Source organism: Mandrillus leucophaeus, unplaced genomic scaffold, assembly GCF_000951045.1.
Source record: "Mandrillus leucophaeus isolate KB7577 unplaced genomic scaffold, Mleu.le_1.0 Scaffold938, whole genome shotgun sequence".
Lineage (NCBI taxonomy): Eukaryota > Metazoa > Chordata > Mammalia > Primates > Cercopithecidae > Mandrillus > Mandrillus leucophaeus.
Window position 1 is genome coordinate 864,511 of NW_012110230.1, and position 72,089 is coordinate 936,599.

Genomic DNA, 72,089 nt, shown 5'->3' on the forward strand with positions numbered 1-72,089 from the left:
TTTGGCTATTCTGGGTCTTTTGTTGTTCCACATAAATTTTAGGATATTTTTTCTATTTCTGTGAAGAATGTCATTGGTATTTTGACAGTGATTAGATTGAATGTTTAGATTGCTTTGGATACTATGGAACACTTTATCATTAGTGATTTATCCAGTCCAAAACATGGAATATCTTTCCATTTTTTGGTGTCCTATTCAGTTTCTTGCATCAGTGTTTTATAGTTTTCATTGTAGAGATTTTTCACTTTTTTGGTTAAGTTAATCTCTAGATATTTAATTTTATCCATAGTTGTGGATGAGATGAATTTTTTGATTTCTTTTTTTGGACTGTTCACTGTTGGCATATATAAATGCAACTGATTTTTGATGTTGCATTGGTATCCTGCAGCTTTACTTTATTTATTTATCAGTTCAGTTGTCTTTGGTGGATTCTTTACATGTTTCCAAATACAAGATTATATCATCTGCCAACAAGGGTAATCTGACTTTTTCCTTTCCAATGTGAATGCCCTTTATTTGTTTGTGTTGTGTGATGGCTCTACCTAGGACTTTCAGTACTATGTTGAATAACAGTGGTGAAATGGGCATTCTTGCCATGTTTCAGCTATTAAAGGAAAGGCTTTCAGATTTTCCCCAATTGGTATACTAGCAGCAGGTCTGTAATATGCGGCTCTTATTGTATTGAGATATTTTCTTTCTATAGACAGGTTTTTGAAGGTTTTTATCATGAAGCAATGTTGAATTTCATCAAATGCCTTTTCAGCATCAATTGAAATTATCATAGGGTTTTGATTTTTCATTCTGTTGATTTGATGTATCACATTGAATGATTTGTTTATGTTAAACCATCCTTGCATCCCATTTGGTCATGATGAATGATCTTTTAAATGTGTTATTAAACTCAGTTTTTTAGTATTTTGTTGGAGGATTTTTACATGAATGTTCATCTGTAATTGTCCTGTAATGTTCTTTTTTGGATGTGTCTTTGGTTTTGGTATCAGGGTAATACTGACCTCATAGAATGAGTTTGAAAATATTCTTTCCTCCTCTATTTTCTGTAATAATTTGAGTAGGATTGGTGTTAGTTTTTCTTTAAATGTGTGGTAAAATTCAGTAGGGAAGCCATCAAATCCAGGATTTTGTTTTCAGGGAGACTTTTCAGGGAGAATAATAGCTTTATTTAATAACATAGAGTAGAATATTTAATCCAGAAAAAAATGAAGAAAAGTACATCAGAATGACCAATGAGCTCACCACCCAGTTGACCACTTTTAATATTTCAGAAAAAAGTAATACATGTCAGAAAATTCAAGAGGAAATGCACAGTATGTAAAATGAAAACTTCTCCCTATTTACCTTCCATTAATAATCCCTCTCTGAGAATGATTTTTTTTTTTTTTTTTTACTTTTTATTTTAGGTTCAGAGGACATGTGCAGGTTTGTTATAGAGGTAAACTTGTGGCATGGGGATTTGTTGTACAGGCTGCTTTGTCACCCATGTGTGAATCCTAGTGCCCAATAGTTGTTTTTTCTGTTCCTTTTCCTCTTTACATCCTCTACCCTCAGGTAGGCCCCAGTGTCTGTTGTTCCCCACTTTGTGTGCATGTGTTCTCATCATTTAGCTCTGGCCTATAAGTGTGAACATGAGGTATTTGGTTTTCGGTTCCTGTGTTTGGTTGCTAAGGTTAAGGGCCTCCAGCTCCATCTATGTTCCTGCAAAGGATATGATAGCATTCTTTTTTTATGGCTGCATAGTATTCCCTGGTGTATATGTATTATATTTTTTTAAAAAATCCAGTCTAACATTGATGGGCATTTAGGTTGACTCCATGTCTTTGCTATTGTGAATAGTGCTGCAATGAACATTCACATGCATGTCTTTATGGTAGAGTGATTTATATTCCTTTGGGTATATACACAGCACAGTAATGGGACTGCTGGATCAAATGATAGTTCTGATTTTAGCTCTTTCAAGAATCACCATGTTGCTTTCCACAATGGTTGGACTAATTTACACTCCCACTAATGATGTATAAGCATTTTCTCCACAACCTTGCCAACGTCTGCTATTTTTTGACTTTTTAATAATAGCCATTCTGCCTGATGTAAGACGGTATCTCATTGTGGTTTTGATAAGCATTTCTCTAATCATCAGTGATATTGAGCTTTTTTATATGATTATTGGCCATATGTGTGTCTTCTTTTGAAAAGTGTCTGTTCATGTCAAGAGGTATCATTAGATTCTTTTTTTCTTGAAGTTTTTCGACTTTTTTTTGATGTAGGTGCTTATTGCTATAAACTTTCCTCTTCATATAGATTCTGCTATATCCCATACATTTTGGTACAGAGTATTTTCATTTTTATTTTTCTCAAAAAATTTTTAAATTCTTTCTTAATTTCTTTATTGATCCAATGGTCAATCAGGAGCATATTGTTTAATTTCTATATATTTGCATAGTTTCCAAGTTTCTCTTGTTGTTGTATCTAGTTTTATCCCATTGTGGTCAGAGAAGATACTTGATAGGATTGTAATTATTTTGAATTTGTAAAGACTTGTTTCATGGCCTAACATATGGTCTATCCTTGAGAATTATCTAAGTGCTGAGGAAAAGAATGTGTATGTTGCAGCCAGTGGATAAAATGTTCTGTTTTATCTATTAGGTCCATTTAGGCTATAGTGCAGACTAAGTCCCATGTTTCCTTGTTGTTTTTCTGCCCCAGTGATCTTTCCAGTGCTGAAAGTATGTGATTGATATCTCAAGCTGTTATTATTTTGGGGTCTATCCTTCTCTTAAGCTTTAATTATATTTGCTTTATTTATCTGAGTGCTCCAGTCTTGGGTACATATGTATATTCATAATTGTTATACTCCCTTGCTGAATTGACCTTTTTATCATTATATAATAACATTCTTTGTCTCTTTCTATAGTTATTATTTTGAAATATATTCTCTCTTATATAATTGCAGCTACTCCTGCTCTTTTTTGTTTTCCTTTGACATGGAATATACTTTTCCATTCCTTTATTTTTGGTCTATGTGTGTCTTTCTAGGTGACGTGTGTTTCTCGTAGGTAACAGATTGTTGAATGTTTTTGTTTTTATCTAAATTCAGCCTCTCTCTCTGTCTTTTTATATTTTTATTTCAACAGTTTTTGGGGAACAGGTACGTTTTGGTTACATGGAAAAGATTTTTAGGGGTAATTTCTGAGATTTTGGTGCACTGTCACACGAGCAGTGTACTCTGTATCCAATGTACAGTCTTTTATCCCTCACCTACCTTCCACCCTTCCTGCTGAGTCCCCAAAGTCTATTACATTATTCTTATGCTTTTGCATCCTCATAGCTTAGCTCCCACTTATAAGTGAGAACACACAATGTTTGTTTTTCCATTCCTGAGTTACCTCACTTAGAATAATAGTCTCCAGCTCCATCCAGGTTGCTATGAATGCCATTATTTCCTTCCTTTTTATGACTGAGTAGCATTCCATGGAGTATTTATACTACATTTTCTTTATTGCCTTGGTTGATGCACATTTAGGCTGGTTCCGTATTTTTGCAGTTGTAAATTATGCTGCTATAAACATGCATGTGCAAGTGTCTTGTCTTTTTCATTTAATGACTTATTTTCCTTTGGGTGATATCCAGTAGTGAGATTGCTGGATTGAATGGTAGTTCTAATTTTAGTTCTTTAAGAAACATCCATACCATTTTCTATAGTGATTGTAGTAGTTTCCATTTCTATCAGCAGTGTAAAAGTGTTCCCTTTCCACCGCATCCACTCCAGTATCTTTTTTTGTTTGTTTGTTTTTAAATTATGGCCATTCCTATGAGAGTAATGTGGTATCTCATTGTGGTTTTAATTTGCATCTTCCTAATAATTAGTGACATTGATCATTTGTTCATATGTTTGTTGGCCATTTACATGTCTTCTTTTGAGAAGTTTTTATTCATGTCCTTTGCCCACTTTTTGATGGGATTATTATTTTTTTCTTGCTGATTTGTTTGAGTTCATTGTGAATTCTGGATACTAGTCCTTTGTTAGATGCATACTTTGCATACATTTTCTCCCACTTTGTGGGTTGTCTGTTTACTCTGCTGATAATTTATTTTATTGTGCAGAAGCTTTTTAGGTTAATTACATCCCATTTATTTATTTTTGTATTTGTCACATTTGCTTTTGGTTCTTGTTCATAAACTCTTTGCTTAAGCCAATGTTTAGAATAGTTATTCTGATGTTATCTTCTAGAATTTTTTATAGTTTCAGATCTTAAATTTAAGTCTTTGATCCATCTTCAGTTGATTTTTGTATAAGGTGAGAGATGTGGATCCAGTTTCATTCTCCTACATGTGGCTTGCCAGTTATTCCAGCACCATTTGTTGACTAGGGTGTCCTTTCCCCACTTTATGTTTTTGTTTGCTTTGTTGAAGATCAGTTGACTGTAAGTATTTGGCTTTATTTCTGGTTTCTCTATCCTGTTCCATTGGTCTATGTGTTTATTTTTATACTAGAACCATGCTGTTTTGTTAACTATAGCCTTGTAGTATATTTTGAAGTCAGGTAATGTGATATATACAGGTTTGTTCTTTTTGCTTAGTCTTGCTTTAGCTATGTGGGTGCTTTTTTGGTTCCATATGAATTTTGGGATTGTTTTTTCTAGTTTTGTGATAAATGATGATGGCATTTTGATGGGAATTGCATTGAATCTGTAGATTGCTTTTGGCAGTATCATCATTGTATTAGTCAGGGCTCCCAAGAGGGACAGAACTGATAGGATATATATAATGATATGTGTATGTATATATATGTGTGTGTGTGTGTGTGTATGTGTGTGTGTATGTATGTGTATTTACTAGCACCTATGAGTTTTGTGCCTCAAATGATTTCTTACTTCTTCTTAACATCCTTTTCTTTCAGACTGAAGAACTCTCCTTAGCATTTCTTGTAGGACAGGTCTGGTGTTAAAGATCTCTTTCTCTCTCTATCTATCTATCTATATAGTTTTGTCATTAAAGTAATGAGTTATAAGATGTTACTTACCTCAAATGATCCACCCACTTCAGCCTCCTGAAGTGCTGGGATTACAGGTATGCGCCACCATGCCTGGCTAAAATTTTTTATTTTTAGTAGAGACAGGGTTTCACCATGTTGGTCAGGCCAGGTGTGGTGGCTCATGCATGTAATTCCAGCACTTTAGGAGGCCAAGGCGGACAGATCATTTGAGGTAAGTAACATCTTACAGCGCGTTATTTTAAATTAATGACAAAACTGATTGCAAAAACACACTAATAAACAAACAAAAATAAAACTAATAAAATCTCTACACTTTAATTTCCTCTCTCCCACTTTTTAACTTTTTGTTGTTTCTGTTTATATCTTGTTATACTATGTTTTCAAATTGTTGTAGTTATTATTTTTGATATGTTCATTTTTAGTCTTTCGAATCAATGTGTGAGTAGATTATACTCTAGTTACAGTGTTATGATATTCTGTGTTTGTCTGTGTATTTACTAGTACCTATGAATTTTGTACCTCAGATGATTTCTTATTGCTTGTTAACATCCTTTTCTTTCAGACTGAAGAACTCTCTTTAGCATTTCTTGCAGGACAGACCTGGTGTTAATGAAATACTTCAGTTTTTGTTTTCTGGAGAAATCTTTATTTCTTCTTCATGTTTGAGGGATAGTTTTGCTGGATATACTATCCTAGGATAAAGGTTTTTTTCTTTCAGCATTTTAAATATGCCATTCCACTCTTTCCTGGCCTGGAAGGTTTCCACTAAGAAGTCTGCTGCCAGATGTATTTCAGCTCCTTTGTATGTTACATGTTTATTTTCTCTTGCTGCTTTTAGATTGTTTCTTTGTCCTTGATCTTTGGGAGTTTGATTATTAAATGCCTCGAGGTAGTCTTATTTGGATTAAATCTGCTTGGTGTTTTATAAACCTCCTATACTTGAATATTGATATCTTTCTCTAGGTTTGGGAAGTTCTCTGTTATTATTTGAATATTTTTATATATGCTGTCATATATATTATCTTGCTTTTTCCTGATCCTAGTCTTTAGCAAAATTTCTTTTTTCTTAATTGTCAGTTTTTATTTTTGATAAACTGTAAGCTCTGTGAGAACACGAACCATGCCAGGCTTGGTGAATAATAATGACTATTAAAAATCATTTCAATCTCTATTAAATTTATCTGATGGGACTCTGAATTCCTTCTCTGTGATATCTTGAATTTTGCTGAGCTTCCTCAAAGCAGTGATTTTTGAATTCTTTTTATGAAAGGTCACACATCTGTCAGTCTAGGATTGGGCACTGGTACCTTATTAGGTTTGATGAGGTAATGTTTTACTGGATGGTCTTGAGTCTTGTGGACATTTGTTAATGTCTGGGCATTGAAGAATTAGGTATTCATTATTGTCTTTGCAATCTGGGCTTTTTATATCCATTCTTCCTGGGAAATTTTTCAATTATTCAAAGTGAATTGAATGTTGTGATCTAAATCTTTGGTCACTGCAGCTGTATCTACATTTGGGGCATTCCCATACCCAGTAACACTGTGATATTTGTCGACTCATAGAGGTATGGCTAAGATCTGGGCAAATCCCCTGGATTACCAGGGAGAAACCCTTGTTCTCTTCCCTTAGTTTCTGCCAATGAAACAGATACTCTCTGTGTGTGCTGAGCTGCCTGGAGCTAGTGGAAGGGTGACACAAACACCCCCACTGGCCACCAACACTGGGATTGCATGAGGTGAAATCCAAAGCCAGCACTGCTCTGTGTCTTGGCCAAGGCCTGCAATGACCTCTTCTTGGGCACCACCTTGGTTCACTGAAGGCCCAAGCACTGCTTCATTCAGCAGGTAATAAATCCTGCCAGGCTTGTGTCCTATCCTTCAGCATGATGAGCTCCAACTGGCCCAGAGCAGGTCCTGGAATGTTGTCCAGGATCCAGTACCTAGAGTTGGGAACGACAGGAATCTACTTGGTGCTCTATTCTACTGCAGCTGAACTGGCACCCAAACTGCAAGACAGTTCCTACCCATTCTTCCCTCTGCTTTCCTCATGCAGAAGGAGTCTCACTCCATGGTCACTACTGCTCCAGGTTTATGGCACTTACTACTCAGCTACCACTGATGTCCACTTAAGGCTTTAGGGCTCTTCAGAAATTTTGGTGAATGCTGCCAGGCATGAGTCTCCCCCTTCAGGAAAGTGGACTCCCAACTGGCCCAGGGTAGGTCCAGAAATGCCATCCAGGACCCAAGGCTGGAATTGTGAACCCCAGGAGCCTGGTTGGTGCTCTATACCCCTGTGGCTGTGCTGTTGCCCAGGCTGCAGAGCAAAGTCCCCCTTACTCTTCCCTCTCCTTTCCTCAAACAGAATGCATCTCTCCCTATGGCTATCACAGCTGATAATGCACTGGATCATACCTGAATCCAGTATCATCCTGAGTCTCACCCAAGACCTGTGGTGATAACTGCCTGGGTACCACTGATATTTATTTATGGTCCAAGGGCTCTTTAGTCAGCGGGTGATGAATCCTGCCAGGACTTGGTCCTTCTCTTCAAGGTAGTGGGTTTCCTTCTGGCCCAGGGTATGTCTAGAAATGTCGACCAGGAGCTAGAGCCTGGAATAGGAGCCTTAGGGCTCTGCCTGGTGCTCTATTCTACTGTAGCTGAAATGGTACCAAGTTATAAGACAAAATCCTCTTTAAACTTCCTTCTCCTCTCCTCAAGCAGAGGGAAGAAATGTCTCCCAGAGCAGTGGTTTCTGCTGCCTGGGGTTGGGGGAGGAATGATGCATGCACTCACTTGGCCACCCCACCTGGTGTCTCACTAGGTCTTGTGTACTCCAAGTCCACTGTCTCTGGGCCCAGCATAGCAGCAGGACTTGTCCAGGAATTGCGGTCCTTGTGCCTTTAATACGTTTCAAGAGCACGTTAGCCTGCAGTGCTGGGGCTAATCAGAACTTGAGTTCTGACCCCTGAGGTGGGTGATACACCTGCAGCTAGGGTTGGTCTAAATGCTCCCTCCATGAGCACCAGCTGAATTCTGCCCCATATTGGTTTCTGCTGTGACAGAGCAGCACTGAGTTCCAATGCAATACTTCACTATAACTGTGCTGTCTCACCCCCAAGCACACAAATTCTCTCTCCACACCATGTGGTCCCTACTGAGGGATGATGGAGGGGTGGTGTCAGCAATTTAAGACTGTTTCCAACCGTCTTTAGTGCCTCTTTCCTTGACATCATGTTAAAACCAGGTACTGTAATTGCTTATTTTAGTTTTGGTTATTATGAAGATGCTTTCTTGTGTGGATATTCAGTCTGGTGTCCCTGCAGGGGAGGTGATTGTCAGAGGTTTCTATTTGATCATCTTCCTCTGCCTCCTTATGCATCTATGTTTTTTACATTAAAAATATCTGAAATTTATAGCTTAATTTAGACCTTTATGTCTTTGTGGGAAATCAGTGACCTGGAAAATGTTTATAAACTGTGCTTATGTGCACTGGCTAAGTATATAAAAAGCAGCCTATTCAAATATTTATTTAGTTTCACTGCTTTTTGGCTTTTCTTTCTCTTGTTTGGTGAAGCAAGTAAAATTATGTGTGTGAACAAGCATTTGTTCATTAATTTAGTCATTTGTTCATTCAATAAATATTTTCTATATTTAAAATAAATACTACGTTAGGCTCTGTTCTGAGGGGTACTAGGTACCTAATCATAAGGGCTAATTTTTATTTGCTGCATACAATATATGGCACTTTGCTGAGTGTATTACATGTATCATTATCTTTCACAAAAAATTGATAAAGTAAATACTATTTTCCACATTTTTATAAGGAGAAAGAGAGTTAGAGATTGTATTGAAATAGAAAAATGGTAAATCTGATCTTGGTAACTGGAAACCAGGTCTTGATGTCATCACTGGATCAAGCTTCATCTAAACTGAGTTTAACTGCTGGAAATTTTAGTTATCTTGGGCCAACAAGTCTCTTTTATCATTTGAACTCATTTGAATGGGATTTAATGCCACCAAACCAAAGCATTATAACTAATATGCTTCAAATTCTGTCATCCTGCTTCAACTATAACCAAAGTTATATTATATTGCTTCAAATTTCACCAAGCCTGACATGGTTCACGCCCTCATGGAACTTATAGTTTATTAAATAAACAACTGACAAATAAGAAAAAAAGATTGTTGAAGACAAGGATCAGGAAAGAGAAAGATTATATGCATGACAGTACATATAAAAACTATTCAAATTCATATGAAATGAGGTGGCCCACTAGGAGGTGAATAAGAATAGGCAAACACAGATTTTGTACATCTCCAGTTTTTATCATCATTTTTTCCTCTTTTTTTTCCATCTTGTCATTTTATTGAAAATTTCTATGACATTTAATTAAAATGAAAAGGGAAAGCCATCTTCCTGGCTTTCCAAATTGTAAACTCTTCTTGTCCCATCCTTGTTGAAGGAGCCCTTTACTCAACTACCATGCACAGTTCATGTAAAAATTAAATAAACAACACATTTTCATAGTTTTTTTTTTTGAGATGGAGTCTCACTCCATTCCCCAGGATGGAGTGCAGTGATACAATCTTGGTTCGCTGCAACCTCTGCCTCCTGGCTTCAAGTGATTCTCATGTCTCAGTCTCCTGAGTAGCTGGGATTGCAGGCACCTGCAACCACACCCAGCTAATTTTTGTATTTTTAGTAGAGACAGGGTTTCACCATGTTGGCCAGGCTGGTTTAGAACTCCTAACCTCAGGTGATCTGCCCTCCTCGGCCTCCCAAAGTGATGGGATTACAGGTGTGAGCCACTGCACCCAACCTCACTTTTCCATACTTCTGCTAAGCAAAGAAACTATTGGACTTCTGACTTGAGAAGCCTTTGGGAAGTGAGCCCTTGTGGTATCCAAGGAGACAGTAAAATTTTTCCAAAAGTTTCTTAGCATAGCTATTACCACATTCTGTAGGTGCTCAGAATATTTATGGTTTTCCCTCTAATTCCATAATCTCTACCCATTTAACCTCCTTTTTCTTTTGCTACACTCCTTTACTTTACATTAGTTAAATAAAGATAGTCAAAATATGCTCAGCTTTTTAATATTAATAGCTATCATTTATCAAATTAAGGGGCATTTTATGGTTCAGGCACTAAGTACCTTAAATGCAATAACTCATCACAACAGTCTTACAAAGCACACCATTAGCCCTATTTTATAAATAAAAGACCCAAAGGGTTATGTTCTCATTGTTTTGGGCATTGGATCTGAGAATCGAATGCAAAGTCCAGCTCCAGGGTGTACATTCCCAGCATTTTCCCTTACTCACTTTATTTAGATCTCATGTATTTAGATATTAAGGAGAATTATCCTTGTTCAGTTTAAACAAAATCAACAAAACCTGTCTTTGTTTTCGGTCCACTTTAACAAACATTTGTATCTGATCTATGATTTTTAAATTATTTACTCTGATATCATATGCTCTCTAATTTTCCTTTAACTTTATTCTTCGTTTTAAGATGACAACTCCTAGTTTTATGATGTAAAAAATTAATCCTGGTATACATATTCCATGAACTAAAATTGCTTGATATATAGAAATCTTCCATATGGGATTGACGTCCCCCTCCACTTTTAGACTGAAGGTATTTATTTACTTTCCACTGGTCCTCTGTAGTGTTCTATATTCTTAAACCAGAACCTTCTTTACTTAAATTAGAAATGTTTCTCGCCTATTCACTTCTTTCCCTCCTACCTCTGATGCACAGAAATCTTGCTGCCATTGTTCTGGCCTGATACAGGGAAAGGGAAGAACTCATTGCCACATCTGTAGGGCTGGATTTGTTCAGACTGTCCCTAGCATCTGGAGTTGGAATTCAAATTCTTCACTTAAATGGTAGTTATATTATTGAGTCTTACAACCATTTCTCAAAGCATGGATTCCTGCATCAGAATCACCAAGGGTGCTTATTAAGGAAGCAGGTTCATAGGCCTCATCCCAGACCTACCCAATTAAAATCTCTATGGATGTTGTTCCTAAATCTACATTTTTAAGAAGATAAATATAAAACCTAGTGTTTCCATTCCTTCCTAGAATTTAAGAATAACTTCAGCAGAAGGGGAGATTTGTATATTATCCTGAGAACTTGCGTAGTGTAAGTAGTTTAAGGTTAGGAGTTGGTTATTTAAAATCCCCCACTGCCTTATTAAAAGTTGACTCCAGGTAACTGGATGATTCTTCGTTTGCTGAGAAAAGTGACAGTTGTGGAAATGTTAGTTTTGGAGATAGAAGCTGGTGCTATATTTAATGATCCTTCTGATACTGTGCATATATTGGGGTGGGGAGTAGGCAGGGAGAGAGGGGAGGGAAGACAATTCTCCAAGAGGAAAGAGAGTAGGTGGTCCGTCTCTGTGTTATTGAGGGTAGCAAAGAATGATGGAATAGCCGAAGAGATTCAGGGAACTGGGGAGAGACTGTTGCAAAAGGGTACTTTCAAGTGAGATGCTGCATGTTACAGTATGAATAATTGCTTTGACCCCATCAATATTCAGAAAAAGTATAAAGCTCATAATTCACTTGAAGAGGTAAGCTCTTTTAGAAAGCTGATGATGGTATAAGATTCCGTCCAGGTTGTTACAAGTCAAAACAGAGTCCACCTGCATATGTGAGATGGCAGCTGTACATCCCGGGGGATGATCAATATATAGAAGCTATGAGAATATTTAATACACCTACCAACCCTTCCAGATCTCCAAGCTATCTGTATTGTTTTGTATTTTGAGGGTGGGGGATGAGGAGAAGGAGATAGTGGCCTGGACTAGAAGGTATAAAAGGATTGAGATGGAAGATATCTGAACAGAAATTGGGAGCTATGGTCAAAATTCTGGTGGGAAGAAGAGGTTTTAATTGTGTAAGGTAGAAGCAGAGACAAAATTAAATTCAATGAGATTTCATTGATGTTAAATTAAAGACATCTCAACTTAGTTTTGGTTTCTGCAGAGGATAACAACTGTAAAGTGAAAGATGGAACTAACAATAGTTGAACCAAAGAAATGGATACAAACTGGACTGGCTGCTGGTGTGAGCTAACCAAGATGTAAGCTCAGCCTGCTTCTGCAGGACAGCTGACTTCTGGTTCTCTCTTTGTCCTCAAGGACTGTTTCTTCAGAGTGCCCGCAATCTTTTTTGTTTTTTCTTCCTATTTCTCATTCATATTTTATATTCTTCAGCCTTCCATCAGGTTCTCTTTTCTTTTTATATCCAGCCAGTTCTCAGTCAGGTCAGTTCCACCTCTTTATTATCTCCTTCTACTCTCTAATCTCCATTCCTTCTGTAGATAAAGACCTACTCATTGCCCACTTGGGTTACTACAATAGGTCCTAACAGATTCCCTCATTTCCAGTCTTGTCCTCATTTCTCTCCACTGGATGGTGTCTGATCATTACATGCACAATTGTCATTACCTCAGTTTGCTGCGTAAAGTCGATCAATGGCTTCCCACTCATTTCAATTAAATAACAAACATCTTAGTATGGCATAAAGGGCTTTTCACAAGTCACTCTTCTAACCTCTCCAGCAGCAGTTTTAGTCTTCTCCCTAAATGCAATCCTCTAACTTTCTACATCTGCATCATATTCTCTCCACCTCTGAGCCTTTGTGCATGTTCTCCTGGCTGGTTGTAAACACACACCCTTCTCCACTATTCACCAGGAGAACCCCTAGCCTCATATTTTGGGTTCTTTTGCCTTTCTAGAAAACCAATAGGAGATTCCAAGAAATGTGTTAAGTTCTAACTCTGTGAGATTCTATTAGCATGTTTATGAGAAGCTAGTCTTATATCATAATAACTATCGATTACTGTTAACGTGAAGTTTGTTAATCATTAATCAATACAGTGTGCTCAGCATTGAGTTAGGCCTTGGAGAAAAAGACGAGCAACAGATAGCTTCTACCCTTGTGGAAATCACAGTAGGAAGGGGTGATGAATATGACTAAAAGTCACACAACATGATTAGGGCTACAACAGGGCTCTAAAATCACGCAGGAGGAAATGGCCAGGTTTCCTAGGGAGCTGGACATGACTTCACAAATTAGACAAGCCCTTGTGCCCCACCATGTTAGTCAGGGTTCTCTTACAGGGACAGAACTAATAGTGTGTATATATGCACATACACACACACATATATGGGAGTTTAAGTATTAACTTACACGATCACAAGTTTATTAACTTATACAATCACAAGTACTATTAGTATAACAGTATATTATATATATGGGAGTTTATTAAGTTTTAACTTACACAATCACAAGAACTATTAGTATATTTACATATACTGATAGTACATATATACACTAATAGCATATATACTCATAGTATATATACTCATTTTATATATATATACTCATTTTTTATATATATATATATATATGAGTTTATTAAGTATTAACTTACACACTCACAAGTTCCCACAATAGGTTGTCGGCAAGCTGAGGAGCAAGGAGAGCCAGTTCAAGTCCCAAAACGGAAGATTGTGGAGTCTGATGTTCGATGGTAAGAAGTATCCAGCACGGGAGAAAGATGTAGGCTGGGAGGATAGGCCCATCTGTCCTTTTCACGTTTTTTCTGCCTGCTTCATATTTTCTGGCAGCTGATTAGATGGTGCCCACTAGATTAAGAGCGGATATGCCTTCCCCAGCCCACTGACTCAAATGGTAATCTCTTTTGGCAACACCCGTACAGACATACCCAGGATCAATACTTTGTATCCCTTAATCCAGTCAAGTTGACACTCAATATTAACCATCACACCTGCCTTAAAAAACTAGTAGGGTTTGTCAGGCAGAGAAGGAAGAAAGGAAAGTTCAGGCAAAGGGAATTAGCATATTGTAAAAATCAGCCTTAGTATTATTATTTTATGTTTGAATGCTGCTGCTAACACTGTTGTTTCAACTTTCTCACCATTATTAGCAAGGCCTTAACTTGACTTAATAGGAGTAGTGTTTGTTCATTTTTACTAGACACATTTACTCATTTCATGGCTGGTGTTGTGTTGCTTTATATTCATTGCCTGATGGTCCCTCTTTCTGTGTGGTCACACACAATTTTGAAAGTCTTTTCACGAGCAGTGGTCTATGCAAGTTTCAATCAGCAAAATCACAGCTCTATTAAACCTTGCTGATTCTGGTTTGTCACCATGAAAAGCTTCTTGCTTCCTTTGTAGATGTAAATGTATATAACATTCAGTGCTTGTGGTTTTATTTGGAGTGTTTGGATATATTTACATTTTTGCTTAGGAAAGCATCTTTCTGAACTGTGACTACAAACTGTGAATTCCACTAGGAAACAGGTCTTCAGAATATTGGCAAGGTTCTCATGTTCACTGGTATCTCTATTTAAATATCTTTGGGGTTTGTCTGTGGAACACATATGTTCTTATTAATTGATTACACATTAATAAAAATGATAACGAGTTAACAGTTGTAGACACTTTTTCAATGGAAGTGCTAGCATGATAAAACAAGCTCAGTGAAACTTCTGTTCCATTGGATTCTACTTAACTGAACACGAAGAAACAGTTTAGTTATTATAGTTTAAAAACAAGGGAATTTCATAATGGTCTATTTAAACTGTCTGCAAAAGAAGTTACAGTGATTTTTCTGCCATTCTCTACCTCATAACCTTCTTTCATAGACTCATTTTGTCTTTATATCAGCCTATTTGATGTAGTTCTTTTTCAACTATAATAATAATGACCATTTTATAGACATTTATATTTACTACTTATATATGAATCCAAATAGTCTAGTCTAAGGGATGGTGATCTTAATTACTGTGTTAAACTACACAGTATTAAATATTCTTTATGTTTACAATACCTATTGCAGGAGTTTAGTTTATTTGATGACACAGAGAACCTCAGTTCACTCAAAATGTACCTTATCTTAAACTGGACTTGAGGAGCTGGGTCACTGGAAGTGGTAGAAGTAAGAATACAGGACTTGTCACTTTTGGTAATAGCCATGTCTGTATTTCTACTACCAATCTCAAATGTATGATATCACATAATTCAACAATTATGGCTGAATGAGTGAGTAAATGAATAATTAACATTGCATGGGACATAAAGTCCTCCAGTCATTTATGTCATTGATAAGTACCTTTTTCAGGTGACTCTTGGAAGTAAGCAAACTCACTACACTAGTAACTCCTTGCATTGCCAATATTAGTCCCAAGAGAGCTGAGATGGAAGAACAGGAAATAGGAGAAACATGCAGTTATCACAATTATATTTCTTCAAGTTGATAAAATGGAATCATTATTTTTGTAATGAACTCTATGCTTAGATTTCTATCTTTCTTTTAAGTGCTTTATTTCCAAGAATTTTCTTTTCTTTAAGTTTAGGGACATAGTAGTCTTTCAAGAAGAATTATTTCAGTTCAACTTTAGAGTTAAAAGATGCAGGACAAGGGAGCTGATCTCACGTCTGTGATGATGAGTTTAGAGGTGAAATCAGACTACCTGTCTACTCTCTTCCTGCAGCTGAGCAACTCACCATAACCAGAGAAAAACACACTACTGACTTAATCTCATTTTAAAAGTATGACAGTAAACCTCATTTAGACATACAATGCTGCTTGATCATCCTATTACACCTCCCTAGCATAGTAATCTTCTTACTTTCTAAAATGACCATTTTACCCTTTCTCTTGTTTGATAAGTCCCCTAAAATTAGTTCTCATTCGCAGCTGATCATTTTCCTTGCATTTAGTTTGAAAATAGCAGTACATAGTCAGGAACTTTCTCATCTTCCTGCCACTAGATCTACATACCTACTTGTATGTAAATCCATGCCCATGGTCGTCTTCCTGTTGAAGGCCAATTCTTCTACTTGGGATCTGAATTCTAGGCTTCCTGCCTTCTCAAGGACTTTGTTTCTGCAATAGTTCCCCTCTCTATTCTTCATAGAAATTCTTTCTCCTCTAGAGGAATTTCAATCAGCATATGAATATGCGATAACATTTCTTAGTCCAGACGAGAAACACATGCTTGACACACATCTGTCTCAAGCTGCAGCCCCATTTCTCTGATCATTTTTATAGTTTTGTAGTTATCTATAACTGCTATCTCTAGCTTTCTCACCACACTTTCTCTCCTCAAACTCCTCCTCCACATACGTAAATCTAACAGTCACATCTCTGTCCTATTTTACTTGAACTCTAAGCAGCATTCAAGACAGGTGGTCACCCTCTCCTCTTTAAGGCAGTATTCAATCGGTATAGCAGTTAGCTATTGCTTCATAATGCATCACCCTGAAACTCAATGGCTTAAAATGTTTATTATTGCTCATGAGTCTATGAGTGTTCCGGGTGGCTCATATGACGTCCTCTTTGCTCATGCCCACATTCATGGTTGGCAGCAGGTAATGTGGCTGTGCTGATTTAGGCTGGACTCTGACATGTTGGGGGTTGGCAAGACCTAGAATGGCCTTAGCTGGGATATTTCAAAGGTGGCAGCTTTCTGCACACTCAGGCCAACTCTCTTCTACTAGCTCTATCCATCTAGAAAGTAATGGCTGTGATACATTGATTACAATTCCTGACTTTGTATTTGTGTGCTAACATAAAGAATAAAAACCAAAATCCCTGCATTCCTTTGCAAGCCTGTAAATTGCATGGTTTTGTTTTTGAGTGCAATGGAAATGAGTAAGAACTGAATGGAATAATTTTTCATTTTGTAGTTTCTGATTGTGCAAAGGATCAAAACAAGGGTAAAGAACAATTAAAAACATGCTAACATTATTCTATTTCTGTGTAAACATCTACAGGAACAGAAAAAGCCTTTTAATGTAAGTACATGTGCAAAAAAGTCAACTTTTTTTGTGTGACTGAGAAAGCTCTCATAGATAAGTGAGCTAGCTCTGAAATACATAAAACCTTTTCATATGTAAATAAAGTAAAACCTGGCAGCTCTACCATCTGTGAGGGTGTGAGAGTTCTTGGAAAATGACTCATTCAGTTAGGCAAAGATGTGAAACCATATTTGAATGTAAAAATATGCAAACTACATAGAAACTAGGATACTGGGGACAGCAACAGCACATGCTCTTAACAATAGAGTGTTTAGAATAGATGTGAGATTGTTGAGAAATTGACAAATACTACAATAGTGAATGAAAAAACTGAAAGTAACAAATACTGCTTTTGAAAAATTGATCTTAGTATGTAAATGTAAGTGTTAAAGGGCCTACACAGATCATTTATTTCAACACCATTTTATGGATTACAGCACTAAAAAAGAATCTTAGGCCCAGAGAGGTTGACTGAGTTGCCAGTAGGACATAGGAAGCTGGTGGTGCTGGCAGGACTGGATGTACAGTGTGCTGACACCCAAGTCTCATCTTTTGCCTCTAGGCCTGACTCCATTTTACTTCTGAGAAAAATCCTCTACTGACTTTAATGTGTTTCTATAGTATTTAGGGCCTAAAAGATTATCCTTTCTTTTGTGCAGGCTCAGGAATTTATTATTAACTTGAGTGCTCCATGTAACATATTCAAGCTTTCACATCCAGAAAACTGGCGTCTTCATGGTTTTCATGAGATAAGACAGAAGACTACATCTTACGATATAAGGCAAATCACAATGCTTTGTTTTTCGGAATTATCTTTTCACATGATAACTCTCCAAATGTGCAATTTTAGTCATTATTTTATTTATCTAAGCTCTGCAGGATAGAGAAATTGAATTCTCCAAGTCTGTGTTGAGTAGAAATCCTCCAATGCTGTCCTAATGTCAGGGAGACACAACTTTAATTGATGCCTTTCCCTCCACTCCCTCAAAAAATGGGAGCCAGTTTTCCTAGGAACGTTTGATATCTTTCTCTTCTTTAACTGGGAATCAGTTTTCGTTCTAATAAATGTGGAATTATATCTCGTAAAACCAATAAACTGGTTTGGTTTTCCTTGCCCCAAAAGTTGGGAAAATGGAGAAACAAATAGAATTCAAATTTTCCTCCATTTACCTAACATGTATATAAAATGGACTATTTCTGAGATACTAAGATATGTGATAAAATTTTAACTTTTTCTCCTAAAAAGAAACAATGATACTAGTAATCTAAAACAGGGATCCCCAATGCCTGGGCCACAGACTGGTATCTGTCCGTGGCCTGTTAGGAACTGGGTCACCCAGCAGAAGGTCAGTGGTAGTTGAGCAAGCATTACCACCTGAGCTTGGCCTCCTGTCAAATCAGCAGTGGCATTAGATTATCATAGGAGTACGAATCCTATTGTGATCTGCACATGTGAGGGATTTAGGTTGCATGTTCCTTATGAGAATCTAATGCCTGATGATCTGAGGTGGAACGGTTTCATCCCAAAACTATCTTGCCCTGCTACCCCTCCATCCTTGGAAAAATTGTCTTCCATGAACCTGGTCCCTGTTCTAAAAAGGTTGGGGACCACTGATCTAAAACAATGATCAATTAAAATCATTTCAGTTTATGATTTTAATTCCAGTCTAAACAAAAGTTAATTATTGTTACCAAACTATACATATAGTCAGAGATTCATATATTTGAAGATTAAATGAATAGTTTGGTGACAATAATTAACTATTGTTTAGACTGGAATTAAAATTTGTCTGCATCTATTACTTGAAAATCAAAGACTTTATAGTACCCATGCTTCTTACTAATGCAAATACAGGAGCTGTGCAGGTAAGCAGTTTGGTAAGAAGTGAAGGGTGTGAACATTGGAGTCACATTGCCCAGTTTGAAGCCCAGTGCTGCCACTGTTATACAAACAACTCCAGGCAAGTTCCTTTGTTTTGCTTCTCATTTTGTAAAACAAGAGCACTAGTACTGCTTACACAGTAGGATTGAGGTAATATGTACATTTTGCTAACAAAGTACTTAGTATTTAACAAGAATGTAGCTTAGCTAAATTCTTGACTGGGCTAGTAGTACACTAACCTAATATATCCCCTGGGAGTTTTCTTTGTATTTCTTTTTTTTTTTTTTAATTTTTTTCAAAGTTCCAAAATCTGTTACTAGCTTATTTATCATTTACTTTTTTCTTTTAAAATAGTATCTGTTTAGTTGAGATCAGACAGACAGAATGATTATAAAACCCATCTATGTTTAAAAATGGCTATATAACCCATCACTCTTGGTCTCTTGTCTCTCTGTTTTACTGGTTTCCTCATTGATTACTGAATTAAATAAAACCATTGACATGTTCATTTTTAGATCTGTTGAAGAGTCATAATTATATCTTGCTTAAAGATGATCTTTTAGCAAATTACCTTTTAACACAATTAAGAGTACATTTTCTAAATCGATGAAAAGGAGAAGGAATAAAAAACCCACGCCCACTAAAAAGCTGTCATGACCATGTATTTCTTTCAAGTGTTAAAAAACATGTTACTCTTCTGCATTCTTGACTTACTCCAAGTTAAATGATAAGGTCATAATTATTACTAGAAAAGATATAGCAACAGTGGTATTTTGTTTTGTTTAATTCAGTGCTGGTGTATGAGTTATGTCACATTTCTTGTAAATGTAAATTTAAGGTTCGCATTTCAAATTTTTTAATATAAAAACATGAAGCCATAAGCAACCAGGTGGCACTCACACACCTTTTTTTTTAGTTGGTGGCTCTGTAGTTCACATGGATTTCTGGTTTCATGTCACAGACCATACTCAAGAGCTGGTTCATCACACTTTCCATATGTTTATTGTAGTATCCATTAAGTTCTTGTATCTTCCCTAATGTTTGTTCTTCTATTTCATCTGAGAGATTACTCTGAGAGCCCATTATCTACCAAAACAAAACAGACAGAATTCATATCATAATACAATTGTTTTACAAGTTAAATTTGTCCTAGCCTGTTTACTGATGATTGTCCTATGATGCACAATTTTTGTAGATTTTTTTTCGGAGAACCAACAGGATCACCAATGCTATGAGTGGGAAGGATGAACTTTCATAAAATATTGAAACTGGTCATAGCAGGTTACTTTCACTTTTAACCAACCTCCACATGTTACAAATTGAATACACATTTGTAATCATTAAACCGTGCCCAGAAGTTCTTTTCCATCACATTTTTCATGTATTTATAATCGTTTCCATTTAGTTCCCATATATTCCCTATTGTTTACCTTCCGAGTTATAAGTCTGGAAAACATAGTTGAAAGACACCATTAAACCCACTTTTGCTGGTTTTTAAAGACTGAATAACTAGTTTTTCTATTTTTAAAATACATTATCTGAATTGTGTCTTGTTTTTATCAGGAAGACATTCACAATGTGTCCTGTAAGATACCTTTATGTGCACAAATGTATTTCTTTTCTTTCTTTCTTTTTTTTTTTGAGACAGAGTCTTACTGTGTCACCCAGGCTGGAGTGCAATAGCGTGGTCTTGGCTCACTGCAACATCCGCCTCCCAGGTTCAAACAATTCTCCCGCCTCAGCCTCGCAAGTAGCTGGGACTACAGGCATGTGCCACCACACCCTGCTAATTTTTGTATTTTTAGTAGAGACAGGGTTTCACTATGTTGGCCAGGCTGTTCTCAAACTCCTGACCTCATAATCTGCCTGTCTTGGCCTCCCAAAGTGCTGGAATTACAGACGTGAGTCACAGCACCCAGCTGCTGAAGTGTGTTTCTTTGGGTAATAGATATTATCTTGAAAAATTTAGTGTAAGTTGTATTTCTTTCAAATTGAATATGCTTGTTCATTTAGTTACATCATAATTGTAGACACAGTTTAATATATCTTTCTAATTGCTCTTTAATTGCCAGAGATTCCCATTATTTTCCATTATCTTCTCTTTCCATGTAGCTTCTTTATCAAGGAATGATTTGACCAAAATATAATTTCATCAGAGGAGTTAACAATTTAAAGGAATTCTGCAGTGAAACACTTTGAAAGTTAGCCTTTACTAAAGCAAAAAATCAACTCCTAATGTATCTCCTTTGTAAATTCAGCCTTTCTTAAACATGGCATTTTAAAGACAAGAAGACTGTTTTATGTTTGTTTGCTTTTTCCTTCTGTGAGTGTTTAGGAAAAGTATGCATTTAATTTAATCCAAGATACTCCAGTAATGATTGACTTCTACTTCAGGGTGGTTAGACTATTCTAAATTCTAAAATCTGCATGATCTTTTTGAGTCCTAGGCTTGAAATCAAATGCCACTGAAGTGCTTGGGTTCGAGTTCTTTTCTGTTTACAGTCCAGGCAATGGGGTCTTCTCAGTTCAAAGAAAATAATTTTGAAAAGTTACAGCTTCTAAGACATCAAATAACTTTTGCAGAATAACATTTTGATAAGTGAGTATACAAGAAGCAGAAACATATGGATCGAATTTCCCTTGCTAAGAAGAAATTTTAAAATAGAAGAGAACTACTTATTGAAATGGTTCAAAATTTTTCCTCTAAATTTAGTGTCTTAAGTGGGATTCTACTAAATTAAAAAAAATTGTCTAAATTCAATGTCTTCTAGTGGTAAAAAATAAAAAACAAACTTGTGAAACTATTACCTACTTTTCTTTGGAACAGTATTAAAAATAGTTGTCTTTGGGTTGGTTTAGTGTAACTGTTGCGAATGACTTTGGAAAAGTTAATCTCAATCTCAGGTTCTCTATTTTTTTAAATAGGGATAATATCACCCATTTGATAAGATACTATAAAATGCAAACCAGATTCATTGGTAAGTGTGCAGAGCAGTTGTGTCTAACAAAAGTGTAATATGAGCCACAAAGGCAGCTCGTGTATATATATAAAATTATAAATTTTCTAGAAGCAACATTAAAAGTGTAAAAGAAGTAGGTGCAGTTATTTTAATAATATATTTAACCTAATAATATTCATATTTTGACATACAATCAATATAAAAATTATTACATTCTTTTATTTCATACTAAGTCTTTGGAATATGGTATGTATTTTACACTTAAAGCACATCTTGATTGGGACTAGCTACACTTCATGTGCTTAGTAGCTACATGTGAAGTGGTCACCATTTTGGACAGTGCAGCAATAAATGACAGCTGTTAATATTAGTTGAATTCTTAATGTGGCTTTTCAAGACACCCTAATCATTTTCCAGACAGACTTATAAAGATGACTCTTAGCACAGAAGTTTAACTCCGAACAAGTAATCAGTACATGTTAGTGATTACTAGTATAATTTTCACTGATTACTCTACTTGTACTTTTCAAATTTTTCCAATCTGTTTTGTATTTTCAGAAACATTGTAATACCCTTGTAATATCCCATAATGCCGTGTCTCATCCTGCATAATTAAACAAAATATTGTTTCTGAGTTTATTTGATGCCCAGTGATTTGAGTTTCTGCAGTGTTTCCTATGCAGTACTATAACAATGACTAGTCATATACTATTTTAAATGGTTTTCCTAGGGAAGAATTCCATATCTTGATATCTGCAGGCCGAGTATTGATTTAACCCATGTAGGAGTTTCAGTGAATGAAGGTAAGTGGCACAAAGGCAAGAATCATGTTCCTTGATGTATTATAAGTGCCTTAAACACTATCTGACACTTAATAGATGCTCAATATACATTCGTATTGAGTAGAATGATCAGATCTCTTGATATTACAGAGAACTCATTACCTATGTTCTGTTGCTCATGTTGGTGGAAGCCTGTTACCTGAATGTTTGGAAGAATGTATAAGTTAGTAGTCGATAATTCTGTAACATGTTATGATAGGTTTAAGAGTGACATGTGAGGACTTCTCCATTTTAATTTTCAGAATGTCAGTGTTGAAACTGATGTATAGCTTTACACCATAATGACTGATGGTGATGGAAGATCTTTAAATATTCAATACGTTTCCTTATAAGTTGTTTAAATGTTCCAGTTTAAGGTAAAGCAGAGCTTCAGGTCCCATCGTCACAAGAAAAACAATTTTATGCTCTCAATTTGTGACTGTCTCCAGCAAACAAAATGCTCTTGAGATATAAATTCAGGAAGACAGAGTAAAGATATAAAGGTCTTCAGTATGCCCAAGGCAACCATTTTCAGATTTTTTTTTTTTTTTTTTTTTTTTTGAGACGGAATCTCGCTCTGTCTCCCAGGCTGGAGTGCAGTGCCACGATCTCGGCTCACTGCAAGCTCCGCCCCCGGGGTTCACAACATTCTCCTCCCTCAGCCTCCCGAGTAGCTGGGACTGCAGGCACCCGCCACATCGCCCGGCTCATTTTTTGTATTTTTGGTAGAGACGGGGTTTTACCGTGTTAGCTAGGATGGTCTCGATCTCCTGACCTCGTGATCCGCCCACCTCGGCCTCCCAAAGTGCTGGGATTACAGGCGTGAGCCACCGCGCCCGGCTCATTTTCAGATTTTCTATTTAGATTCATGATCTATCTGACTTTTACTTGTATTAACAACAGATTTAATTTTTCTACTATAGTCCAGATTTCTTTTTAGCAATGTAATATCTTCTTTAGATAGGGTAGCACTAAGGAAGGGATAAATAGATTTTTGATGAAACAATATTTGCTAATGTACAGCCCACATTGGGATACCTGCTTCCGTTGATAAGTCAGGGAACTTGAAAAATCACATATATTAACAAGAGCTAAAAAGCAACAAAAAGTAACATCAAGATACAACACCCACAGCAGACAGGAGGCTGGTTTCTTGAGTCTCCTCCCAGACCTCTTAATTGCCCTGGGTTAATGAGGATGAGATTTAAGTGGAATAGCAATATGCCTGACATATGGAGGTCACGCCAAGGAGAGAAGATCTGTGCTAATGGTTTTACAATATGCTTGAAGTAGCCGAGGCTTAAATATGCTGACCTTTCTATGTGAGCTTTTGATCAAATAACTGTGAAATTGGCTTGGAGTGCTAATTATGAGAGCGATGAGGAGTTTTAATTATTTAATTATGAACTAAAGCAGAAAACAAATAACCAGAACAAGATATATATCTGATAAGATTCCTCTGGGGAAATGATATTTGAAGAGATTTAACACCAGCACTTTCTGAAATTGTGATCAGTTCTGTTATTACTTAAAAAAATGGAAATAATTATATCAGAAATATCCTATACAAGATAATCAAAGCTGGAGAATGTTAAGGATGATTATTTTCTCAGGTCCTAATAGATTATGGCTATAATAGGATTCAATAAGAAAGAAAATCAAAGAAAAAATATTATTCGTTCTTTCAACAAATATTTATTGCATGTCTACTGTGTGGCAGGCACTGTTCTAATGTCTAGGAAAATAGAGACCAAAACCAAGAAATGATTCTTTTGGTGTTTAAAGCCCCAGAAGGAAAGATAGGCAATATGCAAAAAAAGTAAATATAAAATATATCAGATAATGCTAAGTGCTATGAGGAAAAAGAATGGACTACAATATGTATTTATGACAGACACAATTTTAGATAAAGTGATAAGGAAGAGGCACTAACAATTGAATTGAGATCAGAGAAAGATGAATGTATCTAAAGAAAAAAAATATAGGACATGAGAATGGTACATGCAAAGGCCCTGTGGTAGGGGCATGTTCTATCTGTTGGAGGAAGAACAAAAGACCAATATGGATAGAACAGAACTAATAGAGTCTAGGGTGGTAGAAAACGTGGTGAGAGAGATAGCCAAAGGCCAGTCATGGAGGGTTGTATGAACTTAGGACTTTAGGATTTCTTATTTTTGAACACTGATAAAAATTTGTGTGTTTGCTGAGTGGTCCACTTAATCCTAGAAAGGACATTTTTTATTTGACAAAAAAGGTTTTGTTATTATGTAGTCCAATTTATCTGATCCTACATGAACTCCTTATCCATTACCATTAAAATAAAAGTTGTAAATAAAGAAGATTTCCAAATTGCTAATAATTTATTTGAAATGTCAGGCTCCTGCACAGAGCTTTGTTTATATTTTTACTGAGGCCAAAATAAAATGTCATAAAAAATTTAGTTATGATACATGGAGTTTAGCACTTTCTTTTAGCCCATGTTGCAACATGGAAAGGAAGGTGTAGGCTCCAAAGATTTCATGCATTTATGATTTACAGTAAGCTGCAGATATTTAAAAATATGCCAGTGTAGGAAAAAGCATTTCTTTATCTCTAAATGAAAGATTTATTGAATGAGTCAGCCAGTTGCAAAGGGAAACATCAGGAAATACCAGAAAGCTTTTCAGCAATTTGCAGCAATATCTACTTTGGTCATTTGTAAATCTTGGAAATGTTATTTATGTAACTAAACATATATATTTATATAAAAACAGGTTCTCTCAAGTTTTTGCTTACTAAAATATGTTAGTCAACAATCAGTGGTAGGAATGAGACTTTAAGCAATCCATTCAACTTGTATATTTGTGAATATGATTTTTAACATATACTATATATTACATAATAACTACTGATTGACCCTTTGTGTGAGAAATTAAAAATGTGTTGAAAGTGGAAACGTAAAATCAGTAATTATTATGTTTAAGATTTAGCTTGATGTTCAGCTTGGTTGAACTATATCTGCTCAATTGCAGCATATTTTTTTCTCTCAGTATTCTATATTACACCTTATGAATATGCGTCTTATCTATTCTGCATAAGAAACAGTGCTGACTTTCTCTTTGTTTTTGAGACGAAGTCTTGCTCTGACGCCCAGGCTGGGGTGCAGTGGCACGATCTCGGCTCACTGCAAGCTCCACCTCCCAGGTTCACACCACTCTTCTGCCTCAGCCTCCCAAGTAGCTGGGACTATAGGCACCCGCCACCACGCCCGGCTAAATTTTTGTATTTTTTTTAGTAGAGATGGGGTTTCACCGTGTTAGCTAAGATGGTCTCTATCTCCTGACCTTGTGATCCGCCCTCCTCGGCCTCCGAAAGTGCTGAGATTACAGGAGTGAGCCACCGCGCCCGGCCAGTGCTGACTTTCTTACTCACCTTAGATTGTATTAATCGAAACTCCTTATCTCTCTGCATTCTGTACTGGTCAATTTCTACCATTGCTTCCTCCTTGGCTTGCTTCAATCGCTTTCCTTTTCCTGAAAATTAACAATTTTATATATATACATATATTAACAAGGATATATATAAATAACTGTATATATATGTTACACACATATGCATATGGAACTGCAAACTTAGTTTTTTAAAAATAGATACATTCTTCATTATTTTTTGATTATTTTTTCTAGAATGGCAAACTTTACTAAAAAACAATAGATATTGAAAATTTTATTATTTTTTGTAGGATTCTTTAGGGCACGTAAATGACAACTTTTTTTTCACACTTACATGTTTAAATAAAATATCTGCCCATTTACTCACAGCAGTAATGCCAGAGAACAGATTTTAGCTGTCACTTATTCAAAAAGACATTATTTGGTCAGATTTTCGGTCTTGATTTGCTGCCAGAATCCCTCAGTCCACACCAACTGGATCCTATTTAACACTGGCAGATCTCCAAAATCGCTACAAACATGCAACTCAGACTCTATCAAACTAAACTTACAATTTTTAAAAACGGTTTATTGGGATTTTTCCTTACCATTTGTTGACTCTACAAGGTCTGATTAAGCCTCACAATACATCAAAGCAATTTTTTTTTTTTTTTTTTTGTAACTTTCTCTGAGGGGAACTTGCTTGAAAGTGGCTATAAAACCAATTGTTTTTAATGATTAGGAGATTTAGTTAAGTAGCCTTTTTTCTTTTATTAAGAGCAAAGGTGTAAGCCTTAAGCTAGCAGACAACATAAATGAAAGTTTTAGACGAATACAATGCTATGGTAATCATTAGCTGAGCACATGACTTTTTCTGACAACAAGAGTAAGTTTGGTGGGGGGGGCGCGGTTATAGACTAATATTAATTGGTGCTTTGCTCTCTCCACCCACCACCTTGGGGCTTAGCTACTAATGCTTCATGATCATTAAAACTTTAAAGAAATTCTGAACTACATTAAAATTCTTTTTTTCTATGAATCTATTGTCTTTCAATTTCAGTAAAATACCTATATTCTTTTGCCCATTTAATAGATTTTTCCTCTGATAATGTTTCTTAAGTATTGTTTACAATTTCTGTCAACCATTTGTTATATTGTAAAGACTTTGAACTATAAAAAAATGTGTTCTCAGGTAGCATGAAAGAAAATCTGAGTGTAAACTTTTATTTGTCTTCCATTTACCTATGTATGTATCTACCTTTGCAGCATTTGCACAGAGATTATTTCTCAATTTCTTTCTCTTCTGAGTTGCTTCACTAGTCACTGTATGTATGTGGAATAAAAAGAGTCACTGAGTTACGTATTGAAATGTGTCTCTTTTAATGTCTCCCACCCTTGAATGGAACTGGGAAGTCCTCATTCAGGACAGACATTTCGCTCTGCCTACACTTTCTTTAAAATCCAAGGTCTGCTGAAAACTGCTGCTCTTCTGTTGCTTGAGGCTTAATGGAACATTAATAGCAATGCTTATCTTTATCTTAATTAATGCTCATTACCATTTTGTATATACCGATTCCTTCATTCTCTATAGTTGTAACCATTTTGTGACAACTACATGTATGTTATTCACAGAGATTCTCTGTGAACAGAATAAATCAATGATATGTTGGTAGGAAAAACTATTCCTTGATCTCCAACCTGCTTTCTTCTGTTTGTCATTTACATCAGGACAAAAATACAGAATGTTAATGTGTTGATTTTTGTTTAGTAACAATGGGTTGTAGGATACATAATTATTTTACAAAATAAATCACATGCCTCACTACTCTCCATCTTAATTGCATAATATCTAAAAATAGTGGTTTTAAAGTTATGCCTCTCTAGCACATTAAAAAAAAATCATAGGAAAGGCTCTGTGTGCCCTACCCTTGAGCAGAATTCAGCACTCCACTAAGAGGCTGTATATTAGCTCCATCACACGGTGACAGGCTCAGAGTGTGTCTGTGATTCCCTTGTCATGGCACCAGTCACCTGCTGGTTCTCATTCAATTAAATGGGAGAGCCACAGGGAAATCGTTGCTGGCACAGCAATTTTCTGGATAGACTCAGCAGCTGCTGCTGTGTGAGAGCCTGCATATGCTCCACCTGATTTAATCCAGTGGAAAAAAACTGGAGCCTAAAGCCCACTGTTCTGTTAGAGGTGAAGCAAAATGCATGCATCAAATCCACTCATACTAACCTCTAACTTGCTTCTCTCTCTGTGTAAGAATATGGCAATTCTGAAATTATACTTATTTCTTTGTAAGCATTAAAAACATGGCTGCTGTGACCAAAAGTGGGAAGAAAAGACATTTGGACTGATTTTCAGGTGGTTTGTGGGAAAAGGATTAAGAAAATCAATTTTGGGCAGCAATTTTACACACTGAACTCTGTGTAGGAGACAAAGGGTAATGCTCGAAGATGGAATCTTCCTGGCCTTCTCATTAGGACAGGCCAGGTGAACTGACTGTTCCCAGAGGTGATAAGTTCGTGAGGTACAGAGAAACCTAATTCTGTTGATTGCTAAATTTGTTCTAGACTCTTCCTGATGGAGAAGATAGGATTTCATTTATCATCTAAGGCAATCAGAATCATGCACTAGGCATCACTGCAATAAAACATTAGAAGCTTTGTAACTTTTAGCAGGTTACTGAGTTTTCTCATCTATAAGACAGAGTTAATAATGTACTATAAAAAGTTATTGGAGGGATTATTAAAATGTATATAAAATGCTTGACAAAAGTAGTTAATTATTTTAAATCATTATTAGGAACACAGGTTCAATTCCTAGGGGCCTTTTGCTAAAAAAAAAAAAAAAAAAGGCAAGGAGTGAAAAAAAAAGAAGGCAAGGAGTAAAGCATGAGTTTGAGGAGAAGTCCTCAGGCTGTCACTAGAGAAGCCTCTGGAAGCTTTCCCTAGGATATTTAATTGGAGGTATGCAGAGGACAGCTGGGCAGACAAGATTGGGATGCAGGAGGAAGGTCTGAAATGAGGACAGAGATTTGCATGTTAGTCATTGGGGCCTGTTTATATGCTGGTTATAGCAATGGGATTTAGACAGAAGTCAAGGGAGAGTATACAGAATGAGGAGAAAAGAAGGCTAAAGTCTCAACTTGGGGGAATATTAACACTCAACCTTCAAGAAAAAGGAGGAGGAAGCTTGGAAGGAGCAAGTAGTAGTCAGAGAAGTAGGAGAAACCAAAAGACAGAAGAGAACATTCCAAGAAGGACATGGCCAGCAGTATCAAATGACACAGAGAACTGACACAGAGAACTGAAATAAGAGATATTTAATCAATGTTACTAGATGTCTATTATGCACCACACACTATTGTAGATCTATGGATATAGCAGTGAAAGCTGCAAACTTTTTGTTTCATGGAGTTTGTGTTCTGAATGTAGTTGGGGAGATAAAAATAGAAAATGGACAATAAGTATATAATATGTCAGGGATGATGATGAAGAAGAAAGGAGAATAAGGGGTAGAGAAACATGGTGGTGGATTCTACTTTAGACAGCTCAGGCCTCTCAGATGAAACAGTATGTGAACAGAGGCCTAAAGGAATAAGGCAACTAGTCATGCAGATATCTGAAGGGGAGAAGTCTTCCAGGCAGAGAGAACAGCAAGTGCAGAGGCCTTGAGGTGGGAGGATGTTTGCCATGCTGAAGGGAGAGCAAAAACACCATCATGGCTGGAGCAAAGAGAAGAGGATGGTTGAATGTTAGGAGATGGTATTAGATAGTAGCAGGACCAGGTCATATTGATCTCACAGGGCATGGTAAGAATTTTGGTCTTTGGAATACTAAATTCATGAAGGGTTCTTAGCCAAGGCGTGACACAATACTACTTGTGATTTAAAAGGATTTCTTGACTGGGCATAGTGGCTCATGCCTGTAATCACAGCACTTTGGGAGGCCGAGGCAGGTGGATCATGAGGTCAAGGGATCAAGACTATCCTGGCCAACATGGTGAAACCCCGTCTCTACTAAAAATACAAAAGTTAGATAAGCATGGTGGTGCATGCCTGTAGTTCCAGCTACTTGGGAGGCTGAGGCAGGAGAATCTCTTGAACCCAGGAGACAGAGGTTCAGTGAGTCGAGATCACGCCACTGGGAACAGAGTGAGACTCTGTCTCAAAAAAAAAAAAAAAATTTCTTTGGCTGGTGTGGTGAAAATAGAAAATACACTGTGGGGTAAAGGAGAAGCAGAAAGATCAGTTTGGAATTTGCTGCAATTGTTCAGGCAAATGTTAATAATTGCTGGAAATGGTAAAGTAGTAGTGGAGCTGGCAAGAAGAGGGTAGATATATTTTGGAGGTGGAGCTGATACATGAGCATGAGAGACAGGTACGAGTCAATGATGACAGCAACATTTTATTTTGGGGATGGAGTCAATACTGCAATTTCGTTGATATGCCTATTCAATATCCAATAGTGACGCTGAGAAGGCTGACATTTACATGAACTTAGAGATCAGGGAAGCAACAAGTGCTGGGAATATCAAGTTTGGGAGTCATCAACATGAAGCTGGTATGTAAAGCCATGAGATTAGATGAGACCACCTCAGAAGTATCTGCTGATATATAAGAGAATAGGTCCAAATTGGGGTCCCGACTTTAGAGATTGAGAAGACAATAGGAAGCCAACCATGAGAGTAGTGTTCCAAAGTCAAATGAAGAAAGAGTTTCAAAGATGAAAGAGGGATCTAATTGTGAATGAGATATTGAATTAACATTGGGTTTAGCAAGACTGGTGATCTTGGCAAGAGGAGCTATTGGTCGAGTTATATGAAGTAATGTTCAATAGAAAATGGAATGAAAAATTGTAGACACAGGGAATATAGGCAATTTCTTTGAGAAGTTTTAACCAACAAAGCAGAACAAAGAAAATAAAATAAGGGCTCAAGGTGGTCAAGTGGATTTGACAGTTAGAGGGTTTAATTGTGCCCCCCAAAAAGATATGTTGGAGTCCTAACTCCTGGTACCTCTAAATGTGACCTTACTTGGAGATAGGGTCTTTGCAGATGTAATCAGGTTAAAATGAGGTATAAAGGATTAAGATGGGTCCTAAATCCAATAATTGGTTCTCTTATAAGGGAAATTTGAATACAGAGGCATAGAGTCAGAGCAGACACACAGGGAGGAAGGCCATGTAATGATGGACATACAGATTAAAACGATGCAGCTGCAAGACAAGGAGTGCCAAGGATGACTGGCTACCACAGTGACCAGGAAAGAGGTATGGGTGTTTCTCCCTTAGTTCCTCCAGAAGGATCCAACCCTGCTGGAACCTTCTGTTTGGACTTCTGGCCTCCAGAACTCTGAGATAATCAATTTCTGTTTAAAGTCACCTAGTATATGGTAGTTTGTTACAGCATCTCTAGGAAACAAATGCAGAGAATCAGCAAGGAGCATAGAGAAAACAACGCTAGTTGAGCATTGGAGCCAAAGCCAGATACCCTAGTGCGGTGAAAAGAGTAGATATTGAAATGAATGTGCCACCTGACAAAAATATGCATAAACAGTTCAGAAGCCATTTTTATTTGCTGTATAAACAAAGGGTACTTTGGTAATGTTTGAAGATTTCTGTTAGTAATAACAATTTTTGATCTATTCTACCACTCAGAAAACAAAGCAAAACCAAACCAAACAAAACTTCTTGGCTTTAGGGGGTTGTCAATATTAAGATGAAACCAACCTGATTCAAAGAATGCTCTTACTTTTCCCAGCTACTACAAACATTGGGAAAGAAATGTCACCAGAAAAACAAAGAGGCAACCTCTCCTTTGGTGACTGTCACTGCTAGAGCTTCTCTTACACTAAATCTATTGCCTGTCAGATCTCCACTTCCTGGATATTTTCTTTTGCTTTTCTTCTACTTGTATTGTCCTTGTTAAAAATACAATAAATAGTTTTGTGTAGCTCCTGGACTGAATATAACCAAATCCTATTAATAGATGAAAATGCTCTGTGGTTATTATTTTAATATTACCCACTTGAAGAAATGAAAGCCTAATACACTTACAAATACCCTGTTAGTCTGTGGACTATAAAGGAAGAGGAAGTATTTACAGGCCTACAAAACTTGTAAGACAGGCCATGAAATTCTTATACAACAACTTTTATTTTATCAGTTTATTAAAAGTCTTGTCTTTATGAACAAAAGCATCCACTTGCATAGTGAAGAATTTATTAAATCGAGGTGCTTGTTTAAATAATTCAGAATATATGCATATTGGAAGCAAATAGGAAATTTGCTGATTTAAAAAAATTATTGATGGTTGGCATCCTATAGACCCACAAAAATAAATCTGAATTACAGTATTATCTGATGTATTATCTAGAATGCAGAAATATTTTCTTAAGTATTTATTTTGCACCGAAGTATAAATCAATGAAAGACCTCATAGAGGACCAGCTTAAGAAATCTCCAGGACTTAACTATTTTGCTGTTTTTGCAACAGAATTCTTTTTATTGGATATTAAAATAATATTAATAGCTAAAATTTCTTGAGCAACTTCTATATGCCAAGTTGTGCTTTAAGTCTTTCATAAGTGTTAACTCAGTTAATCATGATAACTCCATGAGGTAGGTACTGTTAATATCTCCATTTTGAGGCTGAGGAAATAGGCACAGCAAGGTTAAGAGGTAACCCGCCCAAGGTCACACAGCTAATAAGAAGCAGAAGTTAGAGAGGCACCCAGGCAGAGCAGCTGTAGGGGATGAGCACTGACCATACGATTTTTAGAGAAAGTGTGTTCTTCACTTGTATTACAATTGTCTACAGCTTTTAGACATTTTTATTATAACTGCTTGTTCAATTTTTCTCATCTCCAGATTGGAAAATTTACTTTTTTTTTTTTTTTGCTGTTTCTTTCAATCTCTATCCTGTAATGCAATTTGTCATTTTTAGTTAAGCACAAATGCTACTCTGCAGCTTCCAAAGTAAATAAATTGAGTGTTTATTTCTAGGAGAGTTTACCATGTATGTTCAGAAATGATTTGGGAATATGAGTTCTTTATGTGATGTTGAATTGCATGCATTTGAGTATTTCAGAACGATGTTAATGCAGAGCTATAGAGTTTTAAAAGTTTGCAATGGGTGTAAGTGAAGTAAATACTTCTCTTAAAAAAGGTCATGACTAAAAGTAAAAATGCAACATATTTCAGAGAAACACAAGCCTCTATTCTTCCTGTTGATAATGGTACTTTGAATTTCTAATCTAATTCTGATTGAAGTTTCAGGTCAATACCCCAACCTGGATCTCCAGGGCAGATCTCTGATGTTTAGGTAACTTGTCTTGGACCAACACACCCACTTCTATGTTTTGATTAATGAACAATTTATTAAGTAAAGAGCATCGAATCTAGGTAAGATAATTTAAAGTAGTGCAAACTACTGTGATTTCACCTAAATTCAACCAAAATAGTAAGGCTATTTTGCACATAAATATGTGTGAGAGCTTTAACTAATAAATATAACCTGTAATCAGTGAATACAGACAAATATCTGAACATTTCTAGTCATCCTACCAGAAGCAGTCCCAGTCTCTTTGTTTTAGGAAAAGTAGACCCAGAACTTACAGCAGGGGTAAAAACAAATGGAATGAGATCATTCTAGTCTATTTCTTTCTTCTATTGTTATTACTTATAGTAACATACAAAAATACATGACATATATTAAAAATAAAAATAACTCTAGTGTGTATTTTGCTTTACTATCTTACACATATTTTTCTGATTCTTGCAACCTCTTGTTCATATGTATGTGTGTCTGCGTGTATTATAACTTCTATTTTTATTTACAGAAAGAAAATCTGAAACTTGGAGATGTTAAATGACATTAAGAATCATAGGTTTTCAACTCAAGCCAATGCTTTTATAGTCTACTACTTCCCAGTCTGACTTCCGAAGCCTGTCCACATTCCTGCCCACGTCCCTGTCAGATTTCATCTCTCTCAGTAGCTGGTGTATGTCTTGAGAGCAGAGACCTGCATATTCAATTTCTATAGACCTCATGGCCTTCTGGAGAGTTCCTGATACATCAAGTTCATAATCCCTTATCTGTATCCCTAAAGGCAAAACAAATAGATCATATACTGTATTATGTAGTAATTGCACCAGGATCTGAGGCAGTTCTCCTTATTGGAATATATTAATATTTTTGCAGCATAATATAAAAATAACCGTATTAATCTTGCATTTTCCTGAAACGATTAACATGTGAATTGCTGTTTTCTTTATCTTTTCCTCTTTCTTGCCCTTCCTTCTTCCTCTCTTTCTTTTTCTTAAAAATAATACACTCAAGAGTCTTGTTCTCGCTCTCTATGCCCAAGTTTCTGAGAGTCTTGTAAATAGATTTAAGAAAGAGAAAATGACCATAGACCTTCTAATAGTGGTGTTCACTATTGTGACTTCTTGGTCCTCATTCTGAATCTCATTATGCCTTAATATGTCAGAATTTCAAATGAATCTTTTTGTGGAAAAATAAAGCAAAAGTGTATGGGTTTACTAAAATGATAACTATCTTTACCTCTCCTGTCATCGTGACTCTTTTCCCTTTTTAAAATAGTAATTTGTGCATTTATCTCACTGGGAAGTTCTTTAAGGAAGAACTAGGTCTTATTCATCAGTGTAAACATCAAAGTGGCCTGGAATTAGTAGATACCCAATGAACACTTATTGAATTAAATAAACAAATGAAACAAAAACCACTGAAACTTTAGGGAAATTATAACATACCTAGTATATAAGGTAATATTTCTATTTTGCCATAGATTGCTTATGTGAGTAAGCTGTTGTAACTATAAACTGTAATGCCTGCTGATAGCTTTAAGAAAACAGTTTCTATCCAGTTAAAACTGACCTCAAAGCCTGTGGCTTCTGAGGCAAAGAGGACAGGCTGACATTCTCCATAAAACTGAGTGCAGAGGTTAGTTGTTGAAAGTCAAAATATTTTCCAGCATGTCTTTAAAGCCTGGGTATTTATTATTACTGGTTGAATATCCCCTTGAATATTCATGAACAAAGACATGGCAGGCTAAGAAAAAAGTATGCAGGTATTTTAAGTTACTGGCAAATGAAATGAACATTTTTGTATAGAAATAAGACAATATGTACTTTTCAATACTGAATTCTAAGGAAAGATTGCCCAAGGACAGTATATTCACTAGAGAAAAGGAAAAGAAATTGGACTTTCATCTTTATTCTGAAATTTGAAGCCAGGTTGCCCTTAGTGGCTCCCACCCCAAAACAACTTGCATGTTTAGCAATTCTTTTATTCTTTAAGGACTTGAAAAAAGGAGAAATGGTTGGTAAAAATTATTTGGGTTATACAATAATATTGATTAATCTATACTCAATATTTCATTTTGTATCCTCCATAATAAGAAAGCAAAGGCAACATAACTATCACATCTTTAAATTATCTGGTCTTCTGTTCTGAAAATTTTAAATATTGTTAAAGAAGTGTTTTAAAAGGCCTGGCATGGTAGCTCACTCCTGTAATCACAGTAATTTGGGAGGCAGAGGCAGGTGGATCTCTTGAGCTCAGGAATTTGAGACCAGCCGAGCAATATGGCGAAACCCCCATCTGTACAAAAACACAAAAATTGGCCAGGTGTGGTGCTGTGTATCTGTGGTCCCAGCTACTCTATAGGCTGAGGTATGGCTTTAGCCTGAGATGAAGGTTGCAAGGAGCCCAGATCATCTGCATTCCAGCCTAGGAACAGAAGCAGACCCTGTCTCAAAAAAAAAGAAAAGAAAAGAAAAGAAAAGAAAGAAAGGCAGAAAGAAAGAAGGAAGGAAGGAAGGAAGGAAGGAAGGAAGGAAGGAAGGAAGGGAAGGAAGGAAGGAAGGAAGGAAGGAAGGAAAACCCTGAAACTTTTAAAAAGAGAAAGTTCTCTATGCTGTTTCAACCACAGTCCTGAACTGCTTTGTTTTCTATAAAATTACTCTGCATTCATATCGTCTTGCAACCATTTCCACACTTTGCTGTAGGAAAAGAAATTGAGAAATAGGTAAAGTTTGCCTTCACTCTCTTTCTTCTTCCTTTCCTCTTCTATCATCTCCACCTGGAGTCGTTCCTTTTGTGTTGTTGATGCCCATGTTGCTGAATGTTCAGGAAATCTATTTATCTTAAGAAAAGGAAATGAGTTTACCTGTGGTTGAAAACCTTCGTGTACCTGCCTTATTCCAGACTTACTTTCTTATGTTGTAATATATTCCTTCATTTCATTTATTACGTTTAAATAATTCAGTACCTACTCCAATCCCATCACTACATTCATCCCAAGAGTTACATAAGTAACATTTTGAAAATATGGCCCCTGTTTTGCCAGACTGAATCTAATTGCAGAGGCAGGACACACAATCACAAGGAGAGCGAATGACACTGCAAATTATTGTAGATTGAATAATGAGGTGATATGAAATGGGATAGTGAAAAAAAAAAGTCTTGGCTTTGGGAACCTGAATTCCAGTTGTAGGTCTGAGACATATTAATTTTTTTATTATACAAATTGTGTAAATTTTGTAAAGCACAGTGGTTAAGATCTGGGCTTGGAAATTACAGCTCATCTAAATCTTGTCTCTACCATTTACCCTCTGTGTGACCTTGGACAAGTTGTACAATTTCTCTAAGCTTCACTTTTGCTTTTTCAGTAAAGGTTGTGAGGAATAAAGATAAGCAATGAGCATGGTGCCCGGCACAATATTTTCTATTTTTAAAATATAACCTTGAACAAATCAGTGACTCAATTTCTACATACATTGGGAATAATATTAATATCCTATTCATTTGGCTGTTGTGAGTATCAAAGAGAATAGGAAAGGGGTTGAAGTTCATTGAGGACATTCTATATGTAAGTACATGAATGCATGACCAAATGAAAAGACAGCTGAGTCCAGTGACAAGTGCCTGTAGTCCCAGCTATTTAGTAGGCTGAGGCAGCAGGATCTCTTGAGTTCAGGAGTTGGAGTCCAGCCAGGACAACATAGTGAGACCCCTGTCTCTTGAAAATAAATTAATAAAAATAAAAAGAGAGGTAGAAAATGAGAATAAAATGAAAGTATTTTAAAATATTAGATATTAAAAAGCTATCAAGAGGTTTGAGAATGAGCTATTATTATTTTGATTTTATGGAAATGAAAACTGATGCTTATAAAAAATAAGTAATTTGCTCAGGTTTACTCACTAATAAGTAGATTAAATCCAGAAGTTGTCTATCTCTTAACAATGTTGAGAAAACTGAGGCATGGCATAGCCAAGGTTTAAGCCCACATCTCTATAATCTTAATGTCCATGAACACGTGACCTCTCAAAAGAATCTGAATGAGGAAACTTCATCCATACTCTAGAAATAAGGAACATATAGCTGGGTAATTTTAATGAATGGGTGAAGGTCTCACAGGGAGTACAGTAAACCAAAGTTTGAAACAAGGTCTGCCTAATCCAAAAGTCTACGCTTATCCTGCATTCCACTGCTTCGTTTATTTCGTGACAAACCCCTCACAAGTGAGACTTACTCTTCTTGGCTTCCTCTAGCTTGTCCTTGGCCCGTTTTTCTGCCTGAAGAAGCTGGTGGATTCCCTGAGACTGGCTCGTCATGGTAGTCTGCTCCAAGCAAGTGGCTTCTGTGAAATCTGGGAAGTAATGGGTTCACTTATTCTTTCAGAAATTAACATGTGACTCCGATTATTGTGTCAACAGAGAGTTCTAAATGCAGCTGTTTCAAACTGGCTTGATTGGCCTGGATAGCTGGGTCCCAAGGAAAGCCCAAGGTGGCATCTAGAAAAACAAGTTAAACCAATGTGAATAAATTGAGAACTTAACCATTTCTGCCAATCTTAGCTCTTCTGTATGAGATAAGGAGATATAGATGAGGTGTTGCATCTACTTATAAATAATGAGTAAGAGACCTTTTAAGAATGTTAATTTCCCTAATCTTCCAAGAAACGTTGACATGTTTACTGAATTTTTCTTTTAAGTAACAAGATCTTTCTTGTTCTTTGTCCCTTCAGTACTTTGTTTCAGGTCTTTTTCTTTGTTTCTAGTGATTCAGTTATCTGCTTGCAGAAAATGTGTTAATCTTTTGTTAGGAAAGAGATTCCCTAGCTTTGGGCATAGAAAGTGGACTAAGGATTTTTTTCCCCCAAGGTCTCAGGTGACAGGAATGAAAAGATTTCTTCTGGGCATTGTGCTGCTCTTAAGTAATGCTGTAGGTTGAAGTTCCAGGGAGATCTTAGTATTGTGACTAAACAATTAGTAATTTTAGCAGTAGTAATCGTAACAGAGATAGATTATAACTGTAGGTTTTGGGGTTAAAATAATTTAAACATGCATTTTATATTATTCAGTGTTTGTGGTAGGTATTGTCCTAAGACAGTACAATAAAATCCATCATACTGGATTTGATTCGATCCAGTAGCAATTGGACAAATGAGAATATTGGTCACAGAGAAGAATCACAAAGTATCATTTATATGTAACTAAAATTTTTATTTCAAGTGAAAGGCTAATCTTTTGACTTAGAATAAGGCTTTTCCCCCTGACATGATTTGCAGATTGGAGTTTCACATGTTATTGCTTTCATAAACTATACCTCTATTGCCTCATCTATAAGTGCCAGGTTCATCTTCTTTAATAAGATGTCTAGATTTAAAGATAATTGTAAAACAATCTGGGCACTAAATCTTTTAAGGTTTTAATGATTATTTTCTCCTAATCTTTTCAAGTTGTGTCATCCATACCTATGTGCCTACATTATGTGTGCATTATCTTCAGCAAATATTTTCAAAAGAAAAAACTTTTCTACAGGATCACTTTTACTTTTTTTTTTTGCAGTCACATTTAATCAGCTTATAAAGTACTTAATTTGTATTGCATAATTACAATCCCTAGTGTAACTGGGATAAACTGATTTTCGAACAAACACAACGCTTGTCTGATCCCTCCTGACAAAAGGATACAAGGTGGCTTAACAGGAAGACGTCCTGGAATGGAAAAAGCCTTTGGGAATAACCCAAAATGGGGAATGAGAATGAATTTCATCCTCTCCTGACCCTCAAAAAATTACTCTCTCAGTGAAAAGGAGGGATAGAAATACCTACCCAGAAGCAGAGAAAGATGACGAAGAAGAAGCTTCTCATCTCAATCTGGGCTCTGGATGGGAAAAAAAAAAAAAAAGAAGGAATCACAGTCCCAAACTTATGTGAGTTTGAACTGCCAGAGCCTTCTGCAGAGATAAAACCATACTGAACACACTCTTACAATCTAAATTGCAAAACAAATGAGAAAGTAAAGTTGAAGAGACGTAGGCTGTGTAGCAATAGATAGAGGTAAAAGCCTGGCTGGAAAATTTGAACTTTATTATATATCCAATGGATTATTATCATACTAATGGTTTACTTGCTATAAGAGTTATTCCTTTGTTTTAATCAAAGCTGATTCCTAATGTGACTTTTCACTTACAAACTCAAACATTTTAAGGATAACACTTTAAAAAATTCTACTTATAGCCAAGATTTTGAGTTTATTCTTTAAATGTTTTGTATTACTGAGCATCAATGGGACAAGCTTTTCTTCTTCTATTCACTAATAAAATATCAGCCCGGTTCCAGAAACTGGGTATGATAATTTACAATTATGTGTATTTCCACGTTTAACTAATTTGATTCTCATATGGGTGTTATTGTTACAAAGCACACCAATTTTATCAGTAAAGAAACTAAAGCTCCTATAAAATAAGCAAGATGAGTGGTCAGGGCACTGTGGCTCAGAAAACTTGAGTGACAGGCCCAAGGTCAGGTGGCTTCTGAATAGAAGAATTGAATTGATCTCATGGTCAGTGTTCTTGCTGCTGAACAATGCTCTCTTTCTTTCCAGGAAAATTTTCTTCCAGGTTTCTCCTGTTTTCCTGATAAAAAATATGGAAGAAAACAAAGAATACCAATTGACATTTCACTCTGTGTAAAACTATTAAATATATCAATCAATTTAAATACTATGTGCTTGAATAATTAATGGTAAAAATATCAAAACAAAATGAAATTTGACTTAACCTAAGTCTCCTTGATTGAAATTAACATTTTTAACACCTAGCGTTTTTCCTATTCCATTTATTTGGTACTACTTGTTCTGGTCTTACTATTTATTATACTCTATTTTATTTTGTATATTTATATACCTAGAAATAAAAATAAGATTTCTTTCTAATGTGAGCACTGTAAGTCATGTTTTGTTTCTACGTTAATGAAATGGCAATGTTGATGGTTTCTATGTGTTAGTATCTAAGAAACACAATTTATCAATATTATTACTTATTGTATATTATTGGTGTTATTTTATTATTTAAGTTTCAATGATAAACTGAGAATTAAGTTATACATTTTTATAAAAATCTCACAATGTACAAAGGATTTGTTTTTTCAGAAAAGATAGAGAAATGGATGTTAGTCACAGTCGCTTTATGAAAAGGAAGTGTAAGTATCAGTATAGTGTATGTTTAGGTCACTGCTCTTTGATTCTCTCTCCTAAATTACTTCATATTTCACTTTTATCAGTGAAAATATAAAAAAGTTATTAACAACAATAAAATCTTGAAAAACAAAATCTGTGCCATTTGGAAAAATGTTGAATATTGAATGTTAAAAGATCACAGTGAAATATACCTCTTATTTTTGCGTGTCCTTAACTTGACAACTTATCCTCGAATGTTTTGAATAGCTGTAATTATAAATTTAGCATGTGTTCAGTATATACTTTTTTGATTTATCTTTTTTTTTAAGTTTCATTTCTGCTCAGACTTCCTCTTATTATCTATTCTGTCATTGCTCCTGTATATTTTAGCTCATCATATGATCCTTGCTTCTTTTGCTCACATTGATTTAGCATTTGAGTCTGAATAATAGTGAAAAGTAGATTAAATACCGGTTTTCTGGAGGCCTGGAACTTCTAGGTATCTCAAAACTGCAAACTTCAACCTTTAAACAAAACGCTAAGACTTGGTCTGGGTGTGTCTACTGAGCATGGTATCCTTCTTCACTTACTCGTTTTAGCTGAGCAGTAATACATAAAAGAAACATACATTAAATATTGAACATTTTAAATTTTCTCATCTCATTTTAAATTTTCTTATACATAAAATAAGTATACATCAAATATTGAACATTTATTTTCTTTCGTTTCCATTTTAAATGAAATGACTCTCCTTATTTTTGCCTCTCATCCTCTGATTTTCTCCCTCTTTTCCTCCAGCCATTCACCGTACTATTTATTGCCTCTTCAATATCAGAAACATGTCTCTATGCCTTTACTCAGACTCTTCCTTATCTCCGGAACACCTGTCTGACTCTTGCTTGCCTAGAAAATAAATCATTCAAAATCCATTTCCAATGTCTACTTTAAAGGATGAAACTTTCCAGATCCTCTCAGACCTATTGGATTCCTTCTTTAGCTTATACATCTCAAAATCCTTTATGTATATCTCTCATAGGGCATTTCTCAAGCATCACTTGTGCTTTTGTATTCACAAACTATGAGTTCTTTGAGGATAAATATTGTGCTTTGCTTGCGGTTGTCCCTGGAACAGTGCCTTGCACATAGTGGGCAACAAATCATTTTTTAAAATTACATTGATTCTTTCAGCTGAAGGACAACAAAGAAGTCCACTTGCTATGAGAAACTTAAATGAGGATTCTGCTGTATCTCAAACTGTCATTTTGAAAGGCAGGACATTTCTTCTGTCTAAGGAACAGGGATGTATTTAGCAATTAGTGTGGTAAAAAAATAATAATGGTGAAAATATTTTAGTTAAATATAGTAACTGCTTAGAGTTGAAAGAAAATATTCCTAACTATTCTGAGGTTATGCAGCTTACTTTCCAGATAGATCCTACCATTGTCTGTTCCCAGTATTGGATTATGCAGACTTCTATTTTTCTTATACTTTTCTTGAAGAACACATTGCATCTTCATTCGGTGTATTTTTCTTCTCAGTATCTGCAAAACCTACCACCCATTTATGCATTCCACAAAAAATACCTAAATACCTAAACTATGCTGGATAGCTAGTAATTATGAACTTGATTAAGACTTCCCATCATTGCCTTCAACGTGAAGCATTATAAGATAGCTATAATGAAATGTACACTATAGGGATTACAAGAGGCATTCCAAATGTAATAGAAATGTTGGACTGTGCAAGTGATAGAGAGATTCCACTTCAACTGGCAATATTTCCTCATTATTTTCATAAAGTGAGAGAATTCTGTCACTTTAGGTGCCAATTTTGTGTTTCCTTTATAGTAATTAATGGCTTCCCCATCTCTGGTGAATACTAATATTGCTTTTTGGGATATGGATTCTGTGGGAAATCTATACAGTTCTATCCTAAGGAAGTTGTTCAGAGATTTTTGTCTAATTGCATATTTTTTTTCTACTCCTTGTTCTACCAAATTTGCTTCAAAAAGTTCCACTGAGGTATCTGGGTATTTATTCAAGAGAATGGATATGTAATGCTAGATATACAATGTTGTTTTGAAGGGTAGGCGTGAGCATCTCTGGAGTTTCTGTTATACCATATAATGTGTCCACTCCTAGTTGATTCATTTGCAAGGCTTCTTTCACATACATTGCAGAACACCAACATTTTTTATTTTCCTTCTACATCTCTGGCTGCTCCCATTCAGTCTACTTTTCTGGTTCTTTTTTTTTTTTTAATTATTATTATACTTTAAGTTCTAGGGTACATGTGCACAACGTGCAGGTTTGTTATATATGTATACACGTGCCATGTTGGTGTGCTGCATCCATTAACTCGTCATTTACATTAGGTATATCTCCTAATGCTATCCCTCCCCCTCCCCCCATCCCATGACAGGCCCTGGTGTGTTATGTTCCCCTTCCTGTGTCCAAGTGTTCTCATTGTTCAATTCCCACCTATGAGTGAGAACAAGCAGTATTTGGTTTTCTGTTACTGAGATAGTTTGCTGAGAATGATGGTTTCCAGCTGCATCCATGTCCCTACAAAGGGCATGAACTCATCCTTTTTTATGGCTGCATAGTATTCCATGGTGTATCTGTGCCATATTTTCTTAATCCAGTCTATCATTGAAGGATATTTGGGTTGGTTCCAAGTCTTTGCTATTGTGAATAGCACCACAATAAACATACGTGTGCATGTGTCTTGATAGCAGTGTGATTTATAATTCTTTGGGTATATACCCAGAAATGGGATAGCTGGGTCAAATGGTATTTCTAGTTCTAGATCCTTGAGGAATCACCACACTGTCTTCCACAATGGTTGAACTAGTTTACAGTCCCACCAACAGTATACAAGTGTTCCTGTTTCTCCACATCCTCTCCAGCACCTGTTGTTTCCTGATTTTTTAATGATCGCCATTCTAACTGGTGTGAGATGGTATCTCATTGTGGTTTTGATTTGCATTTCTCAGGTGAGCAGTGAAGCAGTGATGATGAGCATTTTTCATGTGTCTGTTGGCTGCATAAATGTCTTCTTTTGAGAAGTGTCTGCAAATTTTGAAGTTGCCCAGGATACAGTCTATGGATCACTCCCATTTTTAATCTAAATTTACTCCCTGAGTAATCTCATCCTGGCTCATGGGTTCAAATGCAATCTATGTGCTGATGATTCATAAATTAAATCTCCATTTTGTATCTCTCCCATGAATGTCAGATTCTTATCCATTTGGAGATGTGAAAGGCATCTTGAACTTTCCCAGTCTCAATTCCTGAGCACCAACACATTGACTCATCTCACGGTTTTCCCCAATTTCAGGAAATAGTAACTCTGTTCATACACTTGTTCAAAGTGAAAACCTTAAAGTTATTCTGTTTTTTGTTCCTTATAGCCAGTCCTTCAGAAAATCCTATTGACTTTTCCTTCAAAATAAATTCAGAATTTTATTTCTCACCATCTTCTTGTTACCACCCTGGTCAAAGCCACTATCATCTCTTGAGTAGATGATTTTCCATAGTCTTCTAACCTGTGTTCTATTTTAATTCTTGTTCTAGTTTAATCTTTTTTCATTGTAGTAGTGAGGATACTCTTTTTGAAACAGTCAAGACAATGTCATTCCTCTGTTCAAGTCTTATCATTATTGCCCAGCCCACTTATGGTAACAGCTAGGTAGATCCTTACCAAGGCATCAAAGGTTGCCACTGTTTGTTCCACTCAAGTCACTCTGGCCTCCTGGCTCTTTTTCCAACACACCTGACATGCCACTGCCTTAAAACTTGTGGACTTCTCTCTGGCAGCAATGCTTTTCTCTAATATCAACACAGCCTGTTTCCTCCCCTGCATTGTGTTCTAACTCAGAGAGGGCATCTCTGACCATCTCATGCATGAGGTAATGCTTTATCCTCATTTGTGAAATGTTACAGACAAAACTGTATGTATGTCAAGGTATGTCATGAAGATTAAATTGGATCAAATAGGAAAAATATATTATATAGTAAATACAAGTTATAGGTGCTTAAAGGATGTTAGCTATTGTTAGACATTATATAAAGCTGAGATCATACCAGAAATGATTGTGTAACCTTCTTGTCTTTTATATGGCACCAATTACTGAGTAAGTTTTTTCTATTACCATCTGAATTGTGCAGTTGTTTTTCCCCTAAGTCAATGACCTATAGTCTAAAATCATTTGTGATGTTATGTTCTGTTAAACAGAAGAAAATTCCTACTGGGCCAGTGAAGATTTTTCGTGTTAAACACTTCATTTGTTCATGTTGACCATGTAACTACCTGATCAGTTCTTGCTAGAAGGCTGTGAGGAGCACCACCAAAAGCTTTAACTTTTGTTTTTTTTTTTTTGTTTGTTTGTTTGTTTGTTTTGGTTTAGAATGCTTTTACTTCCTCTTTGATTAAAAGAAAGCAAAAGCATAAATCAGTCAAGATAAATCTATGTTAAAGGGTATACAGCGTATAAAGATGCATCCTATGACAGTAACTATGTAAAGGGGAAGGCATGGAGATGTATGGGAGCAGGATGTTTACAATTGAAACTAAGTTAGTATTGGTCAAACTAGATTGCCATAAGTTTAAGATATTAATTTTAATTCCTAAGGTAACAACTAAGAAAATAACTAAAAATTATACAGAAATGAGAAATAAAAAGCATTTGAAATGGATGAGATGAAGAATGGATGAAATGAAGAACAAATAACATAAAACATACAGAAAATATATAGATAAATAGCAGAAGTGTGTACCTCCTTCTCAGTAATTACTTTAAATGTAAACGTATTAAAATCCTCCAATTAAAAGGCAGATGTTGCAGAAAATATAAACAACATGATCTATCTATATGTTGTCTACTGGAGACTTGCTCTAGATCTATAGACCAAAAAAGGTTGAAAGTAAAATGATAGAATAAGCTATTCCATTGCAAGTAGTAACAAAAAGAGATCCAGAGTGGCTTAATATTATAGGATCAAAGAAATTTTAAGGAAAAAAGGTTATAGGAGATAAAGAAGGATACTATATATATTGATAAGTAATATAATCCATAAGGAATATATAACAATTATTAACACATAAATATCTAATAATAGATGCCAAAACATGTGAAGCAAAATTGACAAAACTAAAGGGAGAAATAGAGTTTACAATCATACTTAGGGACTTCAATTTCATCTTCACTTTCAATAATGGATATAACAACCAGCAGAAGATCAATGAGGAAATAGAAGACTTGAAGAATACCATAAATCGATTGATTATATGAAATATATACAAAGCACTCTACATAACAACAGAAAAATATGTATTCTCAAGTTCATATGAAGCCTTTTCCAGGATAAACCATATGTTAGGCCTTAATCATTGCCAGTATAATTATAAACACAATCCTCTAACAAATACGGTTCTTATGCTTTCAGGACCACTTATCTCTTTAATCAGGCAAATAAACAGAAAACACTACAAGTCTGGGCCAGTTATCACAGGAGGGACTTCTTCCTGAAGATTTTACTCAGATAATCATTACTGTGGTGCATCACAGAGAAAAGTCACTCATGTTGCGTTCACTTTGGGTTTAGGATTTGACTACATTCCATTGTAGACACATAACCTCCAAAATGTTGCTTACTTTGTCTTGAGTCTGTTTCTTCATCTTCATTGGTTATAGTTATACCTACCTTTAAAATTTTATGTCAGTATCAAAGATAATAAATAAAAGATGTCTATTGTAATAACTGGCATAGTGAAAATTCCCAATAAATGGTAGTTATGAATGCCAGTTTTTGGAGTGGTTGAAGTAAAGAAAATAATAGGAACTGCTACAGGTAGTCTTACTGATAGTCCTGGGGTCAACTTATAACTTATGAAGCCATGTTAGGTTCTGAAGTCTATAGCTTGCCTGTGTGAAGATACAAGTGAAAACCCTTAGCAGCTCTGTAAAGTCTGATTTACCTGCATTTGCTTATAAAAATCTGTATGCAGTAATTTTATGAGTTTTAAAGTTTGAGAACCACTTACATAGACTGAAGAAACAAATTCAGCCTTTCAGGTTTTCAGAAAATTATCAATGCCTTAAGAAGTTTAAGAATAAAGCATTTATAGATTTTCTCAGGAAAATACTGGATATTCTGCAGTTAGTTTGGAGTGTTTCTATGTGGTAGGAGTGGTTGGAGGTGAACCATGGTATCCAAACTTTTGGTGGGTGTCCATCATCATTAGCTACTGGAGTTATCTTCTCTCTGCTTTTTTACTACCTCTATCAAAGCTAAGAACTCAGAACATAAGCTTGAAATAGAATATGAAACTGCATAAACTCAGAGATGGTTCCTATAGGTGAAATGAAATTGAGACATCCCAGTGCCAGAATCATTGTTAAGATATCATTGAAGCAGTCCACTGGGCACCATGCTCTTGAATTGGAGAAAGAGCTGCTCTTTGGTGACTTAGCTCGTCAAGTGAGACCTAAGTCTCACATCCTGGTGAGAAGAGGTGTTTTCCAGCTTGTCTTTATAGAGAACTGAGATTGCTCGACTATGACCATCTTTCCATAACCTCCCTCACTAGAAACTCTTTCAGGGAGGGAAGGAGCGGGAGGTGTTCCTCTTTCCTTTCACCCTTCCCCCAGGCTACCCTTTTATGAGCCTTTATATCTTTTAGGACAGATCAAAATTCTCCCTTAACCTAGTTGTTTTTTTATGGGTATATGGGAAAGGGAAAGAGGGAACATTCAGTTGAGCCACCCATTGATGACCCTGGAAAATGTTCAGGAAATGTCAATAAAAGGGAGGTAAGCCATCAAAGAGAAGGTGCTAAGAGTCAGACTTAGTACAGCCTTTCCCTGGGATAAGCCCTGTCCTCATACACTCTTTCTATGTTCTCGGATACTTTCTGTTTTGTGACTTTAGCCTCAAAGATGCCATCTCCTCATGGCCAAAGAACACGTCACAGCAGTGGATGTAAGAAAGCATTCTAGGGCCAGGCGCAGTGGCTCATGCCTGTAATCCAAGCACTTTAGGTGACCAAGGCCAGGGAGATCATGAGGTCAAGAGATCAAGACCATCCTGGCCAACATGGTGAGCCCCATCTCTACTAAAAATACAAAAATTAGCTGGGCGTGGTGGCATGTGCCTGTAGTCCCAGCTACTCGGGAGGCTGAGGCAGGAGAATTGCTTGAATCTGGGAGGTGGAGGTTGCGGCAGCCAAGATCTCACCACTGCACTCCAGCCTAGTGAGAGGGTGAGACTCCGTCTAATAAAAAAAAGAAAATGAAAGCATACTGGAGAATGGAAAACATTCAGAGCCACTTAAAGCTCAAGAGAGTCTGCTTCAGGAGCTCAAACAAAAAGGTTGGTAGAAGAACAGCCTGGAGTAGAGGAGCTGCACATCCAAGCAGATGGAAATGGGTAGTAGTTGGAGAAGGAGGAGGAAGGGAACCTGATGTTGCAGAGTGAAATGATGGTACGTGGTGAAATGTCGGCAGCCAGATCAGGGCTGGGCTCATCTGTGTTAACCTGGTTCCCAGTCTTGTCAAAGGTAGGCAATTATTAATTATCAGCTTGTGCTTATGATGCACCTTCTGAAGTCAAGATAGACATAAACATGTGCATTGTTATTCAGATCTGATGTGTATTTGTATAACAAATGTCCACTACGTCAATAAGCAACATTCATCGTTTTAAAGCTTGAGATTGATTAATGTCAGGCACACACAAACACAAATGCTCAGGCTCGAAGGCTGTGTTATACGACATAGTAGCTGCTAGTAACATCTGCATACTGAGCTCCTGAAATGCAGCTGGCTGGTGCAAAATGACATGTTCTCTAAGGTGTAAATAGACACTGAATATTTAAAATGCAGCATGCATAGAAGAATGTAAAAATATCTCATTAATTTTTTAAATTTATTACATGTTGAAATAATAATATTTTAGATATGTTAGGCTAAATAAATGAATTGTAAATCAGTTCAACCCTTCAATTTATTTGTTTAGTGTGACTACTATTAAGTTTAAAATCACATATGTGGCTCATACTGTATTTGACAGTTCTGCTCGTAAACCTAATTCTGCCGCTTATTTATCCTGCATCTTTGTGGAAGTGGCTTAACTTCTCGTGTCTATGATTCCTGAACTTTAAAGTAATTGATTTGTGAAGATGAAATTATTTGACATATGAAAAGCACTTAGAAAAATATCTGGGATATAAAACATTTAGTTCTTCTTTATCTATCTATCTTTCTAGCTGCCTATCCATCTAGCCGCCTATCCATCTAGCCATACAATTAACAACTGTAGCAAATATTGTATATTACAGTAGCACCAAAGTGACATACAAAAATATTGGCTACGATAAAGTGTTCTTATCAGAGGTTTTTTCTTCCTTTCTTTATTTAGAAAAAACATTTATGTGAACTACATTTACAAACCAGAGACAAACCCTAAGAAAATAGTTGAATAAAGATGTGTATCTGTACTTCTAGCCAACTCTTGTAACTATGAAAAACTTCTGAAGTGTTTTGCTGACAGTTGAAATAATAATTTAATATTTTTAGAAAACAATATCATGGTCTTTTAGAATTCTGAACTCCCATAATGCATCTTTATTTTTTGACTGCCAAGGCAAGCAATGCACAATGCAGGTAGGGCAAGTATTTTTGCATAGATAGATAAATGTTGTTGGTTGTTTACTATAAATAAGAAGGAAATACATCAGAATTAATGATTTGTTTAATTAGAAACTGCAGCTTGATTGTGTGTTTGCTTTTGCTAGTTTCTTCTACTAAACTATTTTTGATTTTCTAAGAGGTGAACCTAAAATCTATAACATGCGACACTTCTAAAGACAGGGAAAATCTGGAAGCTGTGATGAGGTTGGAGGACTGTGATTAAAAAGAGAAAGAGGAAATAGTAAAGTTATACTTGCTGTAATTTAAGGGATTGCTAAGGGATCAAAAATATTATATGTGATTCAAGAATTGCTTATACAAATAGCAATTCATTCACATAACCCCGGGATACATAAACAGGAGTAGAATGGTGGGAGAGTTCCCCTTTTATGTGATATGTGTGATTGTTCCAATGCTTTTTACAGAACTGCTTCTAATTTTGGATTCCATAATTTAAAGTGAATGTGATGGATATAGAGGGAACAACAAAAATGATCAAAAGATTGGAAAATGAATGATCTGAGAATAGAGGATTTCAACACACGATTTTCAAAACCCGAAACAAAACCACAGTTTTTAACCTGAAAAAGGGATGAATGACAGCTTACCAGGATTGGAAATGACAAGTGAGAGTGGGGCAATAGTATATGTGAGTAAAGACATTATCATTTGATAATCTCAGTTGAATCTCTGCATGAGAATCCATCAGAGTACTTTCAGTCTTGTGTCATTTTAATTCATATTATTTTCTTGACATTTTTGGAGAAAGAGGATATAGATCTCCTGTGACTGCATGTCCGCAACACCATGTACATCTCTCTAAAAGGGTGCTAAGCCCTCTGTGTTATCATTATTAATTTATGGGTGGTCCTTGCCAGCTCTTTAAGGATGGGAACTCATGACTTATTTTTCTATAACATCCCAGAACCTGGCAATACCCTTGACATATAGTAGTAGGCACTTAATAAATATGGGGTGCCTAAATGCATGAATTAACAAAGGTCAGTTTAATTTTGTGACCATTGGAGCCATTATAAAATAGTCCCTTAATAAGCCTTGATTTTAAGACTGAGGATAAGGTGCAATGAAAGTGCATAGCTATAAGAGTTTTAGAATCAAACAATTCTATTTCTTGCATGGGCAAATTGCGTAGCCTTTCCGAGGCTCATCTTCTTATCTGTAAACTGGGTAGTGTGATATCTAAACTAGAGAGTGATTGTAAACTTTTAATTTAAATACAGGGATATACAAAAAGTAGTTAAGTGTCTATCACAATGTAAGCACCACATTTATTCATTCATTCAACAGGTATTTATTACAACCCAACAGGCCCTGTCCTAAGTGTTAAGAATGTAACAGAGAACGAAGTCCTTATCATAATTGTAACGTAGTCTTCAGATACAACTACCTGCCCTTATTCGTGTGTCTCCAATTACCAGGAGGCCAATTTCTGCAGCTGCTGTTAGGGACCAGTAAACACCTATCTAATGTAAAGTGGAGGGACTGCAGGTGACTCTGTCCATTCATCTGCAATCTGAGGAATTAATGAAAACAGTGTGGTCTTGAGCCTGACTTGAGAATTTGAGTTCATGCTTTAGAAGTCTCCCTGTGAACCCTGAACTTCCACAGTTGAAAAGCCTTCCTGATTCCAAAAAGCTTCTACACTATTCTGCCAGAAATTCCTAGCTTTGGTTTCAGCAAGGAAATTCTTATAAAATTTAACTTTGCCATTTCTGCAATCTGCCGTTTTTCTTAGAATTTAGATTTATTAAAGGAAGCTAAATATTTATTTGCTAAATGAAAACAGAATTCTTATCTGTGGTATATGCATCAGTGGTTTTGCTTTCACAACCCTTAGTTCCTTTGCAACTTCTGAGTCTGTTACCAGAATGGACCTTAATTTCTTTTTAATTTTTTTTTTCAACTGTGATCCCAGCAGGGACAAGGAAGCAAACTGAAACACATGATAACCCTCATCACTCAATCTGGAAGATTCAATAAGTCCAAGTTAAAAAGCTAAGAACCTAAAAATACCCAACAAGTCCTGTAAACTAACAACAGAAAAAGTAGCAGGCCTAAAGGCAAGATGGTCATATTCTTTATTTCTTTTCATATCTTTCCTTGATTTCTTATTCATATGAGTCTATCTGGAGGGCTATCTCTGAATATTTTCTTCTTGCGGAGATTTTTCTTTCTCAATTTCAAGAAAAGAAGAGCTGTAAGAAGAAATGGTCACAGGCAGAAAAGAGAGAGGTTGCATTAAAAAATGTGATCAAAGGCAGATTCTGATTTTCTAGCTCAATTAGAAAATTTAAGTTTGGTAACTTTGAAAGACTAATGAAGTCTAAGTTGAATAGCAGAAATAATATTATTTGCTAGGGAGCTTTGTGTCTCTATGGATTAATGATTTCATTCGATGTGTATTACAGGATTAGAGATTGCCAGAGGTTGAACATCAACAAAAGAGAATTTTTTTCCCCTTTCCTCCTGGGAATTCTCTTCTGTTCTGTTCTCTTCCTCTCTCTCTTTCTTTCTTTTATGAGATTCAGCTCTAGGCTGAGAGATATCCTGAGTCTTGACTGTTCTTTGACTGAAAAGAACCTGAACAAGTTTCTTTCTTTCCTCCCTCCCTTCCTCCCTTCCTTCTTTCTTTCCTCCTTCTTTTCCTCCTTGTCTTTCTCCTTCCTCCCTTCCTCCCTTCCTTTTTTCTTGAGGGAGTTTCACTCTTGTTGCCCAGGATCGAGTGCAGTGGTGCGATCTTGGCTCACCACAACCCCCATCTCCCAGGTTCAAGCAATTCTCCTGCCTCAGCCTCCCAAGTTGCTGGGATTACAGGCGCCCACCACCTTGCCTAGCTAATTTTTGTATTTTTAGTAGAGACAGGGTTTCACCTTATTGGCCAGGCTGGTCTCGATCTCCTGACCTCAGGTGATCCGCCTGCCTCGGCCTCCCAAAGTGCTGGGATTACAGGCATGAGCCACCGCGCCCAGCTGGAATTTCTTTCTTATTCAAGAAAATCTGGTTGATTGTCGGACCAGTTGGATATTTGAATCCACCCCCAAGTTAGGCCTAAGAAATGCTAGTGCCATTGGAATACTAGACCAAGCACAGAAAATCCTCATCTGAATTATTAGGCAGGTGAGTACATATTTCTCTCTAAAAAATTTGTGGCCTTGGGTTTGTTCTTTTGAACTTGGACTGCAGTTGTGCTAATATTATGGCTGACATCTGACCAATGAAAAGATAGTCACTCCAAAATCGAAGGCACAGAGGGAAAGAAGTAAATGACCATGTATCACTGCCAGTCACTGTTCTGGGAACTATGTTCTCATTGTTTCCTTAACACTTCAAAACAACTGTATTCGGTGATTATAATGCCATTTTTGTGGTTAAAGAATTAGCATTCAAATAAGTTAGGTAATTTTCTAAAGGTCATACAGCCTTTCAAAAAGTGACACTGAGGGAACTTGATTGCAGGTCTGTCTGACCCGGAGTTAGGTTCATTCCTTTCCCTGCTAACACCTTCTCAGCATGTGTGTGTGTGTGTATGTGTGTATAAAATGTTTTGCATATAATTTATATATAACATATATGTTATATATAACATGTATACATATAATATGTTATATATTAGATATGTATATATGTTATATATAACACATATATGTCTCATATATATAACACATATATACATATCTCCCTATATACACTGTCTTAGTTTCCTTCAAGATCATAAGTATGTTTTGAACTCATGTGGACTACATTTTACAGATTAAATGATGCAGGGAACCACAGAATTGAAGCTAAATGATTTAGGAAAGCAAATTCAAAGTTGAGTAAGAGAACCTTGAGTACCAAATCTAGGGAAACTCATCCAATTGAAGCTAAAATGAAACTGAAATTGGGGATCTGCAGGTTAAACAAAACAAATTTGCCTTTCCAAGGACCAGTATAACTAAAGAAAAATACTTTGCCTTTGGATGACGCAGGATAAACCATGCAAAATGGAAGAAGACTCAAAGAGCTAGGATTAGTGGAAGGAAAAAAAATATTTTAAAAATAGTTCATAAAAAGATTGAGCAATCTATACATTGGTTGCACATGTTTCTGAATTTAAATTAGATGTTTTAAAATTAGCCAACCTCATGTGCTGTGCTGTGGTGGACATGGAACTGGAATTGTAGATAACAGAAATTGCTAGAGGAGTATAAGCAAAAATGCCTGTGGATTCAAGACAATGCTCTTTGGGAGAGAACCCCAATAGCCTGGATAGTGGCATTGATAAACTACTCAGAGAAACATTACTGAAATTTGGTTAGGGGATCATCTGTTGTCCCTTTGTCAAATCACACTCCTAGAGCTGGATGGAAAATAAACTTATCTTTATTAATGTGTTTTATTGGAAGTGAAGATGGGATCGGAAGTTGGAGGCAGGAGAGGGAAACTGGAATTATTCAATAGGAACTTTTTCTGGCTTAAGTTGACCTTCCCAATACATTTACCTGTTCCAAAGCCGACCATGTGAAAACAAAGGGCACAGACAAAAACTGTCCAGAGCCATGCAGAAATGTTCAGAGATGCAAGGGGTGTGGTTGCCTATGTTAATGGTATTTAGGGCTTCCTGTCATCTTAAGAAAAAGGAAGTGCAGAAGTGAGAATGTGTGTGTGTGTGCTACTGTGTGAGTTTCTCACTGTATGTGTGAGTTTTGTTGTGTGTTTCCGGGAGAGGGAAGAGAGGCTGAGGGAGGTTGCAGACATGAAGGAAGTGCAGTAGATGTGGCAGTTTAGTCTATCTTGGAATCAGTTTGTGATGCTTCCGTGGTGCTGAATATCACTCTCCATTTCTTCGGGTCTGGGAATGATTGTCTTTAATTACCTGTTTGGTTTTACTCTCATATTTCTGGGATACCACATCTGTTTTTAATTTTCTCTCAATTACAAAAGCAATATATATTGAATGAAGAAATTTGGAAAATATAGAAGACAGGGAAAATAAAATAAAACTGGCTCATAATTCTGTCATCCTGCAATAACGACTATTAACATTTTATTGTGTATCCTTCCAAGTATTATTTAGATTTACAAAACTGGACTATTACTCCAGCTATTGCTTTATATGGTGTTATTTTCCCATGACTTTTATCTCTGTTTTTTTTTTTTTTTCCTGTGCCAAACCCTCAAATGTTCTTTGTACTTTAGTGTCTCACTTGGGCAATTCTCCACCTTCATGTTACTCCCTGTCCATTGCCTTCACCCATGTTCTCTCCCAGTGACTTCCTCCATGTCTTTCTTCAGAGTCCACGATTCTTCCATAAAAATCCTTTCTTTGTTTATACATTTAAAGGCCTTTTTGTAATCACCCTGATACACCTCAACCTTCATAAAATCGAACTACTTTTCTTTTCCATGTTAAACACATTGCCGGAGAAAACCATGCGGCTATGCTGAGTCCTCAAAATGCTATTCCTCAAACATAATATCCCCCTAACAAATGAAGTGTGCTTCTACCTGCAGGCCTCTTAGTGTTCCTTCTGCCCAGATATCTCTCTCTTGAGCTGTCTTCTGAAGCTTATTCCTCTACATTAAGGTTTTTTCCTCAAATGTCATCACCCAACTCAGCACAAACACCTATCAGTGGCCTCAGTGCACTGTATTGAAGTGATCGAATCACTGCAGTCTCCTTTATTTCAGCACGTAGCCTCCTTGAAGAGAAGAATCATACTTAGTGAAGTCTTGTCACAGAGTAAGAGCTCAATAAATGTCTGCTAAATAAAATAATAAAGGGAAAAATCACTTTTTTTCTTCTTTTTCAGGTGGCAAAGGAATTTCAGCCACATTATCATATTTGATTCTTTAAAAACCACGATATTGATTTGATGACAGTATTTTGGACATTTTTTATACATATATGTATATATACACATAAATGTACATATATACGTATATATGTATCTATGTTCATATATGTGCATATACATATACGTATAGACACGCATATATACATATATGTGTACACATATATACATAGATACATATACACGTATATCTACATATATTCACATATATGTACATAGATACATATACGTATATGTATATATTCACATATATGTACATAGATACACATACATATATGTATATATTCACATATATGTACATAGATACATATACATATATGTATATATATGCACATATATGTACATAGATACATATACATATATGTATATATATGCACATATATGTACATAGATACATATACATATATACGTATACATACATATGTATGTACATATATACATATACACATGTACGTATATACACATATATACATACACATATATACGTATATACACATATATACATACACATATATACGTATATATACATATATACATACACATATATACGTATATATACATACATACACATACACATATACATATATACGTACATATATACACACATACAGATTTTTAGCAGGACTTCAAGTTCACACCACTAGCAAGGGGGAAAGATCAAGCTTGGTGTTACTTTCACTCTACCACACTTCTCATACTTCTGTACCAAAGTAGTCGTAAAAACAGAAAAACATGTCCAGCCTGAATGCTATGTATTGCTGTAGTTGAGCATATTCTGCTGAAGCATGACATTTATATTAAATATCCAAAATTCATTTGTCTCACTATTATCTTTAACTTTGTACAAATTAGTGTTCTATTATCCTGTTACATATTTGCTGCAATATTATCTGTTTTAAAACTTATGAATTAAATTAAATTTTTTGACTATTTTCCTCCTTCAAGAAAAAATGCCACTCCAAAAGATGTCTCATATTCATCCCATGGCTTCCCAGACCTTCTTGCATATTTTAAATGCCTCCAGACATGTGTATGAACCCAATCTGGGAAATAACATGCTGTATCACACAGTCTTTCCCAGTTGTGGATTAAAGGCAGGAGTTGATAATGTTGATATTTGTATGTCAGTGAGTGTAATGAGAAACACCAACTCAATTAAACGCCATATACTTCCAATGCAAAACTGTTGAGCAATGTCCTGGCTCAAAGGGTTATCAGAGATGTATGATATCTGGACATATTTTTAAGACATTTTACAACATAGGTGGAATGAAACTCTTCTTGAGTATATATCTCAGTATCCTTAGATATATAGCCAGACTTCACTCTCCCCTCATCTGAACAACTAATGGACCTCATGTGGATAACTGTAAAATGTATTGCAAATATTTGGAAGATATAATGTTCCCCAGAGAGAAAAAAATTAATAAAAGCTTATATATCTGGAATGAAAAAACGTAACTAGGGAAGACAAAGTTTCATGTTACTTGATTCCTAGATACACCTGCTCAACCTTACAGAGTTCTGAGTCATAATAGAGGGATAAAAATTGCAATATGAGAAATGTCAATGCATGTTTTGATTGGACTACCAAGAGATTTTCATTTCACAAAGTAGGACAGAGCAGAAAATCTTCAATGATTTATGACAGATTATTTATAGGGGATACAATTCTCAAATATCTGGCTTTCTGCTTTATAAAATTATCTCCAAATGCAATAATCATACATAAGTGCTCTGCTTCCTATTGCTTATAATGGCCTTTTTGATAAATATTTTCTTCTATCACCGAGATATATAAATAACCTGTTTGGATTTATTTGTTGAAAAAAACATTGTAAAATAGCAAGAATACTGTTTTCTTGTGCGGACATAAAATGCATGAAGCAGGAAAGAAAGCTCTAAAGATACAATTCAGAAATGGAATATATACTTGAGATCCTTGTAATAATCAGCTTAACTATTTTTTATTTTCTTGGATTTTGATATTTAAAACATGGGTCCCTCTCTGCTGGTGATATTGCACACACTGCAAAATTGCCAAGGTGTAGAGAATTCCAAAATCATAGAATACAATAAAAATTTAAATCCATAAACCAAATGTTTGAAATCTAAGAAATCCCAATCTGGGACTCTACCTCTTTTTAGCTTTATGATACACACATAGGGAGATTCAGGAGTTCAAGCAAGGATTTTTAAATGAGAATTGTCCTCTAGAATAAAGCCATATTCTAAGCATTCTGACCTGAGGGGCTCCAAATTTATAGCTGTCTTTCAAAATACTGATTGTATAGCAAAATATACAAATACACAGACTCCAGAGAGGAAACAGCATTTACTCCCTTCCTCCAGTATCAGCTTCCTTACACCACCCTGCTACGATGGTGGCTGCAAGCCAATTCCTGTGGCAAGACATTTAAAAACAACTGTGTGGCTCCATATTGATTGGCAACACGCAATTTGGCTCCATAAAGTCTGCAGAATGAATCATGAGCCGATGCTGTTACCTGCCTGACTTCAATGTATCTTCGCTTACCACAGGAAAAACAATTTAATAACAGGCAATTTACAGTCCTGATTATAATGGGCTGGTGAGGTTCAGTTCTAGATGCACTGGCAAAACTCAGCCAACAGATTTGGTGGTCTTATTTATTTATTTATTTTATAAAGTTAGCTTTTAATGGCCCATTTGTGATTGAATCCAGAATTACATAGTCTATATAATACTGACCTGTGGTATACCTAGGAGCCCTGGATTTTGCCAAGAATTTCTGGCGCTGTCTATAAGACAACAACATGTCCAGATGAAAAATGTAACATAGTAGCTATTTTGTCTGTATAACAATTCTAGTGTTGTTTTTAATTTAACACAAATTTAACACAAACGCGGTAAACATAGATACAAGCTCCAAGTGTGTGGTGTGCCTTTTTATACAAGTTCTTTTGGAAAAAAGTTACTTGTTCATGTTAACTTGCAAGAACTGCATTAGAGAATAACATCCATCTCACTTGAAATTAAATTATTGAATTTGTTGGAATAAGTAGGCTTATTAATGATTATTGTAGTATGGATCATGAAAATTGAAAATATCAATTTATAAATAGTCATTTAATATCAGGCTTTTACTACTAGTTTAGGTTACTATTATGTTCATATATTTCTATTGAATTCAGACTGTGACTGACTTTCTTTTTGTTAGGAAGATATTGGAGGGAAGCGGTTATCTTCTTATTCTGTGTGTTGGGGGAGCTTTGAAAGAAATTAGACTCATTTAAGGCCATTTTGTTTCTTTACTTTGATAATGTTTTTATCCCAGTCAAAGGCACAATGACTATTTCTGAATCAGTGGAAAGCAAATAATCTAATTTGTACCAGGATTTGGGAGTATTTATTACACCATAATAAAAAATGAAATAGAAGTAAGACATAAAACATAGGGACATTCAGAAACCTACTTCTTCAGTCTCCAAGTGTTTCATTTCCCAGGCTCTGGTCTGCCTTTCTTCCTGTGACTCTTTAAATCACCTCGAGTTCCTTGGCTTTCTGCCATGTTTTCTTTCTTTCACACCAAAAGCATCTATATTTTAACACTAGCCTCTGGTTCTACTTGCATTTTTCCATCTTTTAAATCTCTTTTTGCATTAAAAAAAATAACAAAGGTTCAGTGATATATAATTATCGTCTGCCTTTTTCTTTCTTTTTCCTTGCCTCCTCCATTCCCTGGAGAAAACAAGTTCAGATGCTTAAGATCAACATGGATTTTTAACCTAAATATGATTCTGAGTTTTCTACTCTGATTTGGAAGAATGATATCAGATATTCTTGTCTCATTTGGGAGCCAAGAAGGAAAGCTTTTAATATCTAACCATAAAATATAATGCTTGCTGTCATTTAAAAGAATCCAATTAATGAAATTCCCTTTTAGTCCTACTTTAGAAAGAGAAGGCCGGGCACAGTGGCTCAAGCCTGTAATTCTAGCACTTTGGGAGGCCGAGATGGGCAGATGACCTGAGGTCAGGAGTTCAAGACCAGCCTGACCAACATGGTGAAACCCCATCTCTACTAAAAATATAAAAATTAGCCAAGTGTGATGGTGCATGCCTGTTGCCCCAGCTACTGAGAGGCTCAGGCCTGGGAATCACTTGAACCTGGGAGGCAGAGGTTGCAGTGAGCAGAGAGCACACCCCTGCACTCCAGTCTGGAAGGCAGAGTGAGACTCTGCAACCCCACCCCCCAAAAAAGGAGTAGTACTGCACAGATGTTGAATTTTATCAAATGTTTTTTCTGTATCTATTGAAATGATCATATAACCATTTTCCCCTTTATTATGTCAATACGGTGAATTACTTTAATTGATCTTTGAGTATAAATTCCTTTCTGGAATAAACATCTGTAGTGATGAGCTCTTTTATTCCTGACATAAGTTATTTTTGCCACTTAAAATAGATATTAATATAGGTTTATCCCTTTTTATATGTCTTTTAGAAAATAACATTTGGATTTATTTGTTCTATAGTACATTTGTTTTCTTTCATTTCTTTCCACCTTTATTTTTATTTATTTTTTCTACTTTCTTTAAATTTAATTTTCTGTTATTTTTAAATTTCTTAAAATGGATTCTTAGATCAATAAAAATCATTCATTAATGAAGGGGTGGCCTGCCCCTCCACACCTGTGGGCGTTTCTTGTTAGGTGGAACGAGAGACTTGAGAAAAGAAATGAGACACAGAGACAAAGTATAGAGAAAGAAAAAGTGGGCCCAGGGGACCGGCGCTCAGCACACAGAGGACCCACAGCGGCACTGGTCTCTGAGTTCCCTTAGTATTTATTGATAATTATCTTTACCATCTCAAAGATAAGGGAGTGGCAGGACAATAGGATCATTTTAGGGAGAAAATTAGCAGTAAGACATATGGATAAAGATCTCTGTGACATGAGTAAGTTCAAAAGAAAATGCTGTGCCTTGGTACGCATATGCAAACATCTCCATAAACCTTTTAGCAGCATTGCGCCAGCGAGTCCCACTTTATGCCGTAAGGCGGTTTTCTCCTATCTCAGTAAACAGAGCATACAATCGGGTTTTACACCGAGATGTTCCATTGCCCAGGGATGGGCAGGATTTTTAACCAGCAAGCTGCCTTCAGGCACTTGTTTAACAAAGACACATCCTGCACAGCCCAAAATCCATTAAACCTTGAGTCACCACAGCACATGTCTCTTGCAAGGTCAAGGTTGGGGGCAGGGTCACAGATTAACAGCATCTCAAATACAGAACAAAATGGAGTCTCTTATGTCTACTTCTTTTTATATAGACACAGTAAGAGGCTGATCTCTTTCTTTTCCCCACACATTAATTATTTACTCTTTTTTGTGACATATGCCTTCATGCTATACATCTTCCTCTAAGCATGGCTTTAGTTACTTCCCAAAATTTGATATGCCATATTTTGATTCTCATTGACAACATTATTATTTTTTTCTTTTTCTGAGAGAAGATCTCACTGTGTAGCCCAGGCTGGAGTGCAGTGTCACAGTCATGGCTCACTGCAGCCTGGATCTCCCAGACTCAAGCCATTCTCCCACCTCAGTCTTCTGAGTAGCTGGGACTATAGGCATGCATCATCACACTTGGCTAATTTTTTGATTTTTTTTTTTTTTTTCTTTTTTGTAGAGACAGGGTCTTGCTATGTTGCTCAGGCTGGTCTCAAACTGCTGATCTCAAGGGATCCTCCCACCTCAGCCTCCCAAGGTGCTGCGATTACGGGCCGGAGTCACTGCACTTGCCAACATTGCCATTTTGATTGCTTATTTACCTTATGGATTATTTAGAAATATATTGTCTAACTCTTGAATATTTAGGTATTTTCTAGTTATCTTTTTATTACTGACTTCTAGTTTTGCACTGTAATTGAAGGGCATACTCCACCTACTGTAAAACTTTTGCAATTTGTCCAGTTCTGTTTGGTCCCGTGGGAATTTTGCTCTGTAACCACCTATCTGCTATTATAGAAGCAAATTATCACTGTGCTTTTATCTGAATTTTCTTGATTACTGGAACAATTGGTCATCTTTTGGGGTGTTTATCTTTTGTTCAGAAATTTTAAATGTTGATAAAGTGTAATTTAGTATTTTTCTTTAAAATTTGTGTATTTTATTTCATGTTTCAAAATGCTATTTTGTAACTTGACATCCTACAGAATTCTTAGGCATTTTGTTTTTAAAGTTTTTATAACAGCAAAAGAACATACTACTTCAAGGCACCAGGATAACTTATAAACCAGGACTGGTCTAAGTAAACTGATATATACTATTATCCTATTAATAAGCCATTTTTTTTTAAACTTCTCATTTTACTTCATTTATTCAAATTGATTGAGGACCTCCTAATAGCAATAGCCACATTTTATTTAATTCTCACAATAACCCTATGAGGTAGGTATTATTATCATTGTTGGTTTATAAATGAGGAAACTGTCACGTAACGGTAAGGAATCTGTAAGCAATAGAACCAGTATTAGAATTCAGGCATACTTATTCCAGGATGTAAGTCTTAGTCACTATGGAATGCTAAGGTCATTAGCAGCACATGAATAACTGTAGTAATTACTCCCTTTGCCTTAGGGATTTCTCTTGGTTCTGCTTCTCTTCCTTTTCTTTCATCTAGTTTTTCTTGTTTCCATTTCTTTGTTTTTTACTTAGGTTCTGACTTTTTGCTTCGGTCCTCTGGATCGACAGTTCTATTTTAATGATCCGCCTAGCTTTGATTTAGTATTAAATTTTTATTTCTATCTACTAAATTTGGCTCCAATACATGGCCATTCCTTGCACTTTCACTGCATACAAGGCTAAGACTGAGTCTATTGCTTGCTTAACATGGATTACTAAATGAGAACTATGCTATACTCTTCTCAAATCTCTAATAAAAACTAGCAACACATCTAGTGCCTTCTCTGAACATCACTTGTTCACCCATTTGTCCATTCATTTAATCTTTCCCTCTTTCCTTCTTTCTTTTTCTTTTTACCTTTCTTTCTCTTCCTTCCTTCATTATTTTCCTTCTTTCCCCCTTCCCTTCCTTTCCCTTTTCTTCCCTCCCTTTTCCCTTCCCTCCCCACTCCCTTCCCCTCCCCTTCCTTTTTCTATTTGTCAAGCATTTATCAATGTTGAACTGATCTGTTATATGCATTGGAAACATGGAGAGGAATAAGGTATGTGCCTTGCCTTGTAGGCCTCATACTCCAACTGAGAAGACAGGTTTTAAACATAAGATAATCAGTGTGTTAACATTACATAAAGTATTCTAGGTTCCTTATGGATGGTGTCACAAAAGAGGTAAGAGATGAGTTGGATGTTCAAGGATAAGTTTTTCAGATAGATAGGAATGAGGAGCTCGGAGCTAAGACTTAAATTAGAATGCAAGATCTTCATATATTCCTTTAAATAGAATAAAATTAGCTGAGGAAAAGTGCTTTGATTATGCTGGAAGAAGTGCTTATGGAATTTATGACATAAAAATACTTCATTTGGGCCTCTACTTTTGTGCTCTCTCCCTCCTTTACTTCTTCATATTTCTCAAGGTGGTTTTGGTAACCACAAAGCTTGTGACAATTTATTGGAACCTCATATAGCAAGTGCAAAATACAATAGAGGTCCATAGTCAAGTCTGAAACCGTAAGAAGCCACAACATCCCCTGCAAGATCTGAGAGCATTCAGGCCCAGGGCTCATTTATCCTGCACAATCTGCTGTCAGTACAGAGTAACTCAGTGAGTCATTTGAAAGTTTTTCCCTTTCTTCACTTTATAGAGAGTTTTCTTGATAAGCTACTAAAACATTAATAAAGGTAGTTATTTTAGAAAGTGCAATTACTTTAGCCAGGTTGAAAAAAACTCTCTATATATGTTGTTTTTGTATATATACATCATTTCTATTGTGTCTTTCTTTCTTACAAAAAGGACATCTAACAATTTCGATTCCTAAAACATTTTTGTTAATTATACTTTGCCTATAAAATATGGCCTAGTCATGATATTGAGAATTATTTTCATTTGTTACAAAGTTATAATAAATAATGATCTCTGTCTTTCCTAAGTTAGGGAAGACTTTTATCTTTTTATTATTGAGATGGATTGCTACTGCTCAAATGATCACATTTATGCATATTACTAACCTCAAAATTCATGTGATTTCTAGTCCAATTTATTTCTTTTCAGGTCACCAAGAATTCACAGCACTTTTTTTAACTTTTAGTTTACGTTCAAGGGTACATGTACAAATTACTTCATCACCCAAGTATTAAGCCTAGTGCCCATTAGTTATTTTTCCTGATCCTCTCCCTCCTCCCACCCTTCATGGCCTAGTAGACCTCAGTGTCTGTTGTTTCCCTCTGTGTCCATGTGTTCTCATCATTTAGCTCCTACTTATAAGTGAGAACATGCAGCATTTGGTTTTCTGTTCCTGTATTAGTTTGCTAAGGATAATGACCTCCAGCTCCATCCATGTTCCTGCACAGGACATGATTTCATTCTTTTTTATGGTTGCGTAGTATTCCATGGTGTATGTGTATCACATTTTCTTTATCAGGTCTACCACTGATAGACATTTAGGTTGATTCCATGTCTTTGCTATTGTGAATAGTGCTGCAATGAACATACACATGCATGTGTCTTTATAATAGAATGATTTACATATTTTTAGGTATATACCTGGTAATGACATTGCTGGATCAAATGGTAGTTCTGTTTTTAGATCTTTGATAAATCGCCACACTGCTTTTACAGTGGTTGAACTATTTTACACCGCCACCAAAAGTGTATAAGCATTCCTTTTTCTCTTTTGTTTTTGACTTTTTAATAATAGTGATTCTGACTGGTGTGAGATGGTATCTCATTGTGGTTTTGATTTACATTCCTCTAATGATTGGTGATGTTGAGCTTTTTTTCATATGCTTTTTGGCTGCATGTATGTCTTTTTTTTTTTTTTTTTTTTTTTTTTTTGAGACGGAGTTTCACTATTATTGCCAAGGCTGGAGGGCAATGGTGCGATCTCAGCTCACCGCAACCTCTGCCTTCCAGGTTCAAGTGATTCTCCTGCCTCAGTCTCCCGAGTAGCTGGAATTACAGGTGTCCACCACCACACCTGGCTAATTTTTTATTTAGTAGAGACCGGATTTCACCAGGTTGGCCAGGCTCATCTCGAACTCCTGATCTCAGGTGATCCACCAGCCTCGGCCTCCCAAAGTGCTGGGATTATAGGTGTGAGCCACTGCGCCCAGCTATATGTCTTCTTTTGAAAAGTGTCAGTTCATGTCCTTTGCCCGCTTTTTAATGGTGTTTGGATTTTTTTTTCTCGTAAATCGTTTAAGTTCATTATAGATGCTGGATATTAGGCTTTTGTTGGTTGCATAGTTTGCAAAATTATTTTCTCATTCTGTAGGTTATTTACTCTCTTGATAGTTTCTTTTGCTGTGCAGAAGCTCTTTAGTTTAATTAGATCCTATTTGTCAAGTTTTGCTTTTTTTGCAATGCTTTTGCCATCTTTATCTTGAAATCTTTGCCCATTCCTTTGTCCAGAATGATATTGCTTAGTTTCCTTCTGGGCTTTTTATAGTTTACGTTTTTACATTTAAGTATTTAATCCATCTTGCATTGATTTTTGTATGTGGTGTAAGGAAGGGATCCAGTTTTCAATCATCTGCATATGGCTATCCAGTTATCCCAGCACCATTTATTAAACAGGGAGTATTTTCCTCTTTGTTTTTGTCAGTTTTGTTAAAGATCAGATGACTGTAGACGTATGACCTTATTTCTGGGCTACCTATTCTGTTCCATTGGCTGATGTGTCTGTTTTGGTACTAGTGCCATGCTGTTTGGGTTACTATAGGCCTATAGTACAGATTGAAGTTGGGTAGTGTGATGCCTCCAGCTTTGTTCTTTTTGCTTAGGATTGCCTTGTCTGTTCAGGCTGTTTTTGGATTCCATATTAATTTTAAAGTAGATTTTTCTAGTTCTGTGAAGAATGTCATTGGTAGTTTGACAGAAATAGTATTGAATCTATAAATTGCTTTGGGAAGTATGGCCATTTTAACAATATTTTTTCTTCCTATTTATGAGCATGGAATAGTTTTCCATTTGTTTGTGTCATCTGTGATTTTTCTTGAGCAGTATTTTGCATTTTTCATTGCAGAGATCTTTTACCTTCCTAGTTAGCTATATTGTTAGATATTTTATTTTGATTGTGGAAGTTGTGAATGGGATTGCCTCCCTGATTTGGTTCTCTGCGTGTCTATTGTTGATGTATAAGAATGCTAGTGATTTTTGAACATTGATTTTGTATCCTGAGACTTCACTGAAGTTGCATATCAGCTGAAGAAGCTTTTGGACTGAGACTATGGAGTTTTCTGATATAGAATCATATCATCTGCAAACAGAGATAGTTTGACTTCCTCTCTTCCTATTTGAAGTATTGTATAGCCCATTTTCACATAGCTATAAAGAACTACTGAGACTGGGTAATTTATGAAGAAAAGAAGTTTAATTGACTCACATTTCCACAGACTGTACAAGAAGCATTGCTGGGAGTCCTCAGGAAATTCACAATCACGGTGGAAGGTGAAGCAGGAAAGAGAGAGCAGAGCGCGAAAGTGCTACACACTTTCAAACAACTAGATTTCATGAGAACTCACTTTCTATCATGAGAAAAGCATGGGGGAAACTGCCCCTATGATTCAGTCACCCCCTAACAGGCCCCTGCTCCAACATGTGGGGATTATAATTTGACATGAGATTTGGGTGGGGATACGGAGCCAAATCATATCAGGTGCCCTTTATTTCTTTCTTTTGCCTGATTTCTTTGTCCAGAACTTCCAGTATTATGTTGAATAGGAGTGTTGAGAGAAGGCATCCTTGTCTTGTGCTGGTTTTCAAGGGAACTGCGTCCAGCTTTTGCCCATTCAGTGTGATGTTAGCTGTGGGTTTGTCATAGATAGCTTGTATTATTTTAAGGTATGTTTCTTCAAAACCCAGTTTATTGAGAGGGTTTGTTTGTTTGTTTGTTTTTTTAAACATGAAGGTGGTGTTGAATTTCACCAAAAGCCTTTTCTGCATCTATTGAGAGAGCCATGTGGCTATTGTCTTAAGTTCAAAAAAAGCTTACTTGATCAGGCTGGGCACAGGGGCTCACGCCTGTAATCCTAGCACTTTGGGAGGCTGAGGCGGGTGGATCACCTGAGGTTAGGAGTTCAACACCAGCCTGGCCAACATGTTGGAACCCTGTCTCTACTAAAAAAAAAAAAAAAAAAAAAAAAAAAAAATTTAACTGGGCATGGTGGCGAGCGCCATAATCTCAGCTGCTCAGGAGGCTGAGGCAGGAGAATCGCTTGAACCCGGCAGGTGGAGGTTGCAGTGGGCCGAGATCACAGCATTTCACTCCAGGCTGGGGGAAAGAGCAAAAGTCTGACTAAAAACAAACAAACAAACAAACAAACAAACAAAAATACATTACTTGCTCATGGTGGATAAGCTTTTTGATGGGATTCACAGCAACTTTGAGCAACTCTAAGTTATCCACTTTCTATTTTTTCCTACATCTAATATTTTCTAAATGTATTCGCTAACTCCTTATTCCAAAACACAAAATAAAATGATTATTTAAAAAATTTATTGCTCCACACATGCATTAATACAAAAAGTAGACAAATTAACAAAAAGGAGAGAAAGAACAGAGAACATTTGTTAAAATCAAATTATAAATGACAAAATTATTTTTTAAAGGTAAGGATCTAGCAATCATATTCAAGTTCAGAGTCATATGTATTTTTATCAATGTTTAATAAGAGGAAATAGGTTTAATCTATAGTAGAAGTTATTAAATTAGATATTAACAGTGTTGCTCATCTCCCACTAAATTTTGAAGCAAAAAAGCAATGTAAGAATAGTTCTGGCCTGGGTTTCCAAATTAAACTTTATTTACAAAAACAGGAAAGTTCCAGCTCCTCCAAAAGAAAGAGTAGTTTTACCTGGAATAATGTAGAATTGCTGCAAATAATAAACTTAGGATGGTGAAAAATAAAAACAAAAACACAATGACAAATCATAGAGTTTATTTAGAATAAATCTTTAACCAATTTAGGTATGTTCTCAATGCCTCCAATAGATAGTTGTGCAGGCCACTGAATATGCATTTTAGTATACAACTATCAATAGAAATTTTTATACCTTCACCTCTGATTTCTGAATGTTATTGGTTTATAAATTATATAAATTTTAAATGTAATCAAATATAATAAAATATTTACAAAATTGAAGATTAAAGGATAAGGCAAATATTAAACAAATATAATTTATAATATGTTTCATGTCATTTATGAATGATTCAAAACATTTTAATTTCCCTGAAATATTTTCATGTAAAGTAAAATATCAAAACTTTTGGTTTTTATAGATACGTATGTTTTCTTATGAGAAAAATATTAAGAATATATTTCATTATTGTTAAAAATTTATATCATAAAACAATTCTGATACTTAGTTTTAATGATTGTCATAACTCAAGCTTACAAAAGAAGAAATATATTATTATCTGTGCTTATTAAATCATGGTACATTTTATTTATCAACTATGCAAAAGTTTTTGTTTAAATATTTCTATTAAATTCCTGGCATTTCTGATGTTCATCAGGTATTGTTGCACAATAATTGCGAGATTTTACAATTTTATAGTTTTAAAAATTAATTCACACCCTGTAGAAATTGCATGGTAAAATTTAAGTTTAGAAAATGATGCTTTAAAGTTTTTTAAAGGTACCACATCCTTTGTGGCAAAACAACGCTCAGAAATGAAAAATATTTTTATTCCTCTGTTTTAATAGTGCAGAAAATGAATATATGCATTTCTCTGTTGAACCCTTGTGTTGTGAAACTGTCACAGGTCCTTCCGAATATCTTTACCTCCTGACAGAGGACCAGGCTCAATTTCTCTATTAATTTATAGCAAAATACTTCTTTCTTTTTAAAAAAATTACACGTTCTCATTTTTGCTTCCTTCACTTCAATGGGTTGCCATAAATATTTCCTGTGGGAAGGCATTCCCCACTTTGTAGACCATTTGTCTAGCCTCTATATTAGTGAGTACTCTGGCGGATGGGGTGCTGATCAAATGGATTGTGCTTGGGTACACGATTGATAGCTTTGCTTGATAAACAGATTTCTTCTATTGAATCACTATCTTCCCTCCTTCCAATTCTACTGTTTGGTCTTAGTTTAGTTTACTGGAAATGGTAAAAAATCATATCGCAATTGAGTATTTCAGGGCTAGAGGATACTTTAGAAGCCATATGGCTTGGTTTCCCACTCAGCATAGGTATAGGGTTCCCAGATTTAGAAAATAAAAATACAGGGCATACACTTCTTGAATCTCAAATAAACAACACATTTTAAAGTATATGTATGTTTGACATATTTGCAAATGCTTGGCATTCTGTGTTTTTTATCCAGCAACTGTGTATATATGGCCTCTGTGTCAGATTTTTAGCGTGTGGGTAGCTAGTCTCACCCTTCTCTGAATAGAAAATAATATATTTTGGTACAGAAGGAGGTAATTAATTATAAATGGAGTATAAATGTATAAACACTGAAATTGGCTAGGGTCACATTTTTATTTTAATTTGCTCTTTGTTTTGGATTTAAATTATCCAATATCTAGTCACGATAGATCCTTAGAAGCTTTATGTAATAGGAACAAACATAATACAAAAAATGAATTTTAGATTTTTTTTCTTCCTGAGACAGAGTCTCTCTCAGTCACCCAAGTTGCAGTATAGTGGCATGATCTTGGCTCACTGCAACCTCTGCCTCCCAGGTTCAAGCAATTCTCATGCCTCAGCCTCTTGCGTAGCTGGGACTACAGGTGCATGGCACCACACACGGCTAATCTTTTTTTTTCTTTTTTTTTTTTTTAGGTAGAGATGGGGTTTCACTATGTTGGCCAGGCTGGTCTCAAACTTCTGACCTCAAGTGATCCACCAGCCTCAGCCTCCCAAAGTGCTAGGATTACAGGCATGAGCCACTGTGCCTGGCCTTAAATTTTAGATCTTGAAGATCCAGGTCTCATGTGTCATCATTGAGGAAGATGTACTACAAAATGTTGAGTTGATTAAAGGCACAAAATAATGGTGGCTGAACTGCACAGACAGCATATGTTTCTGGACTTCTGGTCAGCGAAAGTCATCTTCACTGACCATAGGATATTCTCCAAGATTCCTGGTAGGTTTGGTCTTCTAGGACATCCACAGATCTCTAAAGAAACACCAGCCTTGGAACACAGTTTACTGTCTGAAACTTTGGTGTTTGCATTCATTTTCAAAGAAACTCTCAAAATGCACTTGTCAAATGATGCACAGAGAAAAACTCACCTCCAAACTTCATTCTCAGTCATGGGCAATGCATATTGCCATTCTGCTATAATCTTAAATGTGAGTTAGTGTAAGGGAAAAAAAGAAAACCTCCTTTAAGCTGAAATCACTATTGAAATACAGCTGTTGTGTCTATGTAGTAGATTTGGAGACTACAAAAAAATGGGCTGTGGAGGTAAATTAAGAAGTTTGGATTCTAAGAACAAAGTTCCTTATTATAGACATGCTAAAGCTAGTACATGTGCTGGAGATGGAGCAGGGTCAGATTCAGGGTCATATGACTTGTGCAGTCGCACAAAGTCCAGCACCTAGAAAGGCCCTATGCTTGGTTTAATGCTTTACTTTCATTGTCTTGAAATTCTTAATAATTTTGAGCAACAGGGGGAGGTGGAATCCTGCATGTTCATTTGGCAATGGATCCTGGAAATTATGTAGCTGCTCCGGGAAGGAGATGATGACTTTGGCCAAGGCTGTGGTTTTGGCCAGAGAGCAGAGCTTTCTCATGTACTATATTCTCTCTTCAATGACAGCTCTGTGTCCACAAGGTTTGCCACCATTCACTGGGGTCTATCACATGTACACTGTCATTCAAGTCATGTCCACGCTTTGGACTTTCATTATCATTTCCTCTTGTATCTAATTGGTTGTAAGATCTATGGTTTCTATCTCTTATGTGTATTTAAATTCTATTCCCTCTTCTATCTCCTCTGCGAATGACTCCCTTCAATCCTTTTCATTTCTTACTTGGTCAATTATGCTATGTTATTGGAATATATGACTCCAGCTTAGTCATATCCTCTCCAGTTCATTCTCTATAGCAGGGTCAAATTCTGCTCATTACCACTGACAACTTTTGTAAATAAAGTTTTCTTAGAATACACTTAAATCCCTTAATTCACATGCTATCTCTGGCTGCTTTCATGCTCTAGCTTCAGAGTTAATACAGACTGGTATGGCTTGCAAAACCCTAGCTCTAGCTGCAGTTGCAACACAGACTGGTATGCGCTGCCAAAGCTAAAATACTTACTACTTGGCCATTTACAGAAAGTTTGCTACCCTTAGTGTATAGTTACGACAGAATCATCTTCTAACATGTACATTTATTATTATTATTATTATTATTATTTTACTTTCTGGCCTAATTCTTGTATTGTTTCAACTAAAACTCTAAGCTATTCAGCTTGGCATATTGATTTCTAAAGTAGTCTTCTGCCTACTTTAGCCTCTGTACTAACACACTTCAATATCAAGCAGTGCCTTGACCATTGGTCTCCATAGGGGTACAGAGGAGTAGGTGGGTGGGAGGGAGGTGGAGGAATATTTTAGTGCAAGGCTGATCAGATTAACTTTAGAAGAATTTTCAAATGCCCCCTATTAAATGGCTGTCTTAGTCTTCTTGGGCTGCTATAACAAAATACCATGTAATAGGTGGCTTAAACAACAGACACTTATTTCTCACAGTTCTAGAGGCTGGGAAGTCTAAGATCAAGGTGCTGGCAGATTCAATGTCTGGTGAAGGCTTTCTTTCTGGCTGGTGGACAGCCACATTCTTGTTATGTCCTCACATGGCAGAGTGAGAGAGAGAGTTCAGGCCTTACTTCCTGTTACTAATCCCATCACGGGGACCCCATCCTCATGACCTGATGCAAACCAAAGGCCCCAAATACAAATGCCACCACACTGAGGGTTAGGGGTTTTGCATATGAACTTCGGAGAGACACAAGCATTCATTTCATTACAATGGCCCTTTGTAGGACCATATAAAAATGGGAAAACGGGGAGAAGGACACATGCAGTTTGATAAAAAAATAACTCATGATCTCTTTTTGCTTCTCCTAATTCCTCCCCACTTGAGAACCACTTATCTGGACATACGAACTCACTTTCGCTTCTCTAGCCACTGTGATTTCGCACATGCTACTCCTCTCCCTGGAACACCCTCCCCCACCATGTGTCTCAGGCTAACTCCTAACAGCCTTTCAAGACCCTGTTTCAACCCTGTTGACATGACCTCAGATCCTCAGTCTGAGCTAGATATCTGTTCTCTGTGTTCCCTTAGAATCAATTTTTCCTAGCTTTAGTATTTAATAACAGCATTTTAGTTGTGGCTCTCTTTCTTTGTTAGCCATGTTTATATCATTAATTCTAGAAAAACAATTAGCACACAGTAGACATTCAATAAATGCTTGTTGAATTGATTGATGGCAGTTTTGTCACTTGACCAGTAAGTGGGAATGCATTTATATAAACCATATTCAAGATACTGACATGTTTTTATTCAGTTTTTTTTTCTCCTTATACCTTTTTTTTTATTATTATACTTCAAGTTCTAGGGTACATGTGCACAATGTTTTTGTTCAGTTTTTAAAAATCAGTTAGGATTTTGATTTTATTATGAAGATTTTTTCTTCAGCATCTAAAATTGAACTAACAAAGTTAAGTTTCTTTTTAAAAATTACCTTTCTCATCAATTTTATAAACAAAGATGAATATATATCCTCTAACCCTCATCCTTTTGGTAATTATTTCTTATTTAAACATTCAAGTGATAGAAGAGCCTAATCTACTCTCCAGAATTTGGTGGCGAGTTGTTGTTGTTATTGTTGCTGTTTTAATTTAAAACAAAATATGCTGTTAGGGTGGCAGTTCCTAATGATTGCTTGTAGAGAACAAGAAATTATTATAGCAAAATGCCACATGGGCTG

General features: G+C 36.1%; 1 protein-coding gene across 3 annotated transcripts; it reads right to left on the bottom strand.

Moving 5' to 3' along the window:
• Positions 1 to 19,396: 19,396 nt before the first annotated feature.
• ATP6V1G3 (ATPase, H+ transporting, lysosomal 13kDa, V1 subunit G3) lies at positions 19,397 to 37,873 on the bottom strand. Of its 3 annotated transcripts, XM_011970253.1 has the most exons (5): positions 37,803 to 37,873; positions 37,496 to 37,612; positions 33,503 to 33,548; positions 25,932 to 26,032; positions 19,508 to 19,825 (listed from the first exon to the last, which is right to left on the bottom strand). In XM_011970253.1, exons 2-4 carry the CDS (start codon positions 37,575 to 37,577, stop codon positions 25,981 to 25,983), a joined length of 180 nt encoding a protein of 59 aa, XP_011825643.1. In that variant the 5' UTR covers positions 37,578 to 37,612; positions 37,803 to 37,873; the 3' UTR covers positions 19,508 to 19,825; positions 25,932 to 25,980. The 3 variants fall into 3 exon arrangements, with proteins under 3 accessions (XP_011825641.1, XP_011825643.1, XP_011825642.1); XM_011970251.1 differs by lacking the exon at positions 37,803 to 37,873 and having other exon boundaries at positions 19,397 to 19,825; positions 33,503 to 33,520; positions 37,496 to 37,595; XM_011970252.1 differs by lacking the exon at positions 33,503 to 33,548.
• Positions 37,874 to 72,089: the final 34,216 nt, after the last annotated feature.

What these genes read in the sequence shown, in the direction of transcription:
- ATP6V1G3 (XM_011970251.1), bottom strand. Translation starts at nt 37,577, where the DNA reads ATGACGAGCCAGTCTCAGGGAATCCACCAGCTTCTTCAGGCAGAAAAA. An exon ending in TTCGATTAATACAATCTAAG is followed by an intron (nt 19,826 to 25,931) that starts GTGAGTAAGAAA and finishes TTGTTTTGGTAG; the next exon opens with ATAATGGGCTCTCAGAGTAA.